The sequence below is a fragment of the Mercenaria mercenaria genome, chromosome 3 (genome assembly GCF_021730395.1).
Source record: "Mercenaria mercenaria strain notata chromosome 3, MADL_Memer_1, whole genome shotgun sequence".
Classification (NCBI taxonomy): domain Eukaryota; kingdom Metazoa; phylum Mollusca; class Bivalvia; order Venerida; family Veneridae; genus Mercenaria; species Mercenaria mercenaria.
In genome coordinates, this window is record NC_069363.1 from 1,911,796 (window position 1) to 1,983,884 (window position 72,089).

Here is a 72,089-nt window from a genome sequence, read left to right on the forward strand (position 1 = left end):
TATTTAAAAAATAACGAAAATATAAATATGTTTAAAATTCTAATTGAACAATTTTAATAGTGTTAAGAATATACAGAAAGCTCACGTAACTGTATTAAATATGCAGTATATATTTGTGAAAAATATCGTATCAATAAAATCAAATAAGCATCATACACATGATGCGAGACACATAAGGTCTCAAGAAAATTAATCAGAGAATTTATAGTGTATGTTGTAAAGCCGATATCATTTTGATGTTGGCCAAATATCGTTTGTCAATATCGGACCGATGTCATTATGATGTTGGCCCGATACCGTCTGCCGACGTCGGGCCGACATCATTCCTATTTGCAGCCGAAACTGAAACCGATATCGGGCCGTTATATACAACGATGTCGGTTTGATATCGGGCCGATATAGAATGCTGGCTGAGGGTGGGGGTACCAATTTGAAACTTGTGTGTATTACTTGTGTTCAAGTTATGTTGCATGGATTATTTTATGCCAGATCAAAAAAAAAAGGGTTAAAATTATTTTAAAGTAAAAGATTAGTCTATTGCATTTCATCTATTGAAATTATAGCGAGCGTGACAGACTTCTGGCACGATTCCTGGTTAGGTTTCAGTACGGGATTCGTTTCAGCTCAGAGATCCGTAACAGCATATAAACATCTCTGGGCTGAATTTTTTTAGCTATTCAACCACACGCGACTGTCACTATTTTTAATTATGTATGTCACACAAATGTCATATGTCAATGTGTCAACGTGTGACATATTTTTATGAATATGTATATACATTTACACTATCAGTCACAGTTTATTTAGTATGTTAACTTTCAACATTGGTTTCAAACACGAACCTCCGCTGTATATTATGCGTAACTTGGAAATTCTGAGATGAGTGTATATATTGTTTACAGTGTTCAAACTCTGTGTCCGGTTCTATCGTACACATGCGTATTGTTACTGTAACTTTGTGTGGAAGTTTCTCTACTACCTTAACGAGATCACGCAATGTTGAAGCAGACATGTTTACATACCCCAACTTAACATGTTTAATATTCGCCATTTCAGGAGGCAGCGATCTTTCACCTAGACAGATAGCCCCCCACAACTTTACGTGTTTCACCTGACTATTAACTTTCAATTGTGACACTTCGGGGACCCAGGTCAATTCTAACTTCCTTAGATCTGAATGCTGACTAAAATCTAAACTAAAACTACACGACGAGTGCTCGGTACACGATAAATCCACCAATATAATCTCCGTCATTGTTTTTCTGTTTATAATATAATTAAGAAAATCATTCAGTATATCGTGACTCATCTGGAAACTTTCGATATAAATTGCTTGTAACAGAGAATTATTCTGTAATGTTTCAAACATTTCACGGCTCCAAGAACCACCAGATAGAACAGGAAACGATCTAACAGTGACACATTTCGGCGACTTGTTCAACAGTACAGGAAGTAGCGTCTGTTCACCGCGACCCTCGTAGCATATTTTATTGATCTGGATCAGTTCGTGCAGTGCACACGAATCAATTTCACGTAAACTACGACTACCATCCCGTGTGTTGATATATATTGACTCAATGTTGTTTTTATTGTGTACCGCGAGCCACGTTAAATGTGAAAAGCATTTTTCTTCTTTACAATCTTCGCTAAAGAAAACATCTTGACAGCAAATTTTGAGTTCTTTATCGCTCGTGTTTTCTTTTATACAAGAAATGTACATGTCTTGTATGTCTTCCAGAGGTTCACATTCCCTACCAGTCGTAGTTCTGTATTCACTCGTTCTCTTATCTTCACTGATTACTGACATGAAATTGCGAAATATTGAAGAAATGATTTCTGCATCCATTCCGCTGATGAATACAAACACTGTCGACATGTCAAGAATACTTTGCAAACTTTTGCATTTCTTTAGTACAATGTTTTTGACATCACTTTCATTTTGACAGCTAATGTACAAGGCACAAAAAAATTCTTGTACTGTTTTGTGGGCAAAGGAAACTTTAGAAATTTGTTTGATTAGTGTCTTTTCTGTACTTTGTGTTAATATTCCCGAGTCAAGACTTAATTTCAAATAATCTGATGAGAGATTCTTATCAGCAACTGACTTACTGAAAACAAGAGTGTTCTCCTTTGTTTCACTGAATAAAGTTTCAAATGCTAATTTTCCTAAAGCTTTCAGATATGTGCTGTATTGATTACAATGTTCATGTTCACTGAAACATTGAGGGATATCACCCTGGGAGGGTTCGCACGTTGGTTCCATTTCCGGATGTTTGCTTATAGTTCTTGACAGCAGGAGTTCAATAATGCTTGCATATAGCCCACACTTTGACTGTCCTAGTGGAATATCTTCACACCATAAACAAATGAGATACATCGAAAGAAGGGGGACGGATTTCAGATCCTCGAGTTTATTTTCTTTGATTTTTTTATTCAATTGTTTGGCCCGGATTTTTGCTTCAGCAACATCGAGATTCTTTATTTTTGAAATCGTTCTTTCCTCTAATGTCTGTGCTGACTTGGAGGTTAGTTTTACTAGTTCGACTTTCTTACCTATTTCACTAGTTTTAAGATTCAACACACCTAATTTCCAAGGTCTTGTCGTGGTTAAGATTACACACGTTTCACGTACATTACGATGAGGGATCGTTTTTGGCACTTTTGCACATTTCTTTTCGGGATGGATCCACTCGTCCAATCCATCTAAAATTACAAGATGTCGTTCGCGATGCAGAAATTCCTGTAGGAAATCTTTTGTCAATGCGAAAGGCCGACACAAATTTTGCACAATTTGTTTAAATATCAAATCATCAATGCTGCAATCATCAGAAGAATCCCGTAATAACACAAGAAACAAAAACTCAAAAGCACGCATGGCCTTTATCGCATCTTCTTTGAAGTACTTTGTGTATTTTTATTCGGGACGATGAGCCTGGCACCACGTGACTGCAAGATATTTTGAAAATACAGTTTTCCCATATCCAGCATCAGCGGTTAAATATATTTCAGAACTTTTTTCAGACTTGAATACACACGACAACGATCTGACAGGAGTTTTAGTCTCTTCCCCAGCTGGCGTTTTCTTTTCAATGAAATTCATTTCTGGCAAAATGTAAAAATCTACAAGTGGAGTGTCATGTTCCTCGAACAGCGGTGACAATGGTATTGTACTGTATCTATTTGAGTAGAAGACAGTCAAATCGTCTTTCAGCTCTGAAATACAGGGGAAAAAAATAAACATTACAGTGAAACACATTAAAGCTTACACAGTCAATATCTGTAGTAATTACGTGACCGTTCATAAAATTCGGGCCATGGGTTTGCCATATAAATGGTCTATATCGCACACATGTTAACTGAGTTATAAGAAAATAAATAGAAATAACTGTTAGAATTAATTTCTGATGGCATATTATAAAACACTTGAATAACAAAAATATTTGTCCTCGGCCTTCGGACTTCGAGCAATACCTTTGATGACTATATATCAAATGAATATTGCAATTTGATTGGAAGAAAATTGAACGAAAGTGGCCTTACAAAATCAGGTAACTTTATTAAAAGACTTTAGAAGTAAATTTTCAGCTTTGATTTATGATTATTGCCAAGAAATTAGTATTCAATATAGTCAGTGCACATAGCAAAATCTATGGACCAGTGTCATGTAATAACGTTTATTATACCTCTATTTGTCTAGAATGAAAAAATCTTATTACTCGAGAAAGAGATAATTTGATTATCAAAAACATTTTCAAACTTTTTCACATGTGGCCAAGCGAAAAAGACTATCAGGTTTTAGTTGACCGCGCTGATATTTTGAATGTCATATAAGGGCAATTAACTACTTCAATTTTTTAACCAAATGATTGCCTCACTTGTATTCATATAGTAGTGACGTCACTATTCAATGTGTACACAGGGGATTACAGCGCTGAGACTGTTAAACTGAATTAATTAGAATCATTTTTAAACATTTTATGTGCTAACTTTTGTTTCGGTAAAATAAAATAAATATCATATGGAAGCGTGTGTGACAGATATTGTCAACCCTCAAAACAGAATGTCACCACTCGCCTTGGGTGGCACTCTGCCCTCGGGTTGATAATATCAAAGTTACACATGCTGCCATATGATATTTATACAATATTAATCAAGGATAGGGGAGTAAATTTTATTTTGTTAAAATCACGATTGTATTCATATATTTTATGTTATCACAATAAATTAATATCGAATCACATTTTCGGGGACTGGTTTGTGAGCTTATCCTTACGTATTACATAAAATGTGCGCACTTGTTAGCGTGCATTAGTTTTTTATAAGCGCACACGTGCCCAAATTTTTGCGCACCCATATCATATCATAATAGTATGCTGGACAGTAATACACGTTGAACTGTTTACAACTGCATTCCATTTAAGTATGCAGTGGATAAAACTATTCCGGGATGGAAATTGACTATTGACCTACACCAAGACCCTATGGACCGATTCGAAGTCATTTTCCGAGGCTAAATAAATCTAATTTATTGACCATTTTAAAGGTATATATACTTGTTTTACTTTATGCTAACTATTGAAATACCGTATTCTATCAGTTAAATATTTTCATATCTCATCACTCACACTGTGAAAATATGAAATTTATATTTTCACACTGTGAGAGATATAGCTCCGCCCCTGCCATACATTGTGTATGAATTTTAACTTATTTGCCTAAAACAGGATGAAAATTGTAGTCGCACTTTGTTCTTTATAGTATATTTCTCGATTCAAATTATTTTAATTCATGAGAATATCATAACGTTATGCAGCAAAAAATAAAATTAAATGGAACTTTATGTTGTCGTCTTTATAGCGTCACAATACGTCTGACGTCATGACTGTTTATGCGCGTCTGTTTCCCGCGCTGAAATTGAAAATTGTTGTAAAATGCACATCTCAACGTAATTGAGCATAAAATAAAATGCAAATTTGTTTGTTTTTCGTAAATATGGAATATATCTCACCTCGAAGTGAGAAAATGTTCACATTTTCACTCACGCTATGTGCTCGTGAAAATATTTACAATTTTCTCACTTCTCAGTGAGATATATTCCATATTCACTCAAAACAAACAAATATCCTCTATTTATTATATCAACAAAGAGTAATAAGAGTTTTACAGGAGGAAAGTTGTACGTTATTCTGCGATGTCACGCTTTCCTGCACGTTGACGTTGCGTCATTTACGTTTATCATTTAGTTTATCTAACAAAATGTTACAAGTATTTTAATACGTGTTTGGTGACATTTACTTTTATCTAAAAATACATGAAACATTAAAATAGACACCTTCATATGTAAATGTCAGATAAAACAAGAATGATATCAACAGTGCATGATAGAATGATAAACAAAGTCTGCAATAGGGCTTAGCTAAAAAATAATCGGACATGGAAGTTTGGAATGTTTCATTTCAATTGGATTGAAACTGTAGCAGACGTTGTACTGTAGCTGTAGAATTTCAAAATACATAAAAGGTCAACAACCCCAAATAAACAAGAGGTCGTAGAACACGAAACTGCACAAGGAACAGAAATTATTTTGTCACTGGGCACTGAACGTTTAACTTATTGACCTCAATCCAAAATTAAGGGTAATTTTCCAGTCATAAGTGACCTTCATGTCATATGTGATCTTAGATCAAAGCATTATTCTCTAGCTATTTAGCAAAAAAAGTTATCATGTTCTAGGTCAATGAGACCTTGACCATTGACCTACAAATCAATATGGGTTATCTGCTGGTCGTGCTATTCCTAGGTCCAAGCATTCTCAAGTTATCGTCCGGAAACGGTTTAACTGTTCCGAATCATTTGACCTTGACCTTTGACCTACTGACCTTTAAATTAACACAGGTCATCTGCTGTTTATGTTCAACCTTCCTCTTAAGTTTTGTGATTCTAGGCCTAAGTGTTCTCAAGTTATTGTTCAGAATCCGTTTAACTGTTCTGGGTCACTATGATCTTGACCACTGACCTTCTGACCTCAAAATCACAAAATCAAAAGTAGTTATTTGCTGGTCATGTTCAATCTCCCTTTTACCTTTTTATGATCTTTGGCCCAAGCTTTCTTATGTTATCATCCGAAAATGGTTTGACTTTTCCGGGTCACTGTGACCTTGATCTTTGACCTACTAACTTAAAAAATAAGGGTAAATTGCTGGTCATGATGAGCCTTCTTATTAAGTTTCAAACTCGGTCCGTGTTTCTGACCCGACGGTATCTAATGCTCCTGGATCTGAAACTGTGGAGAAACCAGTTACTTCGTCTGGCAAGTCTATTCCAGATTTATTGACGGTATCAGCCAAAGATTCAAATCCTGCGGTATTTGACACCTCCAGTTGCGAAACAGGTTCGCACGACTTCGACAGACGCTTAAAACTAAGGTGAACGAACCTTTAAGAGATGGAATAATATCAAGCGACTGGACAAACAACAACTGTGAGTCAATTAATCATGTGTTGAAACAAACAGTTGACTGGGAAACGAAAAGCTTACCTGAATTTGTCAGGCTGGTTAAACAACGAGTGAATGGCAAGTTCCAAGAACTGAGAGCAGCCCTTCCGTCAACAAGTAACTTTCACTTGGCTACTTCTCACCAGCACTTTGAGGTTACAAAGGAAGCCTGGATAGATATGACTGAGCAGCAAAGAGCAAACTTATTCAGTGTAACCCGGTCAAGGGATCCGGTTACCACATCCATTTGTTTATAAATATGATACATATTTTTAATTTCGACACTTCTAGATTCAACAACAAAATTCACTTTCATTTGAGCTGCACCATGAGAAGACCAAAATAGTGCTTTTGCAACCAGCATGAATCCATGCTGTTCACTAACGGTTTCTCTAATTGCAAGAGGCTTTGAAAGCGAACAGCATGGATCCTTACCAGACTGCACGGATGCTGATCGCAAACACACTATGTTGGTTTTCTTATGGCGCGGCTTATTTTGCTATTTTTTGTAGTTGTTCATACTACCAAGTGTTGTTAATTTATCAGCACATATCACAACAGTTCATGATATATTAAATTTTGTTTCGTTGAAATATTTACAAGTATCACAGTCACATAATTATATTTATAAATATAGATTGCCGTTTTGTATGTCTTTTCAGTTATCATCTGTCATTGCAGATTTGGGAACTAATTGCACTTTTATATTATGTACAAATGAAAGTGTTAAGATGCTTTAAAAAGTCTGTATTGCTATGGGGTTACTTCCTGTAGTGTAAGGAAACACGCTTACTTCAGTAAGAATTCTAGGTTCAAATCCTAGCAGGAAGCCCTGGCATACAGTAAAAATAGTATCTACTTATGTCTGTAGAATGTCATAATTTATTCATTATTAACCTAAATATTGACATCTTCAATTTTCTTTGTATTTTTGTCATGTCTGTGTTGGCAGAATGTGGGGGGGGTGGAAGCATCTACATCAGAGCACTGCAAACAAACAATATTTTTTATAATTTTTATGCCCCGAAGGGAGGCATATAGTTTTTGAACCGTCTGTCAGTCCGTCGGTCTGTCCGCAATTTTCTTGTCCGGTCCATATCTTTGTCATCGATGGATGGATTTTCAAATAACTTGGCATGAATGTGTACCACAGTAAGACGATGTGTCGCGCGCAAGACCCAGGTCCGTAGCTCAAAGGTCAAGGTCACACTTAGACGTTAAAGAATAGTGCATTGATGGGCGTGTCTGGTCCATATCTTTGTCATCCATGGATGGATTTTCAAATAACTTGGCATGAATGTGTACTGATGGGCGTGTCCGGTCCATATCTTTGTCATCCATGGATGGATTTTCAAATAACTTGGCATGAATGTGTACCACAGTAAGACGACGTGTCACACGCAAGACCCAGGTCCGTAGCTCAAAGGTCAAGGTCACACTTAGACGTTAAAGGATAGTGCATTGATGGGCGTGTCTGGTCCATATCTTTGTCATCCATGGATGGATTTTCAAATAACTTGGCATGAATGTGTACCACAGTACGACGACGTGTCGCGCGCAAGACCCAGGTCCGTAGCTCAAAGGTCAAGGTCACACTTAGACGTTAAAGGATAGTGCATTGATGGGCGTGTCCGGTCCATATCTTTGTCATCCATGGATGGATTTTCAATAACTTGGCATGAATGTGTACCACAGTAAGACAACGTGTCCCACGCAAGACCCAGGTCCGTAGCTCAAAGGTCAAGGTCACAGACGTTAAAGGTCATATTTCATGATAGTGCATTGATGGGCGTGTCCGGTCCATATTTTTGTCATTCATGCATGGATTTTAAAATAACTACGCATGAATGTGTGGCACAGTAAGACGACGTGTCCCAGCAAGACCCAGCTCCGTAGGTCAAAGGCCCTAAACTCTAACATCGGCCATAACTATTAATTCAAAGTGCCATCAGGGGCATGTGTCATCCTATGGAGACAGCTCTTGTTATTATTAAAAAAAAAAAAAAAAATATTTTCCCTTTATAAGTCAGTTGGGTTTTAATTTAAATGCACTGCAATCAAAGTATTTTTTTTGAAGATTTTATGATATTTGAGGAAACTTAGGACTGCATAAGAGTATTTAGTATATGGAAAATAGTGGAATATTTTTTTTGCAGCTGAGACATGAGCATTATTTTGGAGGTTCTATGGTTTCTTGGAACTGATGCCAGTTGTATAAGAATATGCCTATTTTTTTCATTTTAAATGCCATATATAACATGTATCTTAAATGAGATTGACCACATGTAAGTTTTTCATTGGAGAACACCAGAATGTGTTGACCAATCTGTTACTTATGTAAACAGTAAAATATATATACTCCGAGTGAAATTCAAAGGTTATTGTGCCAAAATGTTTTCAAAAATGATATACAACAATGTATTTTCCAGTTTTGAAAAGACAAGAGCTGTCCATAAGACAGCCAAGCTCGACTACTCGAAATATTGTCCCAAAAGCAGGAAAATATTACCCAAAAAAGTTAAATATCAAAAGAGTTTTAAGTTCAAAAGGAGACATAATTTGACCAAAATGAAGGTCAGAGTTATGGGACTTGCTGCTATCAACTAGTTTTATAACCCCGAAGGCACATGTGAAGTTTCAATTCAATATCTGCCTTAGTTTTGGAGATAGTAACTTGCATGTAATACTTAAACCAGAATTTTCTAAGTCCAAAAGGGGGCATAATTTGCCCAAAATACATGTCAGAGTTAAGGGACTTGACCCAGTGAGGTTGGTAATTGATCTAGAAAAAGAAAAAATAAGTTTCAAATCTATATGCCTTTTAGTAATAGCTGTATGTACTTGCATGCAAAACTTTAACCAAGGTTTTCTAAGTCCAAAAGGGGGCATAATTTGCCCAAAATACATGTCAGAGTTAAGGGACTTGACCCAGTGAGGTTGGTAATTGATCTAGAAAAAGAAAAAATAAGTTTCAAATCTATATGCCTTTTAGTAATAGCTGTATGTACCTGCACGCAAAACTTTAACCAGGATTTTCTAAGTCCAAAAGGGGGCATAATTTGGCCAAAATGAAGGTCAGAGTTATGGGACTTGCTGCTATCAACTAGTTTTATAACCCCGAAGACACGTGAAGTTTCAATTCAATATCTGCATCAGTTTTGGAGACAGTAACTTGCATGTAAAACTTTAACCAGAATTTTCCAAGTCCAAAAGGGGGCATAATTTGCTCAAAATACATGTCAGAGTTATAGGACTTGAACCTGTGAGGTTGGTAATTGATCTAGAAAAAGCAAAAATAAGTCTCAAATCTATATGCCTTTTAGTATTAGCTGTATGTACTTGCACGCAAAACTTGAACCAGAATTTTCTAAGTCCAAAAGGGGGCATAATTTGGCCAAAATGAAGGTCAGAGTTATGGGACTTGCTGCTATCAACTAGTTTTATAACCCCGAAGACACGTGAAGTTTCAATTCAATATCTGCATTAGTTTTGGAGATAGTAACTTGCATATAAAACTTAAACCAGACTGAGTGGTGGCTGGTTGTAACTGTAGAGTCAGTGTACCCGGTGTCGGACTGTACACGGTTTCGCACACATGGCAAATTCATGCTCTTCGTGAAAATAAAGCAGAAAATTTAACAATTCTTTGTTGCTATTTCACGAAAATGAGTTATTCCCTACATAGTTTGACACCAGGGGTCTTTCCCCACTGGAGTGCAGACAAAAACAGTAACACCAATGGAGGCCAGTAGGTCAGCTGAAATTTTTTAAATTTCTCTTGAACCCCTTGAAGGATTTCAAAAAAACTTGACACAAATGTTCAACACATCGAGACGACGTGCAGAGCGCATGTTTTGGATGGCTCGTTTCAAGGTCATGGTCACACTTAGGGGTCAAAGGTCATATGACTTTGTTTCATGTCCGCTCTGTAACTCTGAACTGCTTCAAGGATTTTAAAGAAATTTGGCACAAATGTTCACCACATCAAGATGATGTGCAGAGCACGTGTTTCGGATGACTTGCTTCAAGGTCAAGGTCATACTTGGGAGTCAACGCATTTTCGTGTCCACTTTGTAACTCTTGAACCCCTTGAAGAATTTTGAAGAAACTGGACACAAATGTTCACCACAATGAGACATGCAGAACACATGTTTCGGATGGCTTGCTTCAAGGTCAAGGTTACACTTAGGACAAAGGTCATATGACTTTGTTTTGTGTCCGCTCTGTAACTCTTGAACAGCTTGAAGAATTTTAAAGAAACAAATGTTCACCACATCGAGACGAGATGAAAGCCCATGTTTTGGATGGCTTGCTTCAAGGTAGGGGCCCAATGTCATACCTTTGGGCGTATATTGCTCCGCATTGCGGTGCTCTTGTAGAAGTTCTGGATTGTACATAATTATGTTGAATTGGCTTTATGTCCTATATAATGTAACGGAACAGCCATGTTGTGTCTGGATTACAGGTAATATTAAGATATTTTAATTACTCAACATTTTTATATAACAGAAACAGCCATGTAATGTCTGGATTGAAGGTAATATATAAATATTTTAATTACACAACATCTGTTGTCTTAGAAGCATTTTTATGCTCCTTTGGTGGGGTCTGCCATTTATCCATTTGTCCTTACTGTATCCAATAAGAGTTTAATGTACCAGTTTAGTTTTGACAAAACTAAACAAGAGGGTCATTGACCCTAAAGCGCTCACCTGTGTACAAGGCTTCAAGTGTGTCTGTATAAGTACAGAGTTAGGTTTCTTCTATGTTAGCCTATATTATATACATGTCACACACATTTTTGAACCTAGGTCAATAATTTGAATAATTACTACAGAATTACAAATCTGATATCACACGCCAAATATCAAGGCTCTAGCTGTTATTGATTCAGAGAAGAAGATTTTCAATGTTTTTTATATAAAAGCCTATTGTAAGTACATGTCAGACACAGGGGCATGGCCATTTTTTTTACCTTAATTAGGGTAATAATTTGGACAAGTATGGTAGAGAGTCAAATCCTTATATCACATGCCAAATATCAAAGCTCTAGAGAAAAAGATCTTTAAAGTCTGATAGCTAAAAACCTATTTTTAACCAAAAAGACCCTTATGTTCAATGAACCGGAACCATTTGAAAAATTTTGAAAGAGGGCTACCCAGAGATCATTTGTGTAAAGTTTCATCAAAATCCATTCAGTGGTTTTTGAGGAGATACTGTTTAAAGAAATTGTTGATGAAAAGTGACCACGCCCTCTGGCGGCCATGTTTTTTGTTAATCAGAAAAATTTGAACACTATTGAAGGTCACTCAAGAACCATTTGTGTAAAATTATTTTAAAATCGGACTAGCAGTTTCACACAAGAAGATTTTTAAAGTTTCCACTATATACATATAGGGAAAAGTGACCATGCCCTCTCAGGCGGCCATGTTTTTTGAGGAATCGGTATAATTTGAACAATGTTGGTAGAGGGTCACACAAGGAGCATTTGTTTAAAATTATTCTAAAATCGGGCTTGCAGTTTCACACAAGAAGATTTTTAAAGTTTCCACTATATACATATAGGGAAAAGTGACCACGCCCTCTGGCGGCCATGTTTTTTGACAAATCAAAATAATTTGAACAATCTTGGTAGAGGGTCACACAAGGACCATTTGTGTAAAATTATTTTAAAATTGGGCTAGCAGTTTCACACAAGAAGATTTTTTTAATTTCCACTATATACATACAGGGAAAAGTGGCAGCCACGTTTTTTGACGAATCGGTATAATTGAACAATCTTGGTAGAGGGTGTCATAAGGACCATTTGTGTGAAATTATTTCAAAATCGGACTGTTGGTTTAGGAGGAGATGTCGTTTGAAGATTTTTCTATTTTTAGCTCTGGCGGGCTGGCCCCTATGTGCAACCAAGTGGAACCGTTTGAACACCTTTGGTAGAGGACCATCCAAGGAACATCCATGCCAAGTTTCATCAAAATCCATTCAGTGGTTTTGGAGGAGAGGTCTTTTAAACACAATTGTTGACGACGGACGAACGACGGACACAGCGTGAACACAATAGCTCACCATGAGCATTGCTCAGGTGAGCTAAAAATGGTAGTCATCATATGAAGTTGTGCACTTGGTGTTTTGACTGGACTCAATCAATAATGGCAGAGTTGAGGCCCTGGACTTGGTGAAAATAGCCTGATAGTATGGGTGTTGTGTTTACGACTTGGAGAGGTTAAGACTTTTTTTAATATTAGGCGGCAAAATTTTAGCTAAGAGCAAAGTTATGACCCTTGAACTCATGAAAATTGCTGGCAGTCAATCACATTTTGGTTGTATAATGGATTAGAACCTTAAGAGTGATCATAATTCACATATTACTTAAGACGTGTTCAATATTCACTAGGGGTTACATTTAGCTTTTATTACTTAAAATATTATTCAATAAAACTTGGGGTACAATGTGCCCATGGCGGCAGATAGCAATTTGCAAGGATGAAAGATTAAACCAAAGTAGTGTGAGCAGCCATCAAGTTGATCATGCAGCTAAAAAATTGCTACAGAGTCACTGATTATTAAAAGACTGACATATTACCTGTTATATCATATATGTATCAGAACTTCCTGTTTCATACTATTTTCATATCACTTTAAATATCCGAAAACTTTGGTGATGCTGTCAAAGAATATTCAAACATTTTTTACTGCTCAAAACCGAGATGGGGGAAAAAGAATGTAATAGTCGCTCAACCATAATTTATTTCACACACCTGGCAACAATGTTCAACAAACAAAATGATAATGAATAAATCCAGAATGTTTAAAATACTTGTTCAAATTTAGTAAAGTAAAAAATTGATAGATACGAAAGACAATATGATACTTAAATGACAATCCTTTGACCTTCTGACCACGCAGCCTGTCCATTACACTAACAATATGTTACACTAATTAATGGACAAGAACTACTTATCACTATGTTATTTATTACAACAGTTACTGTAAATGTATATTGGAAAGTAAAATGTACAAAACAATGAAAAATGTGTACATTTCAAATATATTGCACTATATTTTAAATGGAATAATTTATTCAAGACCACAAATAAATAGCTGATAAGGCCGCTTCAGTCTGTAACAAATATTCACTGAAAAATATTTCTCAAAATTAATGCAAAACCTAATACTGAACATGGTACGTACATATAGGAGTTTTGCATGGTCTGCTGATAGATTTATATACAGAAGTGACTAGAGTAATTCAGAAATTTTATCTAGCTATTTCTATGTGGTGCACATTAAATACAAATTTAAACTAGAAAATGCTTTTGTAAAAAAGCGCATGTCTCCCCCAATGCAAAGTCCTATAGGCAAGAAGTCAATAGGGGTCAGGAGCGAAACTCAAAGAGACACTGATGGTTGGCTGCAATAGGGATCATCTACTTGGCATGTCCAGTCATCCCGCTAAATTTCGACACTCTTGGCCTAGTGGTTCTCAAGTCACTGTTCAGGCTCCTGTGACCTTGACCTTTGATCAAGTGACCTCAAAATAAATAGGGGTCATCTACTCTGCATGTCCAATCATCCTATTAAGTTTCAACATTGTAGGTCAAGTGGTTCTCAAGTTATTTCCAAAAAATGATTTTACATGAATAGGCCACTGTGACCTTGACTTTTAATAGAATGACCCCAAAATCAATAGGTGTCATCTACTCTGCATGTTCAATCATCCTATGAAGTTTCAACATTCTGGGTCAAGTGGTTCTCAAGTTATTGATCGGAACTGGTTATCAATGTTCAGGCCCCTGTGACCTTGACCTTTAACAGAGTGACCCCAAAAACAATAGGGGTCATTTACTCTGCATGAACAATCATCCTATGAAGTTTCAACATTCTGGGTCGAGAGGTTCTCAAGTTATTGATTGGAAATGGGTTTCCATGTTCAGGCCCCTGTGGCCTTGACCTTTAACAGAGTGACCCTAAAATCGTTAGGGGTCATCTACCCTGCATGAACAATCATCCTATGAAGTTTCATCATTCTGGGTCGAGTGGTTCTCAAGTTACTGACCGGAAATGGTTTTCAATGTTCAGGCCCCTGTGATCTTGACCTTTCACAGAGTGACCCCAAAATCGATAGGGGTCATCTACTCCGCATGACCAATCATCCTATTAAGTTTCAACATTCTGGGTCAAGTGGTTCTCAAGTTACTGACTGGAAATGGATTTCAATGTTCAGGCCCCTGTGACCTTGACCTTTAATAGAGTGATCCCAAAAACAATAGGGGTCATTTACTCTGCATGAACAATCATCCTATGAAGTTTCAACATTCTGGGTCTAGAGGTTCTCAAGTTATTGATTGGAAATGGGTTTCCATGTTCAGGCCCCTGTGGCCTTGACCTTTAACAGAGTGACCCTAAAATCCTTAGGGGCCATCTACCTTGCATGACCAATCATCCTATGAAGTTTCATCATTCTGGGTCGAGTGGTTCTCAAGTTACTGACCGGAAATGGTTTTCAATGTTCAGGCCCCTGTGACCTTGACCTTTCACAGAGTGACCCCAAAATCGTTAGGGGTCATCTACTCCGCATGACCAATCATCCTATTAAGTTTCAACATTCTGGGTCAAGTGGTTCTCAAGTTACTGACCAGAAATGGTTTTCCATGTTCTGGCCCCTGTGACCTTGACCTTTTATGGAGTGACCCCAAAATCAATAGGGGTCATCTACTCTTTATGACCAATCATCCTATGAAGTTTCAACATTCTGGGTCAAGTGGTTCTCTAGTTATTGATCGGAAATGGTTTTCAATGTTCAGGCCCCTGTGACCTTGACCTTTGACGAAGTGACCCTAAAATCAATAGGGGTCATCTACTCCTCATGACCAATCATCCTATGAAGTTTCAACATTCTGGGTCAAGTGGTTCTCTCGTTATTGATCGGAAATGGTTTTCAATGTTCAGGTCACTGTGACCTTGACCTTTGACGGAGTGACCCCAAAAACAATAGGGGTCGTCTACCCCAGCAGCCCTACAACCCTATGAAGTTTGAAGGTTCTAGGTCAAATGGTTCTCCAGTTATTGCTCGGAAATGAAGTGTGAGGTACGGACGGACGGACAGGGGCAAAACAATATGTCTCCTGGGGGAGACATAACTAGCAGACATTTCTTTGCTGACTTGCAGAAAATGTGAATCTGTTTTCAATAACTTTTAAAAACTTTAACAGGTCATCTACCAAGAGAGTTTTGAGCCAAATAAGAATTTAAAAAGAGGCAAATAAATCTTCCATTTGTCGTTCTTCAGTTTTTGAAGAAAAAGAAAAAAGGATCATGTAGCAAAATGCTCATTAAGGAACTGTAAAAAAATGCTCTGGGCTATAACAATGACATCTATTTACAGTGAAATAAAGAAAACAGACACCCACATATTTTTCAAGGTTGAGTATATTGATTAATGACGAGACTAGCAAAAAAATCAATACTCTACATAAAATCTAAGGAAACAGATGTGGAATCAGTCAAACCTGTCTTTAACCGATACCCTACTAAATTTCTAAAATGGACTGGTCCATCATTCAATCTGGGCAAACAATTTATTAATCGAAGGGGTATTCACTGAAAATTACTGACTGAATAGCGAAGTGCAGACCATGATCAGCCTTCACAGATGTGCAGGCTGATCTTGGTCTGCACTGGTTGCGAAGGCAGAATCAATTGTAACACATGTTAATTTATACTATCTATGGTTAAACTTACAGAGAAAATAGTGACCCGTGTAAGCAGGTTTTACAGTAGGGACTTTTATTCAAAGGTGATCCTTACGACTGGTTTGACTGTATTTATTAATTTCAAATACACCCTGTCTTATTACTGGTAAATGACTTAATTTATAAAGAGTGCCAGTCAATGGTTTGTGTTATTTACCAGTCTATAGTTCAAAACAGGTTTGCTGGGACAAAGCCCAACATTGACAATGAAAAAACTCATTTTTGATGTCAAGTAAAACACTTGAATGGCCAATTGGCTTGCAAGTCAATAGTCTTGCAGGTATTGGCCTTAGACCTCGGGCAAGCCGCAGCAATCCTACAACAGAGCAAGTTTATAACAGTATGGTTAAATGAGACATTGAATTATAATTAACATGAAAGATCAAACTGAAGTTAAATGTATTAAAGAGAATTCCTATAGTTTTTTTCCTTTCATAGAATTTTTTTAAATTCACATATATTGTAGGAAAATTTGTGCTGAAAAAAATGAACAAATAAAAACAATAGGTCACCAGGCTTGTTTTTGTGAAAAATTGTTTTGAACACACCCACTGTTGCTAAAACTGCCAGCGATTTTTCAACATTTTCATAAGTTTCTGCTTTTTTATAAATACTAACTAAAATATACATCAAGACAGCACAATACGATTTTTTTCTTTTTACAGATTTTGTTATATACTTATTTGATATCATAGTCGTATTTGTAATACTCTATCCTTACAATAATGGGTACAAATGAAAAAAAATTGTTTCATATTTACTTTTGTGAACTTTTTTTCAATGAAAAATACCCATAGTGAAGAATATTTTTTTAATTTCATAGAATTTTTTCCTGTTTTTCTTGTGTATAGATAATAGTATTGTGAGCATAAAAATGGCTAAAAATGTATGGGTCACCAGGCTAAATTTTATGTTAAGACCGCTAGAATACAACACCTGTTCGGACGGAAAATGGCGCGAACCTGGCCAAACTGATTACATGTATGTCTGCTAGAAGTTAAAAAAAGTTTTAAAAATTCTTAATTCTTTCTATAATTGAATACTAAATAATCTGAAAGGTGATATTGTCTTATCAGTACTAAGTCAATTATCTTACATTATATGAACAACACTGTCTTTGCACTAAAATGCGATGTAAAAACACGAATGTAGGACGTTTTGGTCAGCGGACGTTTTGGCCCGGACGTTTCGGCCTAGGATCTTTCGGCCTAGGATGTTTTGGCCAGGCATTTTTTGGGGGTAGGACGTTTTGGCCAAAAATAAGTTGTGGTTCCATATCATGCAAAATATGGTCTGGAGATTATTCTAAAGAATGTTATAGGATAAGTGAACAAATTAAACTGATAATAAAACATACTCATGGTATTTTATTTTTATTTTTTATAATCTTTCTATATGTATACATATAAACATATACACATTGTATGTGTTTGTGTATGTGAAAATATTTGCCATTTACAACAAACCAAAAGAGTTATGAAAATAAATTTTATTCACAATTACATTTTTAAAAAGAATGATCAATTATACTGTAACATATGATAACATATTAATGTCCAGATCATAATTTGCATATTATGGAAATAATTTCTTTTTGGCCAAAACATCCTACCTCAAAAATTTTCTTGGCCAAAACGTCCTAGGCCAAAAGATCCTAGGCCGAAACGTCCGGGCCAAAACATCCGTGGCCAAAACGTCCGTCCTCCTAAAAACACAACCACAAAAATAGCCAGATACCTGTCAGGCATGATACTTGTCAATACAACATAAACCAGTATCAACATTTGATTACTGATAAAACTTATCAAAAATGTTATTTCATTCAAGATTTCTCATATTTAAGATTGTCTGTAACATGTTTCAAGAGATTTTGACTTCAGTTCAGTTTTCCATAGAAAGTGTCGGCTGCGCAGAAAGATGCGCATAAAAAACTATAGGAATTCCCTTTAATATAAAAAGATCATCAATAGGAAGAGGTAATTTTTTTTTTGGCTGTTTTTTTGTTGTTGTTTTTTTTGTTTGTTTTGTTTTGTTTATTTTTTTTTTTGTTTTAGTAAAAATGAAGATTATTAAAATGATCCATAATACAGTGATATTTTGGTTTTTTGTTTTAGTAAAAATAAAGATTATTAAAATGATCAATAATACAGTGATATTTTGGTTTTTTGTTTTAGTAAAAATAAAGATTATTAAAATGATCAATAATACAGTGATGTTTTGGTTTTTTATTTTAGTAAAAATAAAGATTATTAAAATGATCAATAATACAGTGATATTTTGGTAAGTATTTGGCAAATTTGTCATATATGTCTATTAATCAAATGCTGAATGAATATACTTTCATACAATGACAAAAGTGATATTAACAAAGATACAACAATAAATTTAATAAAAGTACAGAAAGTGAATACAAGGAAACAATTTGTATGAGATTTACAGTCAATTTATAAGGACTAGACCAGCATTTTCTTATTATACATATTCTATACATATTTTGTACACATTTACAATGGTAGAAATTAAATGTACAAAGTACAGTTATATAATACAAATTGGAAGCACCTCTTCTCATTTAAGACACAACTCTTGCATAGATATTCTGTATTAGACAACATAGGTATCAATGTCACTGCGACTACAGCAATGGAAAACTATAAAACAAAGAGTAGACATACAATTAATTATACATGTAAGAACACCATACAAAACACTAAAGTTGATGGGCGAAAACAAACATCTATCGGTAATATCTTTTAAGTGTAATATTTAAATGCCCATTAAAAAAGACAGAAAATAGAACAAATAGTATTACAAGAAAAACTGCACGAAACATACTGCAAGAGTACATTAAAGTATTAGAATCCCAGTGCCAAAGTTAATATCAAACAATATATACTGTGTCACACTTCTGTATGTCTATTACTGTAAAATCAATTTTGTTCGCGCAAGACGAATTTTCCAGTATTTCGTGCTACAATGTGCGAATTTAAGACCGCGCTATTATTCAACCATTTAGTATACAGTTATCTGAGTTTATTTCATGTCCGAAATGCATGTATTGTATAAGACACAAGTATTTCAATTTTTCTCAAAACTTCACAGTTCATCGGCAGTAAATTAAAGGCTGTCTTGATAGGAACTTATATGTTTATACCATTATGAAATCTGATTAAATCATATATATTAATCGGTTAATTGGTTCTTCTTTACGAATGCTTCGAATACTTAAGCTAGTTTTATATCATTGTCATCGGAGTGTATATCAAAATCCCCTTGATCAAAATCCCCTCCACTGAAAAATGACAGGGTGTTACAAAATCCCCTTCATACTTTTGCAGGGGGTATCATAACCCCCTCTGTGATTTTCATTATAGATATATAGATATCAGTGCTCCAAATTAAATTATGTTTGCTAAAGGCATTGTATTTACGTGCTTTACGCAATAGACTTTTAAATTGTGTATAGTTGTATTTGAACTTGATGAAATAAGTAAAAATCACAGAGGGGATTATGATACCCCCTGCAAAAGTATGAAGGGGATTTTGTAACACCCTGTCATTTTTCAGTGTAGGGGATTTTGATCAAGGGGATTTTGATTGTCTCCCTTGTCATCGTCTTACAAATGCACTGAAATATCTTTTTTATTCATCATTTTGTCCTTGACAGGAAACGATGCAATTTTTTGGAATTATTATGTATATAAATTCATTCATCGTCCACAAATTTCAAGTCTGTCACACTGCGTATTTGAAGGTAACAGCGCCACTTCGTGAATTATATGCATCCGCCATAATAGTAGTTTTACAGTGACTGGATGGATAAGCGCCATTCATAATAAGACTTCAAACTCCTTTTATTTCAACCGATCCTTTGATACTCTTTCACACTTTACCTAACCATAGTGTCAATTAACAAGAATAATCAGTTTGACTGTCTGACAGTGTCATATTGTTTATCCAACAAGGTCATAAAATGGGACGCTTTAATTGACAGGTGGTACATAATAGTGACTTGTGTGATGCTGGTGATTTCTAAAAAATATTTTTAAAAAAATTTCCTTTCTTAAATTGAAAATGTGTGAATCAATTAAAGCCCATGCGAAACTGTCCATTTTGCCATTTGGGCGAAAGTTTCATGCCAGAAATTCTAATTAAATGATTTCACAGTAATAGATTTTGCTTTAAGCATGAAATTATAAATAATTTGATCCCTTAAAAAACAAACATTCTTCTTGGATAAAGGCCCTTATGAAACATATAAAAATAATCAATACAAATTTAATACAAAAATGTACCCAAGTCATAGGAAAGTATAAAACTCAATATATGTGATAAAAAATATTTTAAAAGATAGAAAACTTCTGGAATTTAACTTTATTCTTTTTTCCGGACTAACAAGCATTGATAAAAACCATACACAAAATTAAAGAGAAAACCTTAAAAGTCTTTTTAAAATGAGCTACAGTTTACAAAAACAACACTGATGACTTGCCAAAAAGAAATTTCAGGGTAATGTCTCCTGGAAAATGAACAAAATAGCTTGTACGAGTTTTCAAAGAACAGTGAAAATATGGAACATTATATGATATGTTTCAGTTTCACAATTAATAATTTAACACAAAGTTTAAACAATAAAATACAAACTGGTTATGTATCTTTCTAATAGTAAGCAAAACAAAACAACCAAATATTATGCATAAAAATGTTAGAAATATATTATGTTTAAATTCTATACTTGAAAATTTCAACAATTACATCACAGTATCTATATAAACATGAAATAAACATTTTGTGTGGATAAACAGCACCCTAATATACACCTAATTTTCTCTTCCAGTCAGTGATTTGCATTTGAGCCATGTGACTATCCATTATATTTATACTGGATACAACAACTTGGTAGATAAATATCAAAAATAATGGAGATGTAATTGAATGTATATGAGCCGTGCCATGAAAAAACCAACATTATAAAGTGGGTTTCTGACAAGCATGGATCCAGACCAGCTTGCGCATCTGCACAGTCTGGTCAGGATCCATGCTGTTCGCTTTCAAAGCCTATTGCAATAACAGAAACTGTTAGCGAACAGCATGGATCCTGACCAGACTGCACGGATGCGCAGGCTGGTCTGGATCCATGTTAGTCGCAAACCCACTATGTTGATTTTCTCATGGCACAGCTCATATGTTTCTCTCACAAAAAATAAAATAATTTTGAAGTCTGTAACATGTATGTATCAATAGACATATCTCCTCATAATTTTCATAATAGTTACTTTTTCACATTTTTTTTTTTTTGCACCTTACGAAACATCCTAACAAATTAAGAAAGAACCAGTTGGAAGCACTGTGTCCTTTTCTAGTCATTTTTACATACTTCAGCCAAGTTGATTTGTATAATACAATGTTTAGTTCTGAAACAACTTAAAATTTATGCCCCTGAGTCACAAATGGTGAACTGAATGCTAGACAGTATTTAAGAGAAAATTAGGAAAAATCCTCCAGTGTCTGTCCTGCAGCAAGTAAATCGGATGGTGACAAGGTAAGATTTGGTTTATCAGATGGCGCCTGGAAATTTAAAATTCAGCAGAGACCAGACAATTCTTTCACCTTCTGAGAACTTGTAAACACATTGTCAGTGCATTGTCCAACTGTCAGCAGGGTGCCGGACAGGGATTGCTTGAACTGGATGGAGATTGTATGATTTTTGTTCAAAATTTTACTTTCAAAAGCGTCCGAGGACTGTACTGGCAACATCCAGGCATCCTTTGGGGTGTTTACAGGTAACATCCGATGTAAAATAATCATCCAGGTATCGGAAGAAGTCCATCATAATTCCTGCCGCGTTGAGTGAATTCTTTCCATGCAGCGGCCGCATGGCACACTTTATTGCCCCATTCACAATGGCAATCTAGTCCACAGGTCACACTGCTTGGGAGACCATTTTTGTTAATATGTTATGTTACATATGAGATTTTGGCATTTTACTGGACTGTTTACATGTTCCAACAACCTCTGCTAGTCAGCCACTTAGTTTGTTTTAGAGATATGTTAACTTCAAAAGTATGCAACACTGGATCCATATAAGCCTTTGGCCTCCGAACATAAATGGGAACAACTAAACTGTGATTCATTTCTCAACTGAATTAATTCATTCAAGGATTAAATACTATTTTTCTATGAATTTAGATGGATAAAAACAACATTGGGACTTCTTGCAAACCCATGAATCATGCTAGTTGTTTATAAAAAAAAAAAAAACTTTCTATACAAAACATATAGCCAATTCCAAAAAGGAACACATTATTATTACACTTACAACTACTAAATGACAACATATATTCTTAAAAAAAACGTTAAGTTTGTTCACATCATATGTTAAAACACACATCCTCTAACAAAAATACATTTTATACTTTATTGAAACAAAAGTTCATATAAAATATATCTGTACTATGAGATCAATTTGTGGCATAGATTTTTTTATAGTTTTGTTTCGTTGGGACATGAAGTTTTGTATATTAAAGTTAATGCTAGCATTATAAGAAATTCTTTTTGTTCGTTGGGATTCAGTTTCTTAGACTGATACTACAAGTAAGTCAATGAAAATTTATTCCTCATAACTAATAACTACCCCCAAAAAATGCCTGGCCAAAACATCCTAGGCCGAAAGATCCTAGGCCAAAACGTCCGGGCCAAAATGTCCGCTGGCCAAAACGTCCTACATTCGATGATATCACAGTACCTTTATCATAGAAAACTATCTTCCATGTTATACATAAACTTCAATTCTAACACAACCCAATTTGTTCTACTATTAAACAAGGATGACTGGAATTGTGATGTTAATTTGGGATAAGTATGTCACAATTATGACACATAGCATTAACATAATGACACAAAACAGTGAATAAAAGATATGGCACACAACCCTCACTGTCTGTTCTCCGACACAGGTGGTATCTTTACAGTTGAATCACAGTTACAGTATCTCAAGGGACTTCATATTTACTTTCACACAACCAAAGTTGCAGTATCTCAGATTTGTCTTAAACAGAAAATAACTAGAAAATGCTTTTGTAAAAAAGCGCATGTCTCCCCCAATGCAAAGTCCTATAGGCAAGAAGTCAATAGGGGTCAGGAGCGAAAGTTAAAGAGACACTGATGGTTGGCTGCAATAGGGATCATCTACTTGGCATGTCCAGTCATCCCGCTAAATTTCAACACTCTTGGCCTAGTGGTTCTCAAGTCACTGTTCAGGGTCCTGTGACCTTGACCTTTGATGAAGTGACCTCAAAATAAATAGGGGTCATCTACTCTGCATGTCCAATCATCCTATTAAGTTTCAACATTGTAGGTCAAGTGGTTCTCAAGTTATTTCCAAAAAATGATTTTACATGAACAGGCCACTGTGACCTTGACCTTTAACAGACTGACCCCAAAATCAATAGGGGTCATCTACTCTGTATGTTCAATCATCCTATGAAGTTTCAACATTCTGGGTCAAGTGGTTCTCAAGTTATTGATCGGAACTTGTTATCAATGTTCAGGCCCCTGTGACCTTGACCTTTAACGGAGTGACCCCAAAAACAATAGGGGTCATTTACTCTGCATGAACAATCATCCTATGAAGTTTCAACATTCTGGGTCGAGAGGTTCTCAAGTTATTAATTGGAAATGGTTTTCCATGTTCAGGCCCCTGTGGCCTTGACCTTTAACAGAGTGACCCTAAAATCCTTAGGGGTCATCTACTCTGCATGACCAATCATCCTATGAAGTTTCATAATTCTGGGTCAAGTGGTTCTCAAGTCATCTACTCTGCATGACCAATCATCCTATGAAGTTTCATCATTCTCGGTCAAGTGGTTCTCAAGTTACTGACCGGAAATGGTTTTCAATGTTCGGGCCCCTGTGACCTTGACCTTTCACAGAGTGACCCCAAAATCAATAGGGGTCATCTACTCTGCATGACCAATCATCCTATTAAGTTTCAACATTCTGGGTCAAGTGGTTCTCAAGTTACTGACCGGAAATGGTTTTCAATGTTCAGGCTCCTGTGACCTTGACCTTTAATGGAGTGACCCCAAAATCGATAGGGGTCATCTACTTTGCATGTACAATCATCCTATGAAGTTTCAACATTCTGGGTCAAGTGGTTCTCAAGTTATTGATCGGAAATGGTTTTCAATGTTCAGGCCCCTGTGATCTTGACCTTTGACGGAGTGACCCCAAAATCAATAGGGGTCATCTACTCTTCATGATCAATCATCCTATGAAGTTTCAATATTCTGGGTCAAGTGGTTCTCTAGTTATTGATCGGAAATGGTTTTCAATGTTCAGGCCCCTGTGACCTTGATCTTTGACGGAGTGACCCCAAAATCAATAGGGGTCATCTACTGTTCATGAACAATCATCCTATGAAGTTTCAACATTCTGGGTCAAGTGGTTCTCTAGTTATTGATCGGAAATGGTTTTCAATGTTCAGGCCCCTGTGACCTTGACCTTTGACGGAGTGACCCAAAAAACAATAGGGGTCGTCTACTTCAGCAGCCCTACAACCCTATGAAGTTTGAAGGTTCTAGGTCAAATGGTTCTCCAGTTATTGCTCGGAAATGAAGTGTGACGTACGGACGGAAGGACAGACGGACGGACAGACAGGGCAAAAACAATATGTCTCCTTGGGGAGACATAAATACATTAAGAGGGAACATTCTTTCAATATAAACATAATTTCAAGATAAACGAGTTCGAGGTACTAAGTTTCTACAGCATATTTTATCTCATTGTTCCCCAAAAATATCTTTGGCTAACTCTGGATTGGCTTCCTGAATAGCATGATAGATGTCTTTCATTCTTGTTCCATATTCAAATCTGTAAGCTGTGGGAAAAGCCCTTTGGTCTGCTGGAGACAAATGAAAGTAAAAATCTGGGATACCATTAGTAAGAATGCCTACCACTACAACACAACGCTGGTTATCTACAGCCAGAAGTGGTGCACCAGAAGCACCATGCTCAAGATAGCAGTTTAAGATTATCTTGTGTGGATCATCATACCCGTGATAGCCAGTATCTACAAGATCAGGATTGCCTACTTTCTCTCTGTAATATCTGCCATCCTTTAGGAGCCACACATGAGCGTTTCTAATTTCTGAACTGTTAGATGGTATAACTTTGCAAGATGGGTCAATATGCTTTTTCAAAGTATTCTCTGGGTGTCCGAACCCAATAATATATACTCTGTCTGGTTTTAAATATCCAGATGTATCTAATATCATTTTTCTTGGCAGGTCACTGATGACATCAAACTGGAGAACAGCCACGTCCAATGTGATGTTATAGAAAATACAAGAAACTTTTGACACTATTTTTGGCTTATCAGTTACTGAATCATTAAAGTTGGGATACACTCCATCACATGTCAGCCGCAGCCAGTCAAAGTTGTTTTCATGATTTGGGCCATCTGGATCTATTAAAAAATAAAAAATGAAAACATTTCTTAGAGATTTTGTAACACAACCTGCTTTGTTCGAGTATATTAACAGAGAAGGCAGAAACTATTACATAATAAATACTGTGAAATCATTAATATTCATGGGGGATTATTTTTCATGGTTGAGTCAATCCACAAAATTTAATCTCAACAAAAAAGTGAAATTCCCATTCATTTTATGTTCAAAAGTTGAAATCCACAAATTCATATCCCCACGAACTTGCTGTTTTGACCAAAACCACGAAACTTCATGCCCACAAAATAAAATTATTTTACAGTATGCAACAGAATAATTTTTGCTATGTCACAATTATTACATCAAAATGTCAAATGTCACAGTGAGGTGCTGAAAATGAATACGACATAAAGCAGGCAAATATCTGGTGGATGTTGTCAAGGATGTAGATAGGAATCCTTGAAAACATAGTTATTAGAACTGCAGTTAACACTGCATTGTGATATAATTCCTTTGCATCTGAACTCCAAGCAGAGATTTTATTCAACTTTTTAAGTAAAGATGAAAAAAAAATATATATGGCAGCTTATTAATAAAATATATAATAATTTATTTTATGCTAACTAATGAAATACTGTATTCTGTTTGTTAAATATTTTCATATCTCATCACTGACACACTGTGAAAATATGAAATCTATATTTTCACACTGTGAGAGATATAGCTCCGCCCCCTCATTACATTATGTATGAATTTTAAATTACTTGCTTAAAACATGACGAAAATTGTAGTCAGCTGACTTGCATAAAGGTTAGCAGTTCTAACTAGATGCCGATCTGTGACTGAAATGGGCCGGTGGTCTAATGGTAACATGCTTGACTGTCAATCCAGAGGTCCGGGGTTCAATTCCTTGAAATTTCTGAGACGCTCTTGAGTATCTCCCACCTGACTCAGATGCAAGTACTGGTTCTTCCCAGGAAAGATGGCTTCACGTGTACTGTTGCTATACACTTGGCATGTTAAAGAACCAGAGTGTTTATTTGCAAACAGCTAGGCTAAGTTAGCTGGATAGGCCTATATCTAAAAAGAATTTCTCTGGCTTTGTCTCTCACTTTAACTGTCAAGTGTTACCGTGAACTTTGAGCTATGTGTCCCGGTTTTGTGCATGACACATTATCTCATCTGGTAGAATATTACCAAATAATGTATCAAATAATATTTAAATCCTGTTTAGCATGACAAATTTATGGACAGGATAGGAAAAAAACCTACTGGCCATTGACGCCAAGTGTGATCTTGAAGTTGCACATGACAGGTAGTCTGATTATGGGGAACATTTATATCAAGCAACTTTGATGGATGACATAGTTCTGGACAGGACAGAAACAGATCCTGTTCATGCCATCTTAACATCTGACCGCCAAATGTGACCTTGACTTTTAAGCTAGAGGTCTGACAGACGTGACCGGCACATTGTCTTATAACGGGGTACATTTGTGCCAAGTAATATTAAAATCTTTTCATGGACTGCTGTGTTACAGACTGGACAGGAAAAAAGCCCCTTTGACCTCCAAATGTGATCTTGACCTTTGTGCTAGGGGTCTGGGTTTTGCACACAACATGTTGTCTCTTCACGGAATACATTTGTGCCAAGTAATATTAAAATCCCTTGATGAATGACAGAGTTATGGACTTGACATGAAGCTGCTGACAGACAGACCAACTGACAGAAAAGAGCAATCCTAGTCCCCAAAACTGGTCTTTAACCAGTACAGGACTAATAAAGTGAAAATCTGGACAATACTGGAAAGTATCAAAGGGGGCTTCTGTCGCCCTTCAGTCAAATCAAGCAGGGTGATTTCGTCCGTATTCCATTTAACTAAACTTATCATAATTGCTAAAGAAAGTAACTTGTTCACAACCACAAACAGAATTTTATTGAAAACAATGTCAAAGTATAACAAGAGGGTCATGATGACCATGGATCGTTCACCTGAGTAATATTAGCTACATGTTTCAAATGTCAAACTGATGATTTTTAGAAATTTTTTGGAAGATTTTCCGATGTACAATTAAGTAACCCCTGGGGCGGGGCCAATTTTACCCCGGGGGTCATGATTTGAACAAAGTTTGTAGAAGTCTACTAGGCAATGTTACATATCAAATATCTAAGATCTAGGCCTTCTTGTTTATTTTTAGCAAATTTATGAAGAATAACCTATGTACAATCAAGTAACCCCTGGGGCTGGGTCAATTTGACTCTTGGGGGAGGGGGGGTGGTGTCAAGATTTGAACAAATTTTGAACAGGTCCACTAGGCAATGCTTCATGTCAAATATCTAAGCTCTAGGCCTTCTGGTTTATTTTTAGAAAATTTTAAAGATTTTTCTATGTACAATCAAGTAACCCCATGGGGCGGGGTCAATTTGACCCCGGGGGTCATGATTTGAACAATTTTGTAGAAGTCTACTAGGCAATGCTACATGTGAAATATCTAAGATCTAGGCCTTCTGGTTTATTTTTAGAAAATTTTTGATGATTTTCCTATGTATCTAAGCTCTAGGCCTTCTTGTTTTTGAGAAGATTTTTTTAAGATTTTCCTATGTAAAATCAAGTGACCCCTGGGGCCGGGTCAATTTTGACCTCGGGGTTCACGATTGAACAAATTTTGTAGAGGTCCACTAGGCAATGCTACATGTGAAATATCTAAGCTCTAGACCTTCTGGTTTATTTTTAGAAAATTTTTGAAGATTTTCCTATGTAAAATCAAGTGACCCCCGTGGCAGGGTCAATTTTGACCCGGGGGGTCATGATTTGAACAAATTTTGTAGAGGTCCACTAGGCAATGCAACATGTCAAATATCTAAGCTCTAGGCCTTCTGGTTTATTTTTTTTTTTAAATTTGAATATTTTCCTATGTAAAATTAAGTGACCCCTGGGGTGGGGTCAATTTTGACCCCGGGGTCATGATTTGAACAACTTTAGTAGAGGTCCACTAGGCAATGCTACATGTCAAATATCTAAGCTCTAGGGCTTCTGCTTTTTGAGAAGAAGATTTTTAAGATTTTCCTATGTAAAATCAAGTGACCCCTGGGGCGGGGTCAATTTTGACCCCGGGGTCATGATTTGAACAAACTTGGTGGAGGTTCACTAGGCAATGCTTCACACCAAATATCTAAGCTCTAGGGCTTCTGGTTTTTGAGAAGAAGATTTTTAAAGTTTTTCCTTTAGGTTGCCATGGCAACCAGTTCTGCATGGAATTCAATTCTTTGAACAATTTTTGTAGAGCTTCACCCAACCCTTACGAAATGGTCAAAAAGCTGCGAACATGCCGCGAACATGCTGCGAACATGCCGCGAACATACCTATTCGCAGGAAGTATTCGCGGGATATTCGCTGCTACCGCGATCATGCCGCGATTGGTTTGATACTAGTTCGCGGGATATTCGCAGGAAGACCAATGATCGCGGCATGTTCGCGAGAAGAACTTAGAAGATTATAATCTTTTGGTAAACTGTTACTAAAGAGCTTTTATAAGAGCAGGTAACTGTAGATCAATTAATTTGTAACATTATCTGTAAGGTCACAGTATGAATCTGATAAGTTAATTACAACCAGATATTCTGGACATGTTTAGAAGGAAATCATAAGTTTTCATAAGTGATTCTTAGAGGCTGATAGGAATATATACTTTTTTGTGGTAAGTCAGAAAATTTATGTTTAATATCTATACTCATATATCTCAGTAAACATAAGGAATTTTGAAAATGAAATACATATGCTTAACCTTTTGCAGAGCTGTATCAGATTATCTAAAAAGAAATATAAAACTAGCTTATTTTGACAATTTCTAAGCTTCATAAGTCTGATAATTAACATGTAAAGCTATGACAGATTTGTAGTGATATATATAACTTATAAGCAGTGTGAAGAAAAACATTGGGATGAAATGTATACATGCACTCAGACACTGTTATTGAAATGACAAGTAACAGTTAAAACAGTTAAACAGTTAAAATTCAAACATATTTTATCATTAAAACTTTGTTTAAAATGCCCCAAATATGATATGAAAAAGTTCAGACATTGACAATTTGAATTTGTTACAACCTCAATGTTCAAGTTCATTCGATAAATTTATATCCCTGATTCCTACTAATTTATTTGTTTTTGCACTTTTTCTGTACATGCTTTTTTCTACACAATTTCTGTAGAGATGGTTTTCAGCTAGTTCGCGGTATGTTCGCAGCAACTAGTTCGCGGGATGTTCGCAGCAACTAGTTCGCGGGATGATCGCAGCAACTTGTTCGCGGGAAGTTCACAGCTACTTGTTCGCGGGAAGTTCCCGGCAACTTGTTCGCGGCAAAACTAATTTGCATGTGAAAAGTGAACACCATACGAACATCCCGCGAACAATTATACCAATTGTATCGAAAGTGTTCGCGGCAGGTTCGCCGGATATTTGCGGCATGATCGCAGCAAGTGTTCGCGGCAAACTATAATATTTCCGTAAGGGAAGGAACATTCCTGTGAAGTCTGGATGAAATTGGCCTAGCGGTTTATGAGGAGATGTCGTTTAAAGTAAAAGTTTATTGACGCCAAATGACGGACACCAGACGGTGAGTGATCAGAATAGCTCACCCTAAGCCTTTGGCTCTGGTAAGCTAAAAAGAGGAACCTAGCTATGCAACACTCTTGGCATTACAATGGGGAAGGCATGCGGGAACATTTATTCAGTTGGGACGTGTAATAACACTGATATAGAACTGCATAGAAAACAACTTCAATTAACAGGTCGTCTAGATCCAATGTTGATGTCCTGGGTAAAGCAATAGCTTCTTAGTTTGTCATCATTGCAAGTTTGATATATAAATAAATACCTTTTTTAATTATGTGACTAATGACATGGAATGCTGTCATAAGAAAGCTTGTTCCTACTCTAAACACTGTCCCAGCTATATTTCCATCTGATATGAGACAACCTACACTCTCTGGCTGTGTGTTCAATGCATTCCATCTCGTGGGGGTTAGTGTGTCGTTATGTGATTTCTTTAGTTCACCACCTTTTGCCCCAGCTAAAAATTAAAGTAAAAGAATACTTTTAAGTAAAATGTACAATTTGCCCCTGATTCTATCAATGGCAATTTAGTAGGATTTACTAGATAAATTTTACAGAACTAAATAACTTTTAGACAAAAGACAATATCATTTTAATTCCAACTATATGACCTGCCAATTACACGAGTATGGAAAGTGTCTACATAGCTAACAATTTCACAACTGATTTTTTTTTCAAAAACTTTTACTTATAATAACAGACAATTTTGCAAAATAAATCTGAGTTGGAGGACGTACAAACAAAGATAATCTGTTTACAGTAACATACATACTATCTCAGGAATTCAACCCATGACCTCCTGATCTAAACTATTGCACTCTTTGTATTGATCTACTGAGCTAAACAGGCAGGGTATATGTGACAAGGAGCAAAACAATTTAAGCTTATACCAGGATGATACAAACAAAGTTTAAATTTGTAAAGATGCATAAAACCACTCAGAGAAAAGATGTTTAAAGGATTATTGTGACCCATGTGCTAGATGTTTTTTTGTTATGGGTTAAGGTAGTTCTGCACATTCGGATCAATTTTTTTCCTTCAATGTAGATTTTGATTAAACCCTGATGTTTCAAAACTTAAGAATATACTTAGAAAATTCGGCAAATGAAAAATATAGGTCGTGTGCTTGATTTTTTGCTAGACTGATTTGAAAAATTAGGACATCACACAAGTATTCATAATATTGGACTCTACAGGTAAATCACAATTGTCATAACATTTTTGCGAATAGAAATTTTTCTACAATGTAGAGTTTAATGAAACTTCTAACAGTCACAAATAAATGTATGGCCTATAATGTGGTGAAATAAAATGTATAGGTCTGTGTGCTTGTCTTTAAGATATTTGAAATGAAATGCCTTCAGAAACAGAGTCTAGAGCTTTTATCAAATTTTTGCATAGAAAACATATGCCCACCCCGGAGATCAAACTCTTGAGAAAGACCCACTCATGAATACTAGTGACCTGGTTTGGTGCATGAATACTAGAGACCAGGTTTGGTGCATGCTTACTAGAGACCAGATTTGGTGCATGAATACCAGTGACTAGGTTTGCAGCATGAATATTAGTGACCAGGTTTGGTGAGTGAATACTTGTGACCAGGTTTGGTGCATGCATACCATTGACAAGATCTGGTGCAAGAATACTAGTAACCAGGTTTGGTGTGTGAATACTGGTGACAAGTTTTGGTGCATGATTATTGGAAACCCCAGATGTCCCTCCATGTGTTATTTCATCACGAGCGGGCACCTGGGAAGAACCACAGACCTTTCGTAAGCCAGCTGGATGGCTTCCTCACACGAAGATTTCAACCCCCATGTGAGGCTGGAACCAACATCGATGAAGGGCAAGTGATTTGAAGTCGGTGACCTTAACCACTCCACCACGGAGGCCCCTAAATGGCTAACAGAGTACCTGACTATACTGAGCAGAGCCCAAGTGTCAGCTATAAAGATTGACGGTATTATCAACAAATGAATAAAACATATACAGGCTGTCAACCAGGTCTTCTCCAAAATATAGGAAGAATATAGGAATATTTTCACAACAAATATAGGAGTTTTTTGATAGTTTTGAGGCAAAATATAGGAGTTTTCAACAACATATATTTTCATTTACTGGTATATATACTATCAACTCTTACCTGTACACTTACTGTCTGACTGTTTCTACATTAATCAATGTCTAGAATGTCTACCATTCTCTTCAACAGCATCACAATCCAGACAAGACAGAAGACTGATACAAAACCCACAACATATTCTTCTGTACCTTTCATTGCTCTCAAGCTGTTTTCGTGCAGACTTGGCTTTCATTGATTTTGGAAGTTAGACAGTGAAATAATCCACACTTACCCTCTAGTTTGTTAATACTCTGGTCATGGCTGGCAACAATGTCAACCATCTGCTTGGTACATGTCTTAGGAACAGGCTCTCATCCATGTCATACTCCAGTTGAAGGTCTTTAAAATCTTCTCTTCTGACTGACTGCTGCTTGAAGAACTGATACATGTCAAAAGTTAACTCTTCTGCATCACTTCCAAAACAGTTCAGACCTTTTCTAAAAGCATTGTGCACTGTATGGAGGTTGCAGGGTTCAAAGACAAGCAAACCCAGGTTGCCATCTGCATTCAAACTTTCATTGACTTCTCTGTGAATGGATTTGTTGACATTCGGGCCATCAGATGAGAGACTTATCAAATTCTTCATGGGTAGGTCTACTTCAAAATCATTCCCTAATTTAAGGAAAGCTTCACTTACAATGTCAGCTGTTGCATGGCCAAAGTGAAAAGCTTTCAAAAACCTCACAGACACTTCTCCTTCAATATTGCTCCAAAATCTTATCAGTATGTCCATTTGTCTACATTGCTGTGCTATAGTAGTTTCATCAAACATAAGAACATACCCTAAATTTCCATCTATAACTTCCTTCACAATTGCTTCTGTCAAAAATGGTCTTATGGCTTCTGAAACTATGTATGATGCTTTTGTCCTTGACAAAGAAAACTGATCAGCAATATCACACTTGAACATCTTTCTGAAACACTTTGTAAAGGCCATCACATGATCTGAATGAAAAATCAGCAGCTGCTACTTTAAAACACCACAACAGCTCAGATTCTGTGACTTGATGTTTCAAAGGGTGACTTGTGAATACATGTTGTATTTGCCTCTGCTCAATATCGCTTGAACCTACAGTAGCTGGTTTATTAGATGCTCCAGAGGCTGTCACCCTTGGTCAACACTTTTTGGGCAGTGACGCGGCAGTGTTCTCAGTCTCTGAGAAAATCTTCCTATTGACAATTCAGTAAAAGAAAACTTTGAATTTTGGTAAAACTGCATTAACTGTATTTAAAACAGACATGGTACTTCTGCACCAGTTTGTCATCTTTACTATACTTTTTTGATGTCAGAGATCTCAGAGATTTGCCTTGTATTTCATCATTGGGGAGTATCTGAAAGAAAATGTCTGAATGAGACTTTGATTTACCTGAAAGACCCATGTCCTGTTTCACTACCTTGCAAAGTGACCATACAGATGATGAAGAAGAGCAAAACTACATTATCTTAAGGATTGTGATGCTGTGGCAGACATGGGAATTTTCTTACCTATAAAATAAAGAATCCAAAAGCAGTATCAAACCAAGATTTACTCTCTTATTCATCGGCAAGAACTTTACTAAAAAATATAGGAATATTTTTCAAAATATAGGAAAATATAGGAGGTTTTTCAGAATATAGGATTTTGATCCAAAATATAGGAAAATATAGGAATATAGGAATCAGTTGACAGCCTGCATATAAATGAAGAAAAAAGAAAGCAAGAGTTGTCCGTAAGACAGCGCGCTCGACTTTTCTAAGTGCTTGACTCTGAATTAGAGCTATGCCAGTAAAAAAGATCCAAGTTAAAAAGGGACATAACTCTGTAAAAATTCAAATCAGAGTTATGGGAATTGTGTCTCCTTGTGAAGACTTTCATTGTAAATAAGAGCTCGTCGAACACGAAATGCACCCCTTGATGCATTCAGTAATTGCACAAGGAACAGAAATTATTTGCTCACTGTAAACAAAAGTTCTACTGTTCTGGTTCAATGTGACATTGACCTTTGACCTATTGACCTCAAAATCAACAGGGGACATCTGCTGGTCATGATCAACCTCCCTATTAAGTTAAGTGATCCTAGGCCCAAGCATTCTCAAGGTATCGTCTGGAAAGGGTTTAACTGTTCCGGGTCAATGTGACCTTGACCTTTAGCCTACAGACTTCAAAATCAATAGGGGTCATCTACAGGTCATGACCAACTTCCCTATCAAGTTTCATGATCCAAGGCCCATGCGTTCTCAAGTTATTGTCTGGAAATGGTTTAAATGTTCCGAGTCACTGTAACCTTGACCTTTGACCTACTGACCATAAAATCAATAGGGGTCATCTGCTGGTCATGATGAACCTCTCTATCATCTTTCATGACACTTCGCCCAAGCGTTCTCAAGTTATCGTCCAGAAACCGTTTAACTGTTCCTGGCCAATCTGACCTTGAACCTTGACCAAATGACCTCAAAATCAATAGGGGTCATCTGCTGGTCATGATCAATCTCCCTATCAATTTTCCTGATCCTAGGCCCAAGCGTTCTTGAGTTATCGCCCAGAAACCCTTTTACTGTTCCTGGTCACTGTGACCTTGACCTTTAACCTACTGACCTCAAAATCAATAGGGGTTATCTGCTGGTCATGACCAACCTCCATATCAGCTTTCACGATCCTAGGCCCAAGTAGTCATGAGTTATCATCCGGAAACAATTTAACTGTTCTGGGTCACTGTGACCTTGAACCTTGATATTCTGACCTCATAATCAATAGGGGTCATCTGCTGGTCATGACAAACCTCCGTATCAACTTTCATGATCCTAGGACCAAGCTTGAGTTATCATCCGGAAACCGTTTAACTGTTCAGGGTCACTGTGACCTTGACCTTTGACATACAGATCTCAAAATCAATAGGGGTCATCTGCAGGTGATGATCAACCTCAACTTTCATAATCCTAGGCCCAAGAGTTCTTGAGTTATCATCTGGAAACGGATTGGTCTACACACAGACCAACCAACAGACATCTGCAAAACAATGTATAGGGGCATAATAACTACTTTGAGTTTCAAGTCAAAAGCTTTAACAGAGATATTTGACTTTATCAAAAATTTTAACAAAAAAATCTAAGTTAAAAAGGGGCATGATAAATTCTGTCAAATTCAAATCAGAGTTATGGGGATTGTTTCTCCTTGTGTAGACTTTGATGGTAAATAAGTATTTTAAGTTTCAAGTCAATAGCTTTGATAGTAACAAAGACATTTTACTTTATCAAAAACTTTAACCAAAAATTCTAAGTTAAAAAGGGGCATAATTTTGTCAAAATTCAAACAGAGTTATGGGGATTGTTTCTCCTGGTGTAGACTTTGATAGTAAATAACTATTTTAAGTTTCAAGTCAATGGCTTTGATAGTAATAGAGATATCTGACTTTATCAAAAACTTTAACCAACGGTGACGCCGACGCTAACACCGGGACAAGTGCAATAGCTCTTCTTTTTCTTCGAAAAGTCGAGCTAAAAAGGAGTACCAGCAACACTGTCAGCAGTTCCTTTCAATGCATTCACTGTGTCAGCATGTGGTGGAGTCTGAAAAGTATTTAAAAAGATAAAAGCTTAAACTTCTTTGCAATTTTCTAAATGCAAGCAGGGTAGAATTCTTGTAATAAATCAAATATGAATTTTATTGGGAGCAATTTTTAATCCAGCATATGCTAAATATTTGTACTATAATATTGATAAAGATGTGTTTCATAATGATCCTGAGCAGAAAAATAGTCTGCTGAATTCCTATATGGTCAATATTACATTTTGTAACACAGTAAAAACTAGAATATGCTTTAGTAGAAAAGCACATGTCTCCCCCAATGCATAGAAGTAATTAGCAATTAGGGGACAGGAGGGATAGTCAAAGAGACACTGATGGTTGGCTGTAATAGGGATCATCTACTTGGCATGTCCAATCATCCCATTAAGTTTCAACATTCTGGGCCTAGTGGTTCTCAAGTTGGAAACGTTTTTCCATGTTCTGACCCCTGTGACCTTGACCTTTGATCGAGTCACCCAAAAAATCCATAGCAGTCATCTACTCTGCATGTCCAATCATTCTATGAAGTTTCAGTATTCTGGGTCAAGAGGTTCTCAAGTTATTGATTGGAAAGTGTTTTCCATGTTCAGGCCCCTGTGATTTGACCTTTGCTCAAGTGACCCAAAAAAACAGTAAGGATCTTCTACTCCTATGTAAGTCCTATCATTCTATGAAGTTTGAAGATTCTGGGTCATATGGTTTTCAAGTTATCGATCAGAAACCTTTTTCCATGTTCTTGTCCCTGTGACCATGACCTTTGAACATGTGACCCAAACATCAATAGGCGTCATTAACTCTACAAGTCCAATCATCCTATGAAGTTTCAACACTCTGGGTCAAGTTGTTCTCAAGTTATTGATCAGAAACGTTTTTCCATGTTCAGGCCCCTGTGACCTTGACTTTTGACAGGGATCATCTACTCTGTAAGCCATATTCCCCTACTAAGTTTGCAGGTTCTAGGACGAATGGTTCTCCATTTATTGATTGAAAATGAAGTGTGATGGACAGATGGCCACTGTGACCTTGACCTTTGCTCAAGTGACCACAAAAACAACAGAGGTTATCTACCCTTTAAGTCCTATGACCTTATTAAGTTTGAAAGTTCTAGGTCAAATGGCTCTCAAGTTACTAATTGGAAATAGATTTCCATGTTCTGGCCCATGAGACTTTGACCCCCAAAATAAATAGGAGTCATCTACTCTGCATGTCCAATCATCCTATGAAGTTTCAACATTCTTGGTCAAGTAGTTCTCAAGTTATTGATCAGAAATGGGTTTCCATGTTCAGGCCACTGTGACTTTGACCTTTAACAGTGACCCCAAAATCGAGCATCTACTCTGTATGTCCAATCATCCTATGAAGTTTTAACATTCTGACATAATTACAAGCTTCAAGAATTACTATCATTTTACAAGCATGAACATTATCTGATTAACAAAAATCTTTCCACTGTAAGACAGCACAAAACAACATGCACAACTGATAATTTTCAATCTAGTCCTATCAATAGTACAGAAGTCTGGAAACTTTTATTATGAAAGCTCTATAAGGGGATGTTACTCTGACAAGCACAATGTGTCAAAGATATGCGCAACTGCATTTCATACCAATTACTGTTGTTAAGTTTGAGGAGACATTATTATTATTATGTAAGTGAGAATAAAAATATTTGTATATTTCTAACTCACAATACTACATATTCTAAAATTCTGGTTAATCTTGAACTTATGAGTAAAACAGATGCAATCTAACATAAGTAAATATCATTATAGTTGTTAACAAACAATGACATCAATCTTTCATGAATTATACAGCACTTACAGTGTTAATATAAATATTTTGAACAGTTGCATGGTTGTTAATTTCTGTGGTCCCATTCTGGTTGATATTTTTTACGTGTTCCTTCATTTTGCTTTTGGTAGGATGTTCTTTTCTCTCCGACTCTGGACTTTTTTCAACAATTTTCTCCACTTTTACTTCAACATGGTGTTTGTGGATTCCATTTTCTAGTGGCCGTTCATCTGCATTTTCTAGAAGAGTTTCTGTCTCCTTCATATCATCTGATTCTTGATCTGAGAAATAAAGATTGGAGCTAAAGTTATCACTGCATAATAAATCTTATTAAATGACTTCTTACATAAATCGCTAGTCCATAGCTTGTGCTATATTCAACTGGGCTATCAAGTCAAAAACTCAAAAACAAAACTGTGAAAATCAATTTCTGATGTCATGTTGAATATTGAATTGAATGCCTTGCTGCTCAATAGTCAAAACTAATGGCCCTCGGTCCTTTGGACCTTAGGCAATAGTTCTGACTATTGTCTGACAAGCCATTCATTCAGTGTGTATTAGGCATTCATGAATGTTACAAATCCATTATAGTCTTATAATGTACTTATTACTTCTGGACTTGACCTGGTCACTTTAAAACTCATAACAATTTATACGTGTATGATTATCCAAGTATAGTACTATAAGAAATAGTTCTAATCAATGGGTCATATAATTTCTTTATTTAAAACAAAACAAAGTCAAAATGTGATCATGTCAAATGTCTCACAAATTTCAGCAGCATATTGAGATGTACTTTGTCCTTTATTTCAATGCACTATTAATTCTGCATATGAAATTTTTTTCTTTTTTCTTTAGATTTGTATTGGGAAATATGCATTTGTGAAAGAGCATTAGATATTGTGCAATTCTAGGAACACTATTAAATACTCCATGCAAAGCCAATAATTTTTTTTATTACATAATTATTATTACACGGCTTCTTAATATAAATTGCCAGTCCATAGTTTATCTCCAGAGTTATGGCACTTAAATTGGTCAAAAAATGTCAAAACTGACAGCCCAAAAAATTAATTTAAAAAAATGTCAAATTTTGCAATTTTGACCAATTCAAGGACTATAACTCAAGAGATACTGGTCCTTACTGGCCAGTTATCAATATTGACCTAGATTTTATAGAGATACACATTCTGTATAAGTTATGTTTAGTTCTGATAAAAAATACTCTAGTTATCAAGTGGACACTGTCAACTTTGGTATTTTTGACCAATTCAAGGGCCATAACTCTGGAGATACTCGTCCAAAGTGGCTGGTTATCAAACTTGGCCTAGATTTTATAGAGATACACATTCTGTATAAGTCATGTTTAGTTCTGATACAAAATGCTCTAGTTATTGTGTTGACACTGTCAATTTTGGCATTTTTGACCAATTCAAGAGCCATAACTCTGGAGGTACTAGTCCGAAGTGGCTGGTTATCAATTTTGACCTAGATTTTATAAAGATACACACTTTGTGCAATTTTGGTTCAGTTCTGATACAAAATACTATAGTTATTGAGCAGAAATGGGGGCCTCTGTTGCTGAGTGTTTAAGGTCGTTGACTTTGAGCCTCACTTGAGGCGTTGAATTCTTCATGTGAGGAAGCCATCCAACTGGCTTACGGAAGGTCTGCGGTTCTACCCAGGTGCATACTCGTGCATACTATAGTTCAAACTATTGCCCTCAGTTCAAATAAGTACATATTGATGACTGGAATAATGAATAATTTTCAAGTTGATTTCTTTTCAATTTATGTAAATACTTTTTTAATTTTTAAAACTTGTATTTAACAAACTCAAAAGGGGGTATTTTGTCCACTGTGTTCAAGTCTTGAGGGATATGTTTGGTTGGGGGGTGGGGGGGAGAATTCTATTCTATATTTAATTTAACTTATAGCAAATTTCTGCTAATAATTATTCATTAACAAATATTTATCAAACCTGTTCCATCATCTGCATTTGGTTCTTCACCTTCCATTGGAATCTGCTCTTCAATATCCCCATTTGGTGTTTTATCTTTACGTTTATCTTAAATAGAAAATAAATACAAGAAACGCGGCAATGCCACGAAACCAGGTTTTCAACACTTTTCATAAGAATAAAAAAGTATACTGAATCACAGTGCACCACTTTAAAGCACAACCCTAACCCTAACCCTAACTTTAAAGCACAACCCTAACCCTAACCCTATTTTTAGTAACAATGACCTTGACCTTGATCCCAGAAACCCCAAAATCAATCCCAAGCTACAACACAAGAATAAACAAGAGGACCATGATGGTCCTGATTCGCTCACCTGTCCCCACATGACCAGGTTTTAAACCGAGTATGATGTCGTTTTTTTCTATTATTTGACATTGTGACCTAGTTTTTGACCGCAGTTGACCCAGTTTCAAACCTGACCTAGATATCATCAAGATGAACATTCAGACCAATTTTCATATAGATCCCATGAAAAATATGGCCTCTAGAGAGGTCACAAGTTTTTTTTGTTATTTGACCTACTGACCTAGTTATTGATGGCATATGACCCAGTTTCGAACTTGACCTAGATATCATCAAGATGAACAATCTGACCAATTTTCATGAAGATCAATTCAAAAGTATGGCCTCTAGAGAGGTCACAAGGTTTTTCTATTTTTAGACCTACTGACCTAGTTTTTGACCGCAGTTGACCCAGTTTCAAACCTGACCTAGATATCATCAAGATGAACATTCAGACCAATTTTCATATAGATCCCATGAAAAATATGGCCTCTAGAGAGGTCACAAGGTTTTTTTGTTATTTGACCTACTGACCTAGTTATTGATGGCATATGACCCAGTTTCGAACTTGACCTAGATATCATCAAGGTGAACAGTCTGACCTATTTTCATGAAGATCCATTCATAAGTATGGCCTCTAGAGAGGTCACAAGGTTTTTCTATTTTTAGACCTACTGACCTAGTTTTTGACCGCAGTTGACCCAGTTTCGAACTTGACCTAGATATCATCAAGATGAACATTCTGACCAACTTTCATACAGATCCCATGAAAAATATGGCCTCTAGAGAGGTCACAAGGTTTTTTTTATTATTTGACCTACTGACCTAGTTTTTGAAGGCACGTGACCCAGTTTCGAACTTGACCTAGATATCATCAAGGTAAACATTCTGAATAACTTTCATGAAGATCCATTGAAAAGTATGGCCTCTAGAGAGGTCACAAGGTTTTTCTATTTTTAGACCTACTGACCTAGTTTTTGACCGCAGTTGAACCAGTTTCGAATTTGACCTAGATATCATCAAGATAAACATTCAGACCAATTTTCATACAGATCCCATGAAAAATATGGCCTCTAGAGAGGTCACAAGGTTTTTTTGTTATTTGACCTACTGACCTAGTTATTGATGGCATGTGACCCAGTTTCGAACTTGACCTAGATATCATCAAGGTGAACATTCTGACCAATTTTCATGAAGATCCATTCACAAGTATGGCCACTAGAGAGGTTACAAGGTTTTTCTATTTTTAGACCTACTGACCTAGTTTTTGACCGCAGTTGACCCAGTTTCGAACTTGACCTAGATATCTAGAGGTCACAAGGTTTTTTTATTATTTGACCTACTGACCTAGTTTTTGAAGGCACGTGACCCAGTTTCGAACTTGACCTAGATATCATCAAGATGAACATTCTGAATACCTTTCATGAAGATCGATTGAAAAGTATGGCCTCTAGAGAGGTCACAAGGTTTTTCTATTTTTAGACCTACTGACCTAGTTTTTGATCGCAGTTGACCCAGTTTCGAACTTGACCTAGATATCATCAAGATAAACATTCTGACCAACTTTCATAAAGATCCCATGAAAAATGTGACCTCTCGAGTGGTCACAAGCAAAAGTTTACGGACGCACGCACGGACGACGGACGCTGCGTGATCACAAAAGCTCACATTGTCACTTTGTGACATGTGAGCTAAAAAGTATACTGAATCACAGTGCACCAGTTTAAAGCACAACCCTAACCCTAACCCTAACCCTAACCTAACCCTAACCCTATTTTTAGTAACAATGACCTTGACCTTGATCCCAGAAACCCCAAAATCAATCCCAAGCTACAACTTTATATAAGTTTTCTATACACCAAGATTCATCATGATAGCTCATTCCTAAGTTAAGTTATTGACCGGAAACCCTTTTTCTATTTTAAGTAACAGTGACCTTGACCTTGACCCCAGAAACCCCAAAATCAATCCCAGCCTTTGTCTTGATATAAGCTACATACATACCAAGTTTTATTCAAATATCTTTACCGAAACAAAAGTTATTGACCGGAAACACCAGTTTGACGCCGCCGCCGCCCGCCCGACCAACGACATACCCCAATCTAATAACTCTTTTCGTTGAAAACCTGGTTAATAATGAACTACAGTACGCTTAAAATTACAGCATAACAGAACTTAGAACTTTACCAGTTTGTCTATTCATCACATCTTTGGTCATATGATTTTTTGCTATTCAAAAATGCCTTAAAATTTAATCATAGAGAAAAAAAACTATAAGGATCTTTCACTAGTTGAGGATGCAGATTGAAATATCTGACTCGAGGATAACTATTTAGGTAGTAACAAGGCTCTGTCGAGTTACTACAAATTTAAAACAGTTAGCCAAGATATTTAGTGGTAAGAAGGTTCTGCTGATTTACTGCACAAACATTTACCTGTAATGGTACTGAAATCCTCACCTTCTACCAGTGATAGATTATTTTTCTTGCCTACTTTTCCTTTAAGCACAATTTCGTTATAATAATATAGAAGTTTATGAATTTATGTTTTCATTAATGAATTACAGCATGTATGTCATCTTTCAAGCCAGGGTGTAAGGTTTTTCTAGCATTGGTAAAAAACATGGGAAAACCTGTCTTGGCATGCAAGAAAAATGACCTTTGATCTCACCATATGACCTTGACCTCACATTGGCAGACATCTGTGCTTAGTATATTGTGTGATAATTTGAAAATCTTTCTGAATTAAAAATATATATAAGTGGGCAAACTTCTGCACTAGACTGAAATGTTGACAAACAGATGAACTACCCGACTTAAAACAACATTTCCCCAGACATAAATTACAAGGTTTTTCTCCATGCTAAAATGGTGCAATGAAAACTTTCAACTTCTGTAGACATACATTAGATTTGATATTCAAACATCATTTATTGGAAAAATTTACTGTCAGTAAAGCAAAACATGTTTCATATGAAATATTCATGTCAGAAATTAATTAAGCAACAGGTTGTAAAATAAATCTGTTACAAGAGTGCCAGAATGTCATAATATACGCCCGTCATAGCAAATTTCTTTGCACCTAAGCACCTGTATTTGCAAATGGAATCTCAATTCTGTGGTTTTGTAGTAATTCTTGTAATTCTTTTGTTTTTCCAAGTCCACAAAAAAACTCCTTACTAGGTAGAGATACCTTAAAATACACCTAAAATTTGAAAGTAACATCTACGTTGTACCACAAAAAAGTGCTCTTGTTTTTTCCCTACGGTCAATTATAAAAAAGTTACAATATAAGTTTTTTATAGTAACAACAAAGGGAAGAATCTTTCAAAAAAAAAAAAAAAAAAATATATATATATATATATATAAGTCCACACAAAAATCATTACCAGATAGCGATAGGTCAAAATACAACTCAAAATTGAATGTATCATGTATGTTGTACTTCAGAAAAGTGGTCTCAATTTTTCCCTACCACCAGTAACAAGAGGGCCATGAAGGCCCTGTATCGCTCACCTGACCTACTGACCTAAAGATCATCAAGATAGTTTCATCAAGATATGGTCATGAATGTGGCCTCTAAAGTGTTAACTAACTTTTCCTTTGATTTGACCTGGTGACCTAGTTTTTGACCCCATATCACCCAGATTTGAACTTGACCTAAAGATCACCAAGATTAACATTCTGACTAAGTTTCAGGAAGATACAGTCATAAATGTGGCCTCTAGAGTGTTAATAAGCTTTTCCTTTGATTTGACCTGGTGACCTAGTTTTTGAACCCAGATGACCCAATATCGAACTCTTCCAAGATTTTTATGAGGGTAACATTCTGACCAAGTTTCATTAAGATTAGGCCAAAATTGTGACCTCTAGTGTTAACAGTCAAATTGTTGACGACGGACGGACGGACGACGAACACAGGACGATCACAAAAGTTCACCTTGAGCACTTTGTGCTCAGGTGAGCTAATAAAAAAGTTACAATTTAAGTTATTTATAGTAATAACAAAGGGAAGTAATTCTAAACTAGGGAGGTTCTTGCCCATGACATTCCGTCTCATGATGGTGAACAATTGTGCCAAGTTACATCAAAATCCCTCCATGCATGAAGAAGAAATGCTCCGGACAAAGTCATTCTTGTATCTGACCTTGACCTTGAAAATCAATACTGAATGCTATTCAGCTGGGAATGACCCCATTAGAGAATCAAAAACTTTGAAAACTTTACTAGACTGCATCAAAATTTGTGAGAAAACTAGTATTAGTTTCACACTTTGAATTACTGGTATTGGCTGAAATGTAAAGATTCATAAAATGGCGGCTACTTACTTTTTCTTCTTTCCTTCATGAAGAAGTAGGCTATTATAGCTACAACTACAATCAGCAAAATCACCACGATAACTGAAACTGTATCATAATTGAACAATTAAGCACCAGTCATTAAATGATCTCCGATAATGAAATCTCTTAGCAAGTTTCAATATCATGGACATATGTAGATGAAGCAGAGGGTCATGATTGCTCTCTATTGCTCACCTGAGTTTACTTGCTTGCTTGAACAGTGAAAAATGAATACAGACAGGTAATGTGTATCTTTTTTTCTTGAGTAGTGTGGGGGGGGGGGGCATTGAGGTGGGGTAAGACATTGGGGAAATGATGTGATATGATAATATCAAACATGAAGATTTCCAATACATAAATTTCCAAAAAACATAGGTGTAATATCATTTTAAAGCCTGGCCTGCTATTTCTGACAAAAATATTTTTAAAAGTTACAAGGAACAAGAGCTGTCACTAATGGTGACAAATGCCCCCACAGTGCCTTGACCTTTGACCTGGTGACCTTGACCTTTGACCTGGTGACCCCAAAGTCTACAGGGGTCGTGTACTCAATAAGTACTATTAGCATGTGAAGTTTGAAGGTCCTGGGTGCAGTGGTTCGCGAGTAAAGTGCCTTCATGCAAAAAGTTAACCTTGGCCCCTGTGAACTTGACCTTTGACTTGGTGACCCCAAAGTCAGTAGGGGTCATGTACTCAATGAGTACTATCAGTATGTGAAGACTGAAGGTCCTGGGTGCAGTGGTTCCCAAGTAAAGTGCCTTCATGCAGAAAGTTAAAGTTGGCCCCTGTGAACTTGACCTTTGACTTGGTGACCCCAAAGTCAGTAGGGGTCGTGTACTCAATGAGTACTATCAGCATGTGAAGACTGAAGGTCCTGGGTGCAGTGGTTCCCAAGTAAAGTGCCTTCATGCAGAAAGTTAAAGTTGGCCTCTGTGACCTTGACCTTTGACCTGGTGACTCCAAAGTCAGTACGGATCGTGTACTCAATGAGTACTATCAGCATGTGAAGTTTGAAGGTCCTGGGTACAGTGGTTCGCGAGTAAAGTGCCTTCATGCAGAAAGTTAACGTTGGCCCCTGTGACCTTGACCTTTGACCTGGTGACCCCAAAGTCAGTAGGGGTTGTGTACTCAATGAGTACTATCAGCAAGTGAAGTTTGAAGGTCATGGGTGCAGTGGTTCGCGAGTAAAGTGCCTTCATGCAAAACGTTAACATTGGCCCCTGTGACCTTGACCTTTGACCTGGTGACCCCAAAGTCAGTAGGGGTTGTGTACTCAATGAGTACTATCAGCAAGTGAAGTTTGAAGGTCCTGGGTGCAGTGGTTCGCGAGTAAAGTGCCTTCATGCAAAACATTAACATTGGCCCCTGTAACCTTGACCTTTGACCTGGTGACCCCAAAGTCAGTAGGGTAGGGTTCGTGTACTCAATGAGTACTATCAGCAGGTGAAGTTTGAAGGTCCTGGGTGCAGTGGTTCACGAGTAAAGTGCCTTCTTGCAAAAAGTTAACGTTTGCCCCTGTGACCTTGACCTTTGACCTGGTGACCCCAAAGACAGTAAGGGTCGTGTACTCAATGAGTACTATCAGCATGTGAAGTCTGAAGGTCCTGGGTGCAGTGGTTTGCGAGTAAAGTGCCTTCATGCTAAAAGTTAACGTTGTGACTAATGAACTGACAGTTGAAAACTAATATGCCTCCCTTCGGGGGCATAAAAAGTGGCCATACCCCCTGGAGGCCATGTTTTTGACGAAACAAAACAATTTGAACAATCTTGGGACCATTTGTGTAAAATTATGTCAAAATCAGGCCAGCATTTTCATACAAATATATTTTTATGTTTTCACTATATACATACAGGGAAAGTGACCATACCCCCTTGTAGCCATGCTTTTTTACAAATCTTAGTAATTTAAACAATCTTGGTAGATAACACACAAGGACCATTTGTGTGAAACTATTTAAAATTGGGCAAGCAGTTTCTAACAAAAAGATTTTTAAAGTTTCCAATACATTCATATAGGGAAAAGTGACATGCCCATTGGTGGCCATGTTTGGGAGTGAAAACAAATTATTACTTGACCTTAAATATTATAGTGACCTTGACCTTTAACCAATAAGCATAGATCATGTGATGACTAACTGTCTCATCGTGGGGAATGTTTGTGTGTAGCACTAAGATAATCCATCAATGCATATAAAAGTTACGGAGCAAAAACAACTTTTACTTTACCTTCAATAGTGACCTTGGCCTTTGGCCTACAAGCATAAGTTATGTGTGTGCATAACCTACACGATGCCCTCTATTCACACATAAAGATTAATTTAGGAACCTAGCTAGAATGCTTTCGAGTAATTTAGTCTGGTGTTCCGCTGGTAGGGGACTAATTATTGTTCTGAGCTGAGTGGGATGCAAGAATGTTTAAATTAATTTGAACACTGAAGATTAGTTTTAACTAAAAAACATTGGAAAAATAGCATAAAGTATTAATTCTACTTGTATTTTCAAGACAATGTGAGCTCAATAAGCTTGTGAAGTTATTTATTCTAACTATAATGTACATGTACTATGTTTAGAAACTAACTTAATATTATAATCCACAATTTGAATCCACCAGAAACCGCTGGCCTTGACTGGTTTGTCTTTTCAGTTGTTTGGTCTCTCTTCCTTTCTGCAATGAAAAACTAAAAATATGTCCTTAGATCAAGGAAGCCTCTCCTATGTGATATTAGGAGAGTACCAGTATTTGAGTTTTGGCACTATAGTGTGTTTTATTCGACCTGGCGGGGCGGAGTTAACCTCTGGCTTTTGCAAATAATGGTAATCTCAAAAAATGAGCAAAATAGGTAGAGCTACAGTGGTTACAGTGTTAGGTAGATGTCTATGAATAAGAAATCAGGTTGCCGAATCAACTACATATCCTACACAATAATGCAGTGGATGGTCACAAAACCCTGCCAGGTCAATTAAAATGCACTATATGGCAATAAAACTTAACCCTAAGTAAGACATTGACCTTTGAGTCTGAAATTGACATTTAGCCTTTTTTAAGTGAAATTAATGAGCAGACAAAAAACATGGCATTGAATCTTTTACCTTTCAATGTGATTTTAAACTTTAAAACTTGGGGTATGGGTCTCTGATACCTGGCACATCATTTTTTTATGCTGAATACAACAATTTGAAAGTTATTTGAATATACTTCATGTACACAAAATCTAAAGATCAGACATGAAATGTGACAAACATTCTTCGACCTTTGTGACCTTGACCTTTGAGCTAGGAGTTTGGGTATTACACTTGACACATCTTCATGTTATGGTGAATGTATGTGCCAATGGTTTTGAATATCTATCCTTTTAAAAAGTACAGACTGGACATCAAATTGAGGTACATGTCAATGTAAATACCTCTTATTGTGACCTTGACCTTTGAGCTAGGGGACCGGACCTTGCACACAAAACATGCCTTGTAGTGGTGAAGGTTTTTGACAAACGAATTAACCATATATGTATCAGAAACATTATGGAGGAGACAAAAAATGACTTTATTTTTTGCTGTCTTAGTGTCACCTTGTGCACTGCCAAGTTATCAGCCAGACATGATGTTTCAAATATTATACACATAAACATGCACTGTTACAAGCATGAAAATAACAACAGGGATTACACTTGAACCCTACCCCTATTATCAATAATGGGGGCATAAAATAAACAATTATCTTAAAATTTAGAAATCTGTAAATGTTAACTCCCCTGATGTATTGCTTTGATTTGATGTTACATTTCATAAACCATTGCAAACTTGTAGTTAACTAGAATGTGTCTGTAGGACACAGGGTGTGCCCCCCCACTGGTACATTTGTCATAAATGAGGGCCAAATTTTAATTCAAATGTTTGCAGTCTTAATGGGGTATAGCCTCAACAATCATTTTATGAAAAGGATTCATTATTCTAGGCCCTTTACTTTTCGAGCTATGAGCATCACAAACAAAAAATCCACTATTTTGGTTATTTCACGGGCCATAACTCTGTAATAAGAGCTAACATTCTCAAGAGGAATGCCAAGTGTGCAAGTTCACATCACGATAAAGACTCCAGCAAGGTTTCCTGAATTTACATCTGATACTTTTTGAGCTAGGCACATAATTAGGTGAAAAAGTGCATTTTTTTTACTATTTCAGGGGCCATAACTTTAAAAATAGGGGGTGGAGCCAGCCAAAAAATTAGAGGTGTGCAAGTTAATATTATGATAAAGACTTATGCAAGTTTTCAACCATTTATATTAAATACTTTTTGAGCTAGGTGCATCACAAGGTGAAAATGTGTATTTTTGACTATTTCAGGGACCTTAACTCTAAAAATAGGGGGTGGATCCAAATGAAAAATAGGAGGTGCGCAAGTTCATATCATGATTAAGACTCATGCAAGTTTTTCATGAATCTATATCAAATACTTTTTGAGCTAGGCATGTCAAAAGGTGAAAATGTGCATTTTTGACTATTTCAGGGGCCGTAACTCTGAAAATATTGAGCCGACCCAAATGAAAAATAGGAGGTGCGCAAGTTCATATCATGATTAAGACTCATGCAAGGTTTCATGAATCTATATCAAACGCTTTTTGAGCTAGGCGTATCACAAGGTGAAAATGCGCATTTTTTACTATTTCAGGGGCCATAACTCTGAAAATAGGGGGTAAAGCCAGATGAAAAATAGGAGGTGCGCAAGTTCATATCATAATCAAGACACATGCAAGGTTTCATGTACCTATATCAAATACTTTTTGAGCTAGGCATGTCACAAGGTGAAAATGTGCATTTTTGACTATTTCAGGGGCCATAACTCTAAAAATAGGGGGCGAAGCCAGATGAAAAATAGGAGGTGCGCAAGTTCATATCATGATTAAGACTCATGCAAGGTTTCATTATTTATATCAAATACTTTTTGAGCTAGGCGTGTCACAAGGTGAAAATGTGCATTTTTGACTATTTCAGGGGCCATAACTCTGAAAATAGGGGGTGGAGCCAGACGAAAAATAGGAGGTGCGCAAGTTCATATCATGATAAACATTCATGCAAGGTTTCATCAATTTGTATCAAATACTTTTCGAGCTAGGGGCGTCACGAACTTCGGACGGACGGACGGACGGACGGACGGACGGACGCATGGATGCACGGACAAGACCAAATCTATATGCCCCCACCACTCATGGGGGGCACAAAAACTAAGTAAGAAAGATTTCTACAGAGGTCTTTTCAAACACATGATCAAACATTTATTTCTGTACCGTTTAATAAACATAGAAATGAAATCAAAACACTACCAACCTGTAAATTTTGCTCCACTGGTTGTCTGTTTTAAAATAATGGATTCATCTGATCTGGAAATTGATCATAAAAAACTTTAGTTAAAGGGACTGACCTCAAGATTGTATGGGAAAAAAAAGAAAACTGAAAATTTCAGATAACAGGATATCATAGTTATATCTTTAAAGAAGGCTGTGAAATTGTTACTAACAGATAATAAAGTTATGGAAATTCTTAATTTTTCTAAGCACATTCATTTTTTTCTGCTAAATAGAAGAAACATCTAGTAACCAACTTCCTTACATGCTAATATATACAAACTTTCATAAAAATTTACAAAAGCTCATTAGAGCAAAATTTTCACTTTAAATTGCCTTGCCAATTCTAAATAAATATCTTCTTTACAGCTGATTAAATATCTTGCATTTTACTGATAGTTCTTCCTTGTTCTAACAAAATCCTTTTTGGTAACATTAAATCTTATTACAATTCATTAAATACCAATTAAAATCAGATAACAATGAGATAACTTAAAACGTCATTATTATAATTGTAAGATAACTAACCAAGGTTTACATAAAATGTCATCATGATAATTGCTTACCAAGGTTTACATAAAATGTCATCATGATAATTGTAAGATAACTTACCAAGGTTTACACGAAATGTCATGATAATAGTAGGATAACTTACCGAGATTTACACACAATGTCATCCTAATATTTGTAAGATAACTTACTGAGGTATACATTAAATGTAACGGTGATAGTATTAAGATAACTTACCAAGGTATACATAAAATGTCATCATGATTATTGTAAGATAACTTACTGAGGTTAACATAAAATGTCATCATGATCATTTTAAAATAAATTACCAAGTAATCATACATAAAATGACATCATGATAATTTTAAGGTAACTTACCTTGGTAAACATATGATCTCATCGTGATAATTTACTTACTGAGGTTTGCATATAAAGTCATCATGATCATCCCTTATCTGTCCTCCAGTACATGGTAAAACACAAGTTCCATCTGTAACAAAATGAATAAGTAGATACAATGTAACTTCTAACAAGAGTGCCAGAATGTCACAATATACGCCCGTCACAGCAAATTTCTTTACTCTAGCACCTGTATTTGCAAATGGAATTTTAATTTTGTGGTTGTTTAGTAATCATTGTAAGTCTTTTGTTTTTCTAAGTCCACAAAAAAACTCCTTACCAGATAGAGATACCTTAAAATACACCTAAAATTGGAAAGTAACATCTATGTTGTACCACAGAAAAGTGGTCTTGGTTTTTCCCTACGGTCAATTATAAAAAAGTTACAATATAAGTTATTTATAGTAACAACTAAGGGAAGTTAATCTTTAAAAAAAAAAAAAAAAAATCCAAAAAAAAAAAATATTAAAAAAAGTCCACACAAAAATCTTTACCAGGTAGAGATTGGTCAAAATGTAACACCTCAAAATTGAATGTAGCATGCATGTTGTACTACAGAAAAGTGGTCTCGATTTTTTCCTACGACTAGTAGTGAAATAGTAACAATAGAAGCTATTTATAGTAACAACAAAGGGAAGTAATTCTAAAGAAGGGAACTGCGCATGAACGACACTTCGTCTCATGATGGTGTATAATTGTGCCAAGTTACATCAAAATCCCTCCATGCATGAAGGAATGCTTCGGACAAAGTCATTCTTGTATCTGACCTTTGGCCTCTAAGTGTGACCTTGACCTTAGACCCAGGGACCTGGTTCTTGCGCATGACAGACCGTTTATATTTTAACATTAAAATTGACTTCCGAAAACTGAACAGCAAAATATTTGCCGGTCTGTCTTTAACATGTTTTTAATCCAAAAACGCCCACAGCAAGTTGTTCTTTTGTTTATCTATTAGTGACGCACGTTTGTTTTGATACACTATATAATTATGATGATCATTTGATGCAAAAGTAAAGAATTAATCAGCGATTACTTTAATTTGTTTTCAATATATAAAAAGTGATTTATGAAATATCTTACGTGTGGAAAATTTTTGCAATGTTTGAATGAAAGAAAGATAGATTTTTTTAATTGATTTAGTTACATAGATTAAACTACGCTTTATCAACATCAATTAAATATTGATGAACTCGGGACTTCAAAGATGGTAAAATGAAAGTGGAAAATGTTTGAGCAAATGCTATTATTGTTTGATATACATGTACAAAACAGGAAATTTAATATATGTAATTGATTATCCTTAATGTTTGTAACATATTAATTCAATAATTATTAAATCAATTAATAAATCATTTATACAAATTTGTACAATTAAAAAGGATAATAATCTCCTTCATCCAACGTGTAAGAAAACATAACTCTAGTGCATAATGTCCACTTTGCCTGCAAACTTCCAAACTTCTTAATTCCGGAAACTTCCAAATACTGAACTTTTGGACTGGTCCGGCGGTCGTTCGGTTTTCGGAAGTTATACTGTAGTGACAAGGGCTGAGCACGAAACTATTGTATCTTGTTCTTTATTTATATACAGTTACAATAGTTCTGCGCTCAGCCCACCATACATACAAGTTTAACATTTTTTTCACTGCTTCACAAATCAAAATTTATAGGCACACCACTACTATGGTCATACCAATATATTATTTCAACTAAAAGCTTTATACATTTCAATATGTAGTTGCAGTAACCGAATACCTACTTATTAAGTCTTATTTAAACAATCATTTACTCCACCACTTCAACCCCAAGAAATGCTTACATATTTTGCCTAGAAATATGTCACTTGTATGTAAAAAGTATTTTAAAATGCATTTTCACTTAAAGAATTGCCGTAAAAAGTGACATACTATTCAAAGAAAGTTTATCATTTTGGTTGAAAAGTCAAATTTTAAAAGCCATGAGTCTGCCAATTATTCACGTCAATCAGTAAACAATACCTGGTAGCACATTATACCATGCCCAGTACCTTGGCACGGGAGCCTCGCAGCTCAAAACAAAGCGGAATCATGGAGTCAACTTAAAGTGTCCATAAACAAGGGTAAATTTTATAGGCTATATACCAATAAAAGAAATTGTTCTTTGTTCCATATAAAATTCAGCTACTTCAGAACAATTTTGTTACAGTTACTAGATTTTCACTCCGTCTTAGACCTGTTTTCCACAAGATATCCATACATTTGCTTCAAGAAAACGAAAAGAAAAAGGGGTGTTGAATAGTATGCAGTGAAATGCAAGTCAACTGAAGTCAGGTACCCTCATATTGCCGCATTTCAGAAAGCGGTCCGCAGAATAAACACCCTACTTTCGTTTTCAAGTAAACAACTCGAAAACATGCGAATATTAGCATGAAAAGGGTCCTATTTTATGTAAAATTCATTCCACGAGTGAAATAATGCCCATTTGGCCCCCGATTTATGCGCAAATGCGCGAAAAATGGAAAAATTAGGATCTATTTATTAGGGACTTCTTTCGACTACACCACGGAAGCACATTTTTGACCGAATTACTGCATTATACCCTAAAGGACATACCGGTAGTATACATAGGATTTATTAAGACTTTCATGGAAATATGCATTGAAGTGCAAGGTAATGTTCAGTATTGAAAATGCAAAACCCAGATCACCTAGAGATCATGAGACAAACATTCTGACCAAGTTTCAAAAAGATTGGGTCACAACTGTGGCCTCTAGAGTGTTCACAAAGCAAATGTTGATGCACGATGCACGTCTGCATGCCGAGCCGACGGAAGCCAGACAATGACCTGTCACAGCATCTTATCTTGAGTACTTCGCGCTCAAATGAGCTAAAAATTGTATCACAAGAGTCATTATCACTTTTGCAGGTCAATATTGATTTTTGTGGACTTACGCATGCAATAATTTTGACCAATCAAATGAATGCAGTTGAGAAGGGTATTTAATATTTAGTTATACTCCGGACAAAAAATATGATGGGCAGTTTTGACCTTGTAGCTCAATTTGTGACTTTGACTACTGACCTACAAAGCTAATCAAGGCTCTGCCTATTATCTTGTTGCCATACTAATTTATTTGTTTTTGCATTTTTTTCTGTACAAGTTATTTTGCTAGGTTTTACAATGTCATGGTAGTCATTGGTCACAGCTAATTTGTGGCATATTCGCAGTAACAAGTTTGCTGGATAATCACAGCTACATGTTCGCGGGAAGCTCACAGCTATTCACTGCCAGGTTAACAGGAAGTTTGCAGTAACTTTTCTGCAGCAAATCCTATTTGCATGTGAAAAGTGAACACCAAACGAACATGCCACAATCGTTGTTTCCATTTTATCAAAAGTGTTTGCGGCATGTTTGCCTGACATTTTGGGCATGATCATAACAAGTGTTTACAGCAAACTATAATATTTCTGTAAGGGAACCTCCTCTTCCTCAATCGTGAGCATAGTAAAAATGAATAAAATGAACAATCTACAAAATCTTATGCTTTTGCAAGTATTTTCATTTGTTTTATGTGTTAATGAAAATGGAAGATACAAATATATTTCAATTCTTTCATCCTAGGTATGAATGACCGTCTTTAAAAGCACTGTAAAATCATAAATCATAACTTCAAAGCACTAGGGAAAAGTAGGTAACTGTGTAAGTGATACTTACTCCCACCTGTAAAGTAACTGACCAATCAGAAACTGGGCCCTGGAAATATGTAAAACTGTTTTTTCCCTGCACATTGTGCGCTGTGATGAAAAGCAGGAACCAGTAAACCCTGCCTTTATTGGAGTTTGACGAGTTCAGCTCTTCAACAGGAAGGTATGATTTGTGTACTAACTTATACCATTTTTTAATAAGTGGGTTATTGAGTATAGAGTCAGTCTCTACTCAACCCTAGTGCTTCCTCGTGAACTCAGCCATAATTACATTATGAGGAAACTTTGTGGTTTGGTCAAAATGGCAATTTTGTGGGGATATGAAATTCGTGGACTTGAACATTAGAGCATAAAATGAATGGGGATTTACTGGTTAATTTGGATTTAATTTTGTGGATTGACTCAACCACTCAATTGACAATAATTAGTCCTTCAAGAGTATTAATGATATCACAGTACTTACTTGGTAGGGGCATTAATCCCTTTTTGCATGGCTCTTTCTTGCTGACATGTTCACAGTAAGTTCCAAAATAATGCTGAAATTCATCATCAAAGTCAAACAGCGTGATGTTATTAGGACTGTAGTAACCGTCAATGTAGTTGCAATATACCTCCGGTGCCCGGACGTTACTGCCATTGGAGTATAGAACAAAGTGCTTCGTAAGGAAGGTAAAGTCATCCCGTTTGCTTGTACAGGCGTGTATGCAGTCTGAGCTATAGCGCTGGTAACTGTCAGGTGGACATGGTTCCACTGTCAAATTTGAGGAGATAAGAAATTTCCATCTGAAAGAATGCTATTATTTTCAGAAGAAGGTAGACTGAAGTTCACACAGAGACAAATAGGACAGTAAAAAAAGAATTATTTTATAATGAAATCACATTATCTGATATGAGGAAGAGCAAAAAGGCAAAATATATAACAAAATGGTCATGCTAGTCTTCAGTACATAACTTCTGTTATGGTTGACATAGACAGTTGAAATAACTTGCAGCTGAAAGAAGACAAATTTTCCTGTAAATCAAAAAGCACAAATAGGTCTTGCTGGTTCAGGTTTAAATTCAAATGAAAAGAAAAAAAGCACATTTTTTTAGGTGAAACAACATAACGCTGAATTTTGACCTTTTTTCTGTTACTGGACAGCATGGCGTGCGTTTTTTATGTATATCAGACACCTGAAGGTAGTTTTACCTGCAACTGGGTAGTGATATGTAACTCCTGGAGTGCTGAAGACAGAATATATAAACATGCACTTTTAAATATGGGTGTATAACATGGAGCACATAAAAAATATGCATTTGATTGTGACTGAGGCGAGGTATGAAATGGTGGGCTCTGTTTGCATTTTTTGGTCTTAATTTTAAGTATGGGAAGAGGTATCCCAGTCATTTAGGGGGATCAGGGGGCTCTCCCTTTGGAAAATTCTGAAAGACAGGTATGAAATGGTGGGCTCTGGTTGCATTTTTGGTCTTAATTTTAGGTATGGGAAGAGGTGTCCCAGTCATTTAAAGGGGGTCAGGGGGCTCTCCCCCTTGAAAAATTTGAAATACAGGTACAAAATAGTGGGCTCTGATGCATTTTTTTGGTCTAAATTTTGAGGTATGGGAGGAGGTATCCAAGTCATTTAAGGGGGTTCTGGGTGCTCTCCCCTTGGAAAATTTTGAAATACAAGTATGAAATGGTGGGCTCTGCTAAATTTTTTGGTCGTGATTTTGAGGTACTGGGAGATTTACTTTCCTCTTTTCTGGACACCAGTGTTCTCCCCCTGGAAAACTCCAGCCCTGGATCTTGTATAATTACTCACAATTACACAGCAGCACAATATATAAGGTTTTTCTATGTTCATGATACTTTGAGGTCCCCATTGTATATCTATAGCTACCTGCGACCTCTTATGCTCCAATATCAAGGTCAGTATTCAACTCACATAATGAAGAGGTCACCAGCAGCATATCAAAGGTCTCTAGAGCCTCACCAGTACACCATCAGTTCTTACATTATGTAAAAAAAATCATTATACAAATAGACTAACAAGTCGAAAGATTTCCTGCGGCCAGAAGTTATACAGACCAGAATTTCTTGATAGTAACTTATGGGTGTATAACGTACTTGTTTTGTTTTTTATTATACCATTACGCTTTCATGTAAGAAATATTACTCCATTCTACATGATTTACAAGTAGATATATGAACTATGTATTTCTTAATTCTGAAAGTTATTGTTTTGAGCAAAAATAACTATATTTCCCTTTCATGTATAACATAACTTTTAGCTCAACTGGTCGCATTCCTTGACTATTGAAATACTTTACTAGAGCTTTCACAAATGTGATTCATGCCTTCACATGGACTTGCTTGACAACACAGGACCATAATGATCTAGGAAATTGAAGAGCAATTAACATAAAAACCCTTATGCACAATAAGGTATCAATATTGATCATTGCTGAAAGTTTGAATAAATTATATGAAATAATGAATGAGGAATTCAGGTCACAAACATTTCTCCAATATCATATAGAGTGCTAGCTATATTGCAAAAACGGCGTTCCATAAATGCGATAAGCCAATCGCATATCGGTAAAAAGTCACATGAAATCACCCAGTCCCCATGTGCTATACTACTTGTTGCATTCCAATATACCTGCGGCCTGAAGGCCGCAGGTAACAACATTTGTTAACATATTTTTTCTTCTTTAGATAAAAAAAGTAGGAATAGTAGGATTTTTTTCCAAAAAAGTAGGAAAAAAGTAGGAAAAAGTAGGAAAAAGTAGGACTCACTTGAAAGCCTGTTATTCGCTATCAAAAACCATTTAGATATTTCTTACACATGAATTGTTTAAGATTTTTGATGCGGTAGTGAAACCAATTTTATGTTACGGTTCTCAGATCTGGGGGTATCAGTATTCTCATATTATTGAAGCTGTGCATAACAGCTTTTGTAAGAAGCATCTTCGTGTAAATACTACTACTAATAATTGTATTGCTCTCGGGGAATGCGGTTGCCTTCCTTTATGTATAACATACTTTACAAATTGGTGCAAATTATTACATATGGCAGAAAACAGATACAGTAAACCTCACTTAAAAGGAACTCGGATATAAGGAACACTCAGTTATAAGGAACAGTTTTCAATTCCCCGATCTAATTCCTTCTTTATTCAATGTAAAAATCCTCGGTTATAGGGAACTCGGTTATAAGGAACACTTTTTCTAGTCCCAAAGTACGAAATTCAATGGAAAACCCCTCGGTTAGAGCAAACAGACATAAAGAATAAAAATTATTGAAAACTGGAAATAACAGGAGAATCGCTGATGACGTCAGAGTAACGTCGGCACTTTCACGCGCTTTTATGCACATGAATAAACACATATTATTTCATTTCTATGATCTTTAGTTTGTTATTTCACGGATATGATAAAAAGAAAATAAATAATATCATCATTAACTTATATTTACTCGAGATTATGTTTGAGAGCTACATGTATTAGGTGTATCATGTTAACAATATTGAACGAAAATCAGTCGTCGACACGGTCATGTCATACTATCCTAAATAAATGTGTTAATTACGCATGATTAACGATTAAAAACAGTCCAGTTTACCAAATTTTCAATTGTAAAAATTATAGCAGGTGCTAAAATGGCCAATAGCAAAACTATAGGTATAATTTACACTTTAGTCCGTTTGTATGGCGCCACTGTCTAGTCGTAATGCACTGTCATAAACACCCTACTTTTAAATTTGAATTGGTAGTCTAATTTAACATCTTTGTATTAATTATCCGAACATTTATTTTATATTAGTATTGATGCCTATTCACATAACATGCTGTCGAGCAACATATCTTATAATCATAATGTAGTGTTCTCCTAAAAAAGAAGATAGAAATAGCCAACAAAAAATAAACACAAATCACGTCATTCTTACCGACGTACATTTTGGCTTAGTTTAGGTTCAAACGTCGTGTTTCAACACTATATCAGTCATATGCACGCAGTCAGTTTACCTTACCATCTCTCTAGGAAAGGACCGGTACTAGACTCACAAATTTTTCACATAAAGATTCATGGTCGACCCGGAGCCCTTTTCAAATGTCAGTCAAATAGCATTCGCTATACAAATTGTGTTCTTTATACAAAACCTCGGTTACAAGGAATTAGTTCGCTATACGGATATAAGGAACCTCGGTTATAAGGAACAATTTTTAGAGGTCCCAAGCTGTTCCTTATAAGCGAGGTTTACTGTACCCTAAAAATTGTTACAAGATGTTAAAATCACTAGATGAAGTAGGGCCCCTATGTTGGGCAACTAAAGTAAACAAGAGGACCATGATGGTCCTGAATCGCTCACCTCTCCCACATGACCCAGTTTTGAGTATGACGTCGTTTTTCTATTATTTAACATAGTGACCTAGTTTTTGAGCTCATGTGACCCAGTTTTGAACTTGAACTAGATATTATCAAGATAAAAATTCTGACCAATTTTCATGAAGATCCATTGAAAAATATGGTCTCTAGAGAGGTCACAAGGTTTTTCTATTATTTTACCTATTGACCTAGTTTTCGAAGGTACGTGAAACTGTTTTGAACTTTACCTAGATATCATCAAGGTGACCATTCTCACTAATTTTCATGAAGATCTCATGAAAAATATGGCCTCAAGAGAGGTCACAAGGTTTTTCTATTTTTATACCTACCGGCCTAGTTTTTGACCGCACGTGACCCAGTTTCCAAACTGACCTAGATATCATCAAGGTGAACATTCAGATCAATTTTCATGAAGATCCATTGAAAAATATGGCCTCTAGAGAGGTCAAAAGATTTTAATAATTTTAGACCTACTGACCTAGTTTTTGACCGCAGTTGACCCAGTTTCAAACTTGACCTAGATATCATCAAGATGAACATTCAGACCAACTTTCATACAGATCCCATGAAAAGTATGGCCTCTAGAGAGGTCACAGGTTTTTTTTATTATTTAACCTACTGACCTAGTTTTTGAAGGCACGTGACCCAGTTTCAAACTTGACCTAGATATCATCAAGGTGAACATTCTGACCAATTTTTATGGAGATCCATTCACAAGTATGGCCTCTAGAGAGGTCACATGGTTTTTCTATTTTTAGACCTACTGACCTAGTTTTTGACCGCAGGTGACCCAGTTTCGAACCTGACCTAGATATCATCAAGATGAACATTCAGACCAACTTTCATACAGATCCCATGAAAAATACGGCCTTTAGAGAGGTCACAAGGTTTTTCTATTATTTGACCTACTGACCTAGTTTTTGAAGGCACGTGACCCAGTTTCAAACTTGACATAGATATCATCAAGGTGAACATTCTGACCAATTTTTATGGAGATCCATTCACAAATACGGCCTCTAGAGAGGTCATAAGGTTTTTCTATTTTTAGACCTACTGACCTAGTTTTTGATCGCACATGACCCTGTTTCGAACTTGACCTTGATATCATTGAGATGAACATTCAGACCAATATTCATACAGATCCCATGAAAAATATGGCCTTTAGAGAGGTCACAAGGTTTTTCTATTATTTGACCTACTGACCTAGTTTTTGACGGCACGTGACCCAGTTTCGAACTTGATCTAGATATCATCAAGATGAACATTCTGACCAATTTTCATACACATCCCATGAAAAATATGGCCTCTAGAGAGGTCACAAGGATTTTCTATTATTTGACCTACTGACCTAGTTTTTGAAGGCACGTTACCCAATTTTGAACTTGACCTAGATATCATCAAGATGAACATTCTGACCAATTTTCATGAAGATCTCATGAAATATATGGCCTCTAGAGAGGTCACAAGGTTTTTCTATTTTTAGACCTACTGACCTAGTTTTTGATCGCACGTGACCCAGTTTCAAACTTGACCTAGATATCATCAAGATGAACATTCAGACCAACTTTCATACAGATCCAATGAAAAATATGGCCTTTAGAGAGGTCACAAGGTTTTTCTATTATTTGACCTACTGACCTAGTTTTTGAAGGCACGTGACCCAGTTTCGAACTTGACCTAGATATCATCAAGATGAACGTTCTGACCAATTTTCATGAAGATCTTTTGATATATATATATGGCCTCTAGAGAGGTCACAAGGTTTTTCTATTTTTAGACCTACTGGCCTAGTTTTTGATGGCATGTGACCCAGTTTCGAACTTGACCTAGATATCATCAAGATGAACATTCTGACCAATTTTCATGAAGATCTTGTGAAATATATGGCCTCTAGAGAGGTCACAAGGTTTTTCTATTTTTAGACCTACTGACCTAGTTTTTGATGGCACGTGACCCAGTTTTGAACTTGACCTAGATATCATCAAGATGAACATTCTGACCAACTTTCATTAAGATCCCATGAAAAATGTGACCTGTAGAGTGGTCACAAGCAAAAGTTTACGGACAGACGCACGCATGCACGCACCGACGACGGACACTGCGCGATCACAAAAGCTCACCTTGTCACTTTGTGACAGGTGAGCTAAAAATATGCTGTATACGTATGGTTCTGGATATAACTGGATTGTACAAGATATAGGTGATGTCAATATGTTTATTCAAGTGTTCAAGCAACGCTTAATAGATTGTTTTAGTCAGAATTGGCATAATGATATAAACAGCTCAAGCCGCTGTGAACATTATAAACACTTTAAAACACTACTAAATACTGAACGATACCTGCATCTTGATATACCTTTAAAATATAAAATTGCTTCTGCGAAATCTAGAGGTTCAAACCGTAAGTTTAGAATTGAAACAGGTAGGCATATGAATATCCCTCGAGATGCAAAAGTCTGTAGTATTGTGTAGAAAACATTCTTATAAATGTTGTAGAATGTGAATTTCATGTACTTTTTGCGCGCAACACGTCGTCTTACTGTGCCACACATTCATGCGTAGTTATTTTAAAATCCATGCATGAATGACAAAGATATGGACCGGACACGCCCATCAATGCACTATCATGAAAAATGACCTTTAACGTCTAAGTGTGACCTTGACCTTTGAGCTACGGACCTGGGTCTTGCGCGCGACACGTCGTCTTACTGTGGTACACATTCATGCCAAGTTATTTGAATATCCATCCATCGATGACAAAGATATGGACCGGACACGCCCATCAATGCACTATCCTTTAATGTCTAAGTGTGACCTTGACCTTTGAGCTACGGACCTGGGTCTTGCGCGCGACACGTCGTCTTACTGTGGTTCACATTCAAGCCAAGTTATTTGAAAATCCATCCATGGATGACAAAGATATGGACCGGACACGCCCATCAATGCACTATCCTTTAATGTCTAAGTGCGACCTTGACCTTTGAGCTACGGACCTGGGTCTTGCGCGCGACACGTCGTCTTACTGTGGTACACATTCATGCCAAGTTATTTGAAAATCCATCCATCGATGACAAAGATATGGACCAGACATGAAAATTGCGGACAGACTGACAGACTGACAGACCGACAGACTGACAGACCGTCAGATGGTTCAAAAACTATATGCCTCCCTTCGGGGGCATAAAAATAAGAAAGTTACGGTTCTTTTTAGAAGGACGAATAAGGCAAAAATACTGCTATGATAGACGTCTGGTAAGGAAGAATGAAAATCGTTAACATGCACAAAGCTTGTTTAAAATCCAAAAGACTAGCCATCTTTTAAAAGTTAGTGATGAGAATTTTACCCAGAGAAAATCACTGTTTGCCGAAATTCTCGAAAACTCCTATTTTATTTACTGAACTGCTAAGTTAACAGTCTATGACATTTTTATGGTTAATCTTTTAGCACTACTGGTATAGAATAGGAATGGTAGTAGAAGCCTTTTTGATGTTTATTGATAATTCATAGGCAATAGCTTTTTTCCCCTAGTAATAAAACTCTGGTCAGTGATTTTTAAGCTTGTGGATGAAATATATGTGAATGGGGAGAAGAGCATTATGTGCTTTTCACAGTTCAATGCCTGTATATTTTGATCCCAAAATCTTTTTTAAAAATAAGTTTTATCTACAGACAGTACATTGGAACCTGACATCACTAACAAAACACTTGTTAAATTTCACATGAATGACTTTATTTTTTACAATGCTTTCAGAACTCATAATAAATAAATAAATGAAAAAAACTGAAATAAAAAAAATGCATCTGGCGAGGATCGAACTCCCGACCTTTAGTTTTCAATGCGAACTCGCTAACCACTGCACCAATGTGGAAGTATGACGTCATGAATACAAATATAAGTACATGTACATATAATAAAATTCAGTTATGGAAGCGTGACGAAAATCGTTTCGCATTGAAAATCTTGTATTTTATCTTTTTTTCTTCAGAGAATATGTATTTAGTACTAAATTCTGATTATCAGACGCTCATTTACATTTTTATTCAACGTTCAAAGCAGTAAGCGAAACGCTTTTGTCAACCGTAAACAACAAGCGTCTACTGATGTCTTACTGATTAATTACTATGAGCATTGTGTGCTGGAAGAAACCCGAACAACACCGATTCCAAACAAGAGCTGTCTCCGTAGGATGACACATGCCCCCGATGGCACTTTGAATGAATAGTTATGGCCGATGTTCGAGTTTAGGACCTTTGACCTACGGAGCTGGGTCTTGCGCGCAACACATCGTCTTACTGTGTCATACATTCATGCGTAGTTATTTTAAAATCCATGCATGAATGACAAAGATATGGACTGGACATGCCCATCAATGCACTATCATGAAAAATGATCTTTAACGTCTAAGTGTGACCTTGACCTTTGAGCTACGGACCTGGGTCTTGCGTGTGACACGTCGTCTTACTGTGGTTCACATTCATGCCAAGTTATTTGAAAATCCATCAATCGATGACAAAGATATGGACCGGACATGCCCATCAATGCACTATCCTTTAAAGTCTAAGTGTGACCTTGACCTTTGAGCTACGGACCTGGGTCTTGCGCACTGCACGTCTTCTTACTGTGGTACACATTCATGCCAAGTTATTTGAAAATCCATCCATCGATGTCAAAGATATGGACCGGACACACCCATCAATGCACTATCCTTTAACGTCTAAGTGTGACCTTGACCTTTGAGCTACGGAACTAGGTCTTGCGCACTGCACGTCGTCTTACTGTGGTACACATTCATGCCAAGTTATTTGAAAATCCATCCATCGATGACAAAGATATGGACCGGACACGCCCATCAATGCACTATCCTTTAACGTCTAAGTGTGACCTTTACCTTTGAGCTACGGACCTGGGTCTTGCGCACTGCACGTCGTCTTACTGTGGTACACATTCATGCCAAGTTATTTGAAAATCAATCCATCGATGACAAAGATATGGACCGGACACGAAAATTGCGGACAGACCGACAGACCGACAGACTGACAGACGGTTCAAAAACTATATGCCTCCCTTCGGGGGCATAAAAAGTACCACGAATTTTCAACTCGATAGTAATTCTATACACAGTTTTATTCATTTTGTTCACACGTTTAACCGTAATGCGAAGCGGCGCTGGTAGCGCTGCTATTAATGTGTTTACTATAAATGCAAGTCTACATGAATTATATATATGAAATTTTAATGGCTGTTAAGCTGGAAATATTTCAAGGGTTATGAAGCTCCGCTGGTGGGTTACTTATCTCAGCGTGTTATATCAGAATTGTGTATTGTAGCAGTTGTTCAAAGTGTGTGATGTGACGCTTTGTTAAAACAATTAATGTTCAGACAATTGCTTTCTTTGTTTTCAATTTTGTTCCTTCTGAAACTTACAGCAGCATTGAACCAACTGAAACAATTGACTGAAGAATTGCTGATCAGCAATACAGAAAATGGGAAATTACACAAAACAAGACAGCCATAATGTTCCTCAGTAACTCACCTGATCTTAACTATAATTATGATCTTAAATATATGAATGACACTTTGATCCATGCATGGTAACAATGTGTTTAGTATAAAAACATAAAACAGGTTCAAGTACCCCTATCTGAACAAACCTGAGGGAGGACTTTACAAGAATGCTACTGATCCAAGTTTACTGAAGTGCTCCAGTTCATGCAGTTCAAGGAATAGTCATATACAGACATTTCTATTTTTAGCTCTAGTGTCCCCTTTCAAGAGAATTCCTATAATAGATGTTTACCTTTCATAGACTTTTTTTTCAAATTCACAAATATGATAGGAAAATTTGTTCTGAAAACAATGAACAAATGAAAACAATAGGTCACCAGGCTAGTTTACGTGAAAAACTGTTTTGAACACACCCACTGTTGTTGAAACTGCTAGCGATTTTTCAACATTTTCATAATTTTCTTTTTTTTTTAAATAAATACCAACCAAAATATGCATCAAGACAGCACAATAAGGTTTATTCTTTTTACAGATTTTATTACAGTGCAACCTCTGTAGAGCAACACCCTTTGGGAGATACAAATATTGACTGTTATATAGAGGTTGTTGTTCTGTAGAGGTAAAATTGATAGTGTATTTCAGCTTAGGGAAATTTTGTTAATGTTGTTATAGAGAGGTTTTTGCTTAAGAGAGGGTTGCTCTGGAGAGGTTGTACTGTATATACTAATTTGATATCATAGTCATATCTGTAATATTATATCATTACAATAATGGGTATAAATGAAAAATAAATCTTGTTTCATATTCACTTTTGTCAAACTCTTTTCAATAAAAAAATACCCATAGTAAAGATTTTTTTTTTAATTTTGAAAAAAAAAGAAATGTTTCATAGATTTTTTTTCCAGTTTTCCTTATGTATAGATAACTGTATTTTGAATATAAAAATGGCCAAAAATGTATGGGTCACCAGGCTAAATTGTATGTTAAGACCGCTTGAATACAACACCTGTTCAAACGAAAAAATGGCGCGAACATGACCAAATCGATTATATCTGCTAGAAGTTAAAAAAAGTTTAAAAAAATCTTTAATCCTTTCTATAATAGAATACTAAATGATATGTGAGGAGATGTTGTCTTATCAATACAAAGTTAATTGTCTAACATTATATGAACAATACTGTCTTTGTACTAAAATGCGCTGTCAAAACACTGCCACAAATGGCAAGTTGCATGATACATGTCAGGCATGATACATTGTCAATACAACATAATCCAGTATCAACATTTGGTTACTGATAAAAAATTATTAAAAAATGTTATTTTATTCAAGATTTCTCATATTTAAGATTGTCTGTCACATGTTTCAACAAATGTTTGTTTGTTTGTTTTTGGTTTAACGCCATTTTTCAACAGTATTTCAGTGGCAGTTAACCTAACCAGTGTTCCTGGATTCTGTACCAGTACAAACCTGTTCTCCGCAAGTAACTGCCAACTTCCCCATATGAATCAGAGGTGGAAGACTAATGATTTCAGACAAAATGTTGTTTATCAAATAGTCAGGGAGAACATACGCCCCGCCCGAGGATCAAACTCACGACCCCGAGATCCGTAGACCAACGCTCTACCTACTGAGCTAACCAGGTGGGCTCTTCAACAAATGTTGGCTTTACTTCAATTTTCCATACATAGTGTTGGTTGCACAGAAAGGTGCACATAAAAACTATAGGAATTCCCTCTAATGGTCTGTGGGCCAGTTTCTGTAAGTCCTCTAGTTTTTCGATTTTGTAACCCAGAAATTAGGCAAAGGTTCATCCACTTCAGCCATTAATACATATATTCTGGGATTGTTTAAGACTGGATGTCACTTTCTACCATATGTCAACAAAAATTATACATATCTGAGTAAACCTTGTGTATGAAAAATGTGGAATTCCCTCTCTTTGAAAGTATTATTGGCTACACACAAATTTTTAGTAGATTGTTTCAATACTGACTTTCAGATATTAGCGTTTTGCTTATATAACTGTTCTAAATCAGTTTAAGGCTCACTGTAACAATTTATTTCAAATGTTGACGATTTTTACTAAAATTTAGGGGTTAAAATACCCCACCCATTTACGCCAGTTTTAATAACTCATAAAATTATTGTATTTTTTAATAAGACATCATCAAATAATTGTATTATAATTTACAATTTTACATATTTTCATGATTTTATATTTTCATGAAAAAATATAATATTTTGCAATCAGTAAGTTTTAGACAACGTGCATACAAACGTAATACATATAAATCACATGTCATTTCTCAATGAATCACGCCTATTTGTGTTTCATTCAGAAAGGTTTGGGGTACCAATTGCTTCATTCTATTTTAGATGTCAAAGTAAGATTACTTGTATAATTTTGACTTTTAGTTGATAAAGAAACTTTAAAATAAAACATACGTAACAGTCACCATTCAAAAATGATCAAACAACAAACAGATATGATACACGACTTCTTGACTCTAGGACTTGCACAATTTATAGCTGTGAAGCTCTGTAACTACCTGCTCATAATGTCAAGCAAATGCATGACGTATTCATAATAGTTTGGCACTATTTCAGAGGCATACACTTCGAAAGGTTTTTGTTCAAAGATGTGATTTGGCATTGTGATATATCTGAAAACTTCTATTTCAAACAAAACAGATATTGTGATTGAAACAAATGAAGCAGCTCATACTGGTAACGCAGTTTTCAAATGAAATTAATTTAACAAAATCAGATGACTTTTATTACAGCAATGAATATTTATCCATATGCATGTTTGCAAACTTATTTCTGGCGGCCAGTTTGAAGATGACACGACAGTATCTTTATTAGATTTATCTGAATAACAAAACTTCAATCCCTTAAAATCTTATTTGATTTGTTTTATAATACTGAATATTTAGATAGTAGTAGTCCATCAATATAGACCTTTTTACAATGCGGTTGGTTGCTACGTAGTTTTAGCAGACGTTTTGATTTTCATGTGCATGTGCTCTTTACATGTGGCAAAACGACCGCTGAACAATAAGTAAACCTACATAAAATCATCGTAATAATGATTATATTACGATTTGTTTTGACACAAAATAGATGATTTTATGATTTGAATAAACAATTTCTATTACAGATTGCTTTGATTAAAAATAAATGTTATCAATGATACCTTACCTGAGAAGCCAGTTTGTTCTTACTTTCGTCAGAAAAAAACAAGCATAATCCCTAGTCCATTTCCACACATTATTATTATTATTATTTACCAGATTTTTATAGCGCTCTTTTCATCTATAAAATAAACGTTCAAAAGCGCTGTACAAACTACATATCACAGAATGATATGGACATATAATACAACATAAAAAATATGTCAACAATAAAAGGTGATTAGCCTGAATCAGGTTTTACTTAAGAAATAATATATATCATCCAGTGATCCTTTGTTGAACAAATCACCGCCCGGAGCTCAGACGCGAAGGAATCACATTACGAGGGCGCAGCCCGAGTGATATAATAACACGCATCCGAACGACAAACAATGATTCATTCAAGACCAAATCACTAAATGAGACATATTGTTTCGATTCCAACACGTTACAAAGGATTTTTAAGTACATCCTTGATGACATGCATTAAATATTTGCCCGTTTTCAATGGATTTCTTTTCCAGTGCGTCACTATGCCATTTGACGCCATGACGTAATAACTGTGACGTCAGAACAGTGATTTGTTGTATAATAATTCACTGCTTTCTGCCTCCTTTGTTTAATAGGAAAATGAATCGGATCATGTTATAATCTACATTTTAATTGTACTAGATATTTTAAAGAACAATTAACATTAGGAAATAATTTCCATTGCAAAGTGAGTTTCAATAGACCTTGAAGAAAAAGTGTGTTTTCAATGATCGTTTGAAAGCATCCAAGCTTTTAGCATCTCTAATGGTAGCCGGAAGAGCATTCCATAACTTCGGTGCAGCTGATGAAAAACTACGATCACCGTACCTCACAGTTTTGCTTTTTGGAACAACTAGTTGTTTTGAGTTGTTCTTGGATCTCAAATTTCTTGCTGACTGATCATCATACAAATATATAAAACTTGTTCCTTTCATTTAAAAGTGTCATATTTTCTTTCATTTGATCTAGTTTTTTCTACAACTTCAAATATTTGTTGTATATATTTTTATCAGACTTGAACGACATCTATCATGAATTCTTAGGGGATAAGGCTTCTTGTCACTTAAGTTGTTGCTTTATAAGTAATATACCTTAAATAATTAAGTAAGTATTATGCAAATGACATGATAAAAAATAGATCACATTGGTCTTGATTAAGACCCTAACGTTACTTCGAGGATGTCACCTAATTAGAGCGGATCATAAAAGTTACTGGAGCATATAGATCTAAATTGGCCTTGATGTAACATACTTTAATGCCCTTTGGTCATTAATGCCATAATAAGAACGCACTCGGATTAATATATCACGTAGCGGGGCTGTTTTGTAAATCAAACTTTAAGAATTTACTTTGGAAATTTATGGACATTTCCCTTTTAAAACGATGTAATTTTAGTTATAAAAGAAATCTAAAATTTGTAACATCTAGATCAAATCAAGGACTTTAAATTTCATTCGGAAGGAAAACTAAATTTTATCTCTTATGTTTACATGTTGGATCATCTTCATATCGAAAATGCATCGTGCGCAGAAGTCATTAACCTTTTATTAATAGAATAATTTTGATAAACTTGAATTCCGCAAAAAATAGAACATCGTCTGACAACAGATAAAGAATGTATACCCTAGATGTAGAACACCCCTCCCCGCTACCTGCCTCTCTCTATTAAATCTGACTGCTGCATTCACCATCCCAACAACTTTGATACTGTAAAATAAAAAACTTCAAAATTTACAGTATCAACTGAAACAAAAAATAACAATTTTAAGATGAAAATTATCTTTTTTTAATATGGAATGAATTGATCACCATTTTGGTATAATTGGACTCAGTCCGTGTTTGTTAAATTTAGCATGGGGGACTTTATATAATTATGTGCGTGTGTGGTTTGGGAAAGGGTACATCAGTTGGAATTAGTATGTAATCCAGTTGAAAATAAATTGAAATCCAGACTTCTACTTCTCTTAATTGAACATTTTATTTTCAGTTTTGACTTTTAATTAGATTACAAGTATCATGTAAGCTAATTGCGCCAGGTGGTAAGTTCTGTGAGATCATATGTTAGGAAATCAAACACAAGCTTTTTTAATTCATGGAAAATATCATTAAAAAAAAAAAAAAAATCTTAACCTAAATTTGTCGAGATGAAAGATCAAAACTGCTGAAAAACAGTTATTTCCTGTTCATTACAAGTCAAAAATCATCAATTATAATATGCATTTAAGTTAAAGTATCTCATTTTGAGCAAGGCAGTTGGGGGTTTGCAAAGGTCTAATAAAGCTTTCCTTTGTCTTGCGGTGGTAATTTACTATAAAACAGACTCATTATTGATCAAATAGATTGAAATGAAATAGATTGAAATGCGATATAACTATAAAGCAGTTTATATTGCATGGTCATGTCTTTTTGCCCTACGCAGAGTGCATATCGTGGGCTGAGCGCGAAACTATTGTAACTGTATATGAATAAAGAACAAGATACAATAGTTTCGCGCTCAGCCCTCAATATGTGCGAAAATTTACTCCCTTTGCTAAGGGAAAAAAGCGATCTGTAAAATGGTCTATTTGTATGTGTAACCGATTTCAGTTGGTTATTTAAAATCCTCTAACATGTTTATATTTATTTCAGGTGATTTCAGTTATAGCTTTGACTTTTGTAGAGCTATACCTCTTTCATATGTACATGTTTGATTGAATTTAAGGTAGTTACTTCAAAATTTAGAAAATGGTGGCCACCTTAATTTGAACCGTCTGTGTACCTAAATATTATCCTATTTTGTTGGTAGTATAACTGAAAACGTTTTTTGGGAGTGATCTAATTACTACCTTCATAATGACAACTAAAAAGACCTAAGCTAGCATAGAAGAGAATTAAAGCCATCAAAATATTCAAAACTTTGGTGGTATTAACTCATATGCATAATAATTTAGGATTAATTTGAAATAGCTATCATCTTGTATAAAGACTTATATTGCTGGATCTGTTTCCCATTTGCTGTTCTCCATAGAGAACTTCCTTGAATATTTTGCTGTCATATCAGCTTTTGCGATACTTCCATCATTTCTACACCACTGGCAAAGAACAGGTCTGTCAGTACTGATGTTCATAACTGCAAATAATTACAAACAAAATACAATTAAACAATCATCCCAAGAGCTTAAATTAAATAATGAAGTTATTGCTTACTCCAAAATGTGAAAAACTGCTGGGTGTTAATGTAGACAGTAACCTAAACTGGAAAGCACATGTTCATAGCACACTTAAGAAATGTAATTCAAAACTCTACCTCCTCATGCGTATAAAACAGTCTCAGTATCAGTGTTTGCAAAATGTTCTACGAAGTGTATATATTGCCACATATAGACTACTTCTGTACAATTTGGGGAAATTGCAGTCTTGAGCTTCAAAATCTGTCCATCAAGTTTCAAAAGCAAGCAGCCAGAATAATTCTAGACAAAGATTTTGACACACTATCCAAATTGAGGTTCAAAGAACTTAAGTGGATGACATTCCCAGAATGACTGGAATTTAAAAAAGCCATAATTGTCTATAAAATTAATCTCAACATGAACAGTCACCTAGCTACATCCAACATCTTTTCACAAAATCCAACTGCTCTTATGCTTTCACACTCAGATCACACTCAGATGACCTTTTACACATTCCAAAGCCAAATAAAGAATTCTTTAGAAAATCGCTGTCATACTCTGGACCACATATATGGAGCTCCATTCCGCTACAAATATGCCAGTCTTCTTCCATACAGTCATTTAAACATGCTTATTTACAGCGGAGGTTCTCTGGTGAACACTGATAGCTGTTATCATTCATGTACATAATATTATACTTCAGGTCATGTTTAATTTATGTCTTTGTTTTAATGCTGAACTTAAAATGTTAATTAGTTTTATGCCATTACTATCATGTTGTAAATACCATGTACATATTTCAAGAGGTTCACAGGGAAGACTGGGCTTGCCCAACTGTGTGGCCTCTATAAATAAAGTTGTTATTATTATTATTATGCAAATTGCCCAGAAATGAAACACAAACCATATGTTTGGCCTATTGACATTAAGCTGCAAAGGTATTAGATTTTTAGTTAATTATTCATTCATTTTGTTTTCTTTATTGTAAACAGGAGGGTTCTGTTTCTTTATAAAGGATTAGAAGTTCTTAAGATTTCCCATGTAAGTATATGTATTATGTGGAGGGTGGGTACTTCAACCCCTACTTTTTACAGTTTATTCGGTATATAATACATAGCGTAGCATTATTTGACACCCGAAGTAAACAACTGATTATTTCAGGCATTAAAAGATAAGATTTATTGTAAGAAATGTCCCATAAATTTCTTTTTCACCATCCAAATCAGTGTTATCCCTATTCAATGCTAAATTATATTCATTAGACATCGATGTTTTTAAAATTGTCAATAGATTTTACTGACAAGTTGCTAAGACAGACATTCACCCTTAAGAGTTTCCTAAATGATAGTATAACATCATGGTATAGTTCAACCTTTGCCCAATTTCTAGGTTACAAATTTCAAATGTTTTAGCCTTGGCCAACAGACCATAAGGGGCTAAATATTCCTTTTTGAAGAAATTAAACAGAGGACTTTATAAGAATGCTACAGCCCAAGTTTGATGAAGGTCCAACAATC

The 72,089-nt window shown here is 35.9% G+C and overlaps 1 protein-coding gene across 1 annotated transcript; it reads right to left on the reverse strand.

The window, feature by feature from the left end:
• Positions 1-22,651: 22,651 nt before the first annotated feature.
• LOC123538643 (uncharacterized) lies at positions 22,652-58,358 on the reverse strand. Its single transcript, XM_053537713.1, has 12 exons — positions 58,351-58,358; positions 55,531-55,565; positions 54,805-55,092; positions 50,677-50,749; positions 49,733-49,785; positions 46,990-47,076; positions 44,400-44,477; positions 39,749-39,835; positions 37,799-38,049; positions 35,922-35,979; positions 30,573-30,767; positions 22,652-25,713 (listed from the first exon to the last, which is right to left on the reverse strand). Exons 1-12 carry the CDS (start codon positions 58,356-58,358, stop codon positions 25,028-25,030), a joined length of 1,899 nt encoding a protein of 632 aa, XP_053393688.1. The 3' UTR covers positions 22,652-25,027.
• Positions 58,359-72,089: the final 13,731 nt, after the last annotated feature.

Bases quoted from the DNA above. Each gene is read 5' to 3' on its own strand.
- LOC123538643 (XM_053537713.1), bottom strand. The intron at 35,980-37,798 runs GTAAGTGCTGTA...AATACTTTTCAG, and splicing joins AAAATATTTATATTAACACT to ACTCCACCACATGCTGACAC. The intron at 25,714-30,572 runs GTATTTATTTAT...ATTTTTTAATAG, and splicing joins TAGTCACATAATTAAAAAAG to ATCCAGATGGCCCAAATCAT.